Source organism: Panthera pardus, unplaced genomic scaffold (genome assembly GCF_024362965.1).
Source record: "Panthera pardus isolate Hobbes unplaced genomic scaffold, ASM2436296v1 HiC_scaffold_12, whole genome shotgun sequence".
Lineage (NCBI taxonomy): Eukaryota > Metazoa > Chordata > Mammalia > Carnivora > Felidae > Panthera > Panthera pardus.
The window spans coordinates 13,549,344-13,621,432 of record NW_026526677.1 but is presented as its reverse complement, the minus strand read 5'-3'; the positions used below and the strand labels follow the sequence as shown (position 1 = coordinate 13,621,432).

At 39.0% G+C, this 72,089-nt stretch overlaps 3 protein-coding genes and 1 pseudogene across 4 annotated transcripts; 2 read left to right on the top strand and 2 right to left on the bottom strand.

The window, feature by feature from the left end:
* LOC109245146 (olfactory receptor 5G3-like) overlaps nucleotides 1-5,562 on the top strand; it is a 9,686-nt pseudogene extending 4,124 nt beyond the window's left edge.
* Nucleotides 5,563-16,086: 10,524 nt separating this feature from the next.
* On the top strand, nucleotides 16,087-17,844 carry LOC109245145 (olfactory receptor 1002-like). Its single transcript, XM_019412469.2, has one exon. It carries the CDS (start codon nucleotides 16,835-16,837, stop codon nucleotides 17,774-17,776), a length of 942 nt encoding a protein of 313 aa, XP_019268014.2. The 5' UTR covers nucleotides 16,087-16,834; the 3' UTR covers nucleotides 17,777-17,844.
* Nucleotides 17,845-34,640: 16,796 nt separating this feature from the next.
* On the bottom strand, nucleotides 34,641-35,919 carry LOC128776087 (olfactory receptor 1002-like). Its single transcript, XM_053899199.1, has one exon. The coding sequence runs from the start codon at nucleotides 35,812-35,814 to the stop codon at nucleotides 34,870-34,872; it is 945 nt and encodes a 314-aa protein (XP_053755174.1). The 5' UTR covers nucleotides 35,815-35,919; the 3' UTR covers nucleotides 34,641-34,869.
* Nucleotides 35,920-39,537: 3,618 nt separating this feature from the next.
* LOC109261213 (olfactory receptor 998-like) lies at nucleotides 39,538-49,458 on the bottom strand. 2 transcript variants are annotated; one of them, XM_053899701.1, is made up of 3 exons: nucleotides 49,056-49,453; nucleotides 48,547-48,815; nucleotides 39,538-39,763 (listed from the first exon to the last, which is right to left on the bottom strand). In XM_053899701.1, the coding sequence occupies exons 1-3, from the start codon at nucleotides 49,132-49,134 to the stop codon at nucleotides 39,755-39,757; spliced, it is 357 nt and encodes a 118-aa protein (XP_053755676.1). In that variant the 5' UTR covers nucleotides 49,135-49,453; the 3' UTR covers nucleotides 39,538-39,754. The 2 variants fall into 2 exon arrangements, with proteins under 2 accessions (XP_053755676.1, XP_019295327.2); XM_019439782.2 differs by lacking the exon at nucleotides 39,538-39,763 and having other exon boundaries at nucleotides 47,037-48,815; nucleotides 49,056-49,458.
* Between the last annotated feature and the right edge of the window lie 22,631 nt (nucleotides 49,459-72,089).

Below are 72,089 nucleotides of genomic sequence, written 5' to 3'. Positions count from 1 at the left end.
CCTGAGCTGGAATCAAGAATCAGATGCTTAACTGACTGAACCACGCACGTGCCCCTATTCTACCTCCTTTAAGCAAAGTGTATGATATAATTTAAATGCTACATTCAAATTATTATGGATTGTGAAATATTTTTGCTTTAATTTACACATCGCTCAAAAATGCTTACAGAATATGTCTTCTCAGCAACTCTCTGACATCAGGACTTCATAGGATATAGACCATTGTAAGACCATGTCCTTGACTCTTAAAAGTCAGATGACACTGGAGACGAGCTACTGGGGAAATGTTATGGCAGTTTCAGAGGTGGGAGATCATAACCCTTTTAGGGGATCATAGAAGGTTTTTGAGAGAAAGTGGTGACTGAGGTCATCCAACCTATGTGTTTTAGTTTCTCAATGCTGTCCTGACAAATTACCACAAGTTCAGTGGCTAAAACAACATAATGTTGTATACACAATGTATTGATTTAATGCTCTGCAGGCTAAGGAGTCCTACATGGGTCTCACCAGACTACAATCAGGTGTTGGCAGGATTGCATTGCTTCCTGGAATCTCTAGAGGAAAATGTTTCCCGCTTTCTCCAGCTATTAAACCCTGCCCACATTTCTTAGCTGATGGCCCCTTCCTTCATCTTCAAAACCCTCAGAGTTGCATATCTGCCCATGTTCCTTACTTACATCTCCTGAGAGAGCTCACAGATAATCTCATTCCAAGGTCCTTAAGTTAATAACATGGGTAAAGTCACTTTTTACCATGTAAGGTGACATGATCACCGGTCCCTGGGGTTAAGAGGTGGACATCACTGGAGACCATTATTCTGCCTATGCCACTATTCCCTCAATGTGATATTTTCTCTTCTCCTTCATGAAGCTTTATTCCAATCAAGTTGAATGTTCCTGCCTCCCTGCCTCTGTTCATCTCCTTAGTTCTACCTGAAATGTCTTTCCTCTCAATTTCAGGTCATCTCAAACTTGTCCACCTTTCCAAACCAATCTGCCCATGAAATATTTCCCAACCATTTTAGTGCACAATGACATCTCCTTCTTTGAAAAGTCTGTGCTTTGATTTACCTTGAACTCAGCCAGGGGTACTATGAACTTAAAGAAATGAGTATCCCCCATATTGATTAATAGCAAGTTTTGAAATACACTAGCAAGACTTCAGAATGAACCTGATCTGTGGGAACATAAACTCATTGTCCCAGTACCCCAGAGAGAGTGGTCTTTGGTTTAGTCCAGCTCTTCAGGTCACTAAATAACTGAGGTTTTGATCCCGATTTTAAGCCGGATCTTCTTCTCTCTTTCTGATACTTCAACGTCCAGGTAAATTCTCGGGTCACCGAATGTAGAAATGCAAAGGTCATAGAAATCGTCCCCCTTACAGGGGAGGCGGAGTCTTATTCCTGTTTGCGTGCTGAGCAATAGAAGGATGGAAGCACGTTCCCCTCACCAAACGCCCTCCCCTTGTTAGTCCACAAATGTCCACAACCACTGCCTGCCATTGCACGTAGATTTTGAACTGTGTTAGGCATGAAACGAAAGCAGTGTTTTTCCAACCACTTCAGCTCTCAGTGAAGAAGGGAGCTTTCTCTGAAATGCTGCGGCATATGTCGTCTTGGATTTATCAAACACTGCTTTGAAAAGTGGGCTTTCTTTTTATGCCCAGGCACTATTTCCCGCGATTGATTTTAGTGCTGCCATTAATAAGCAATTGCCCTGTGGAAAATGCATTCCACAGATAATTCTCAAGTAATGATAAACTCAGGGGGCACAAACATTATATTAACTATTGTTTTGTCACTGTAGCATTTCAGGGTTCACATCTTAATCACTGTATCTTCAAAGTGTGAATACTTTTTTTAATATAGGAAATTGTTTGACCTGGTAACAAACATATGAATCTGGACTCTTTCTTACGGATAATCCCACACCTTGTGTTTCTTACTGTCATTTTAAACAGCTTGATGTGTTTTTACTCAGTTGATGAGTCAGAAAAATACTTAAAAATTTTGTAACAATAAAAATGGTAAGCATTTCACACATTGTGTTAATAACATAGAGATCACCTGTCAGAATTTATGCCTTAAATAGGTTTATAAACATTACAGGGAATTAGGGGAAATAATTTTATTTCAATGAACAAAATATATTCATATATTCATGGAAATGTATGGTAACATTGCCGCTAATGATCACGTCAGTTGAGACTAGAGTGGATACTTATTTTTCTCTTGATTTCCATGGGAAGTTCCTATACAATATTTAATAGATTAATTAATCTCAAAGGAAGGGCATCTCAGTGCCTCCCAAACCATTATATTTCTTTTTTGAATTATATGATATGATTATATGAATTACACGATCTGGAAATTTCTTTGATTCATTTAACCCCAAACATGAATCCTCTGTTCCTATTTCTTTCTGCCATTTCTGTATTCATGATGGTTAAAGAGTAAATGTATCCAATCTCTCATTTGCAGGCCTGTCCTTTATAAATATAAAAATGACTATTATGAGTTTCCATAGAACTACCCCTTGTAAAGAATGCTACCGACATTTGTTGACATTTCTCTTTGTAAGCCTTTTATAAGGGGAAGAGATTAATATACACAGATATGAATGTTGTCCTCATTTCATCTGAATGGCACTATCCTCTCCATCAAAACAGGAACGGAAAGGGCTTTATTTCTGTTCTGTTTAGCCGGTCCCAAATGTCTATTATCAGGGTCTGAATTTTTCATCATTTCTTACAATCTCACTGGTTACGGTATTCCTAGGTAGGCATTGTTATTCTATCATGTGATAAAGATGAAATACAGATACTTATTCTCGTTTCAAATACAATTTTAGAACCCAAGGGAAATTTAGATTTGATACTTAGACTGCTCTTTGGATGGCAGAGGGTGCCGAATCCAAAAAGATCAAGTATAAATCGCCCAAGTTTGCACGGTGTCCCAAGGGACAGGAACTATTCCTCAGGAATACCGTTGCCAGTCCAGTGCTGTTTTCCTAACTGCCTCCTTTAGATTAAAAAACACTTGTAATACATTGAAGAAGCTATGATGAATATGGGGCAGCTGGGCGGCTCAGTCAGCTGAGCGACTGACTTCAGCTCAGGTCAGGATCTTATGGTTTGTGGTTTCAAGCCCCGTGTCAGGCTCTGTGCGGAAGCAGGAGCCTGCTTCAGGTTCTCTGTTCCCCATCTCTTTCTGCTCCTCCCCTTTTTGTGTTCTGTCTCTCTGTCCCAAAATAAATAAACATTAAATTTTTTTAAAAGAAGCAATTTTGTGTATGCTAATTAACATTGCAAAAATAAAATGTACTTTTAAATTTCTTACACAGGTTACAACTGACCAGTGAAAGTCTATGTATTTTTCTTAGCCCCTCGACCTTTTAGGTATTGTTCCTCTTCTTCCATTGCCCCCAAGATGCTGTGTGATATCTTTGCATAGAAAAAAGTCAGCTCTCTCAGGGTTGTACCACACAGATGTGGTTCTCTGGTTTCTTTGTGGTATCTGAATGTTTCTTCCTGACGTCCATGGCACATGACTGGTATTTGGCCATCGGTAAGCCCTTGTTGCATGCCCTCATTATGTCCCAGAGGGTCTCTGTGCAGCTGGTTGTAGGGCCTTATGGCATGGCTCTTCTAAGCAGCATGACCTATATGATATTGACTTTTTGCTTACCCTTGTGTGGTCCAAATATCATCAATCATTTTTTCTGTGATATTTCCCTTCTGCTTTCTCTTACATGTGCAAACACTTCCTTGACTCAACTTACATTTTTCTTTTTGGCTGGATCTACAGGAATCCTCAGTGCCCTGATCATGATGGTTTCCCATGTTTGCATCCTGGTGGCCATCTGGAAGAAGACTGCTCATGGGAGGCAGAACGCTTTCTCCACCTGCTCCTCTCACCTGGTAGTTGTCTCCATCCTGTATGGGACTCTTTTCTTTATCTCTGTTCGACCTGGCTCAAGTCCATCCCTGGATATCAATAAAGTGATTTCTCTGTTGTATACTGTGGTGATGCCCATGTTGAACCCCCTCGTCTACAGCTTGGGGAATAAGGAGGTAAGATATACATTTGGGACGAAGTTTGAAAGGAAAACTTCTCCAGCAGTTTTGGTAATTAGAACTCTGTTGTGTTGTACCTTAGATGTTGGTTTATAACATGCAAAAGAACACTGGGCTGAGAACTAGAAGTTCCCTTTATTCCTGAGTACTTACCAGGTTGCTTATAGACTACATATATTTTTTTCATCAGTCTTCTCCATTCCCCTTCCATAAAGTGAAGGGGAATACAAAATAATTTACAGATATATTAAAGGTACAAATGTACTATATGCCAACAGAAAGTACAGAGGAGCATTTATATAGTCTCATATGTGGGAGGACATTTATTCCAGATTAGAAGAGCAAATGTTGTAAGAGAAAGGTCAACAGTGTTCATTAATAAAGTTTCATACACTTTGTTCTGTTGAACAATGGAAAGTGAGAGGGCTTTTGCAAAGTAGGTGACTTACAATAAGGTAATGTCCCGATGAGAAAGTCCTGAACCCAAACGTACGTGTGTATGACACACAGTAGAGACATGGACCAGTAAATGGCTGTATGAGCAATGGGTACAGCAGGAAATGGGAATGGCCAAAAATATAAATATACTAAAAATTGCTGAACTTCACAATGGCTGGGAAAAATGAAATCACAATGACAAGACAGTGTTTCTTTTTCATTTGTCACGTTAGCAGACATCACAACGATTTGTGCAATGCTGGTAAGGTTGCCCACGAATGTTGACCACGACATTACACTTAGCGACATTGGCTAAGTATAGAACAGCTACATTTTCAGAAAGTAATTTGATGATTTCTGTTAAAATTCACATACTCGTTGACCTGGCTCTCTTACATTTGGAAATCTGTGCTGTCGCAATATCAACACCAGACATAAATGCTGCAACATCATTTGTAGGGGGGGAAAAGGAAACAACCTCAATTTGTATCATTAGGAGAAACATACATTCCTTGAAGTGTTGGGTGGCTAATTATTAAAAAAAGTAAATTAAATATTAATGTTTTGGTTCGGAGGAAACGTCCTGATACGATCATTGATAAGAAAAAAAATCAGGTCAAACCTTAATCTGTAGAACCGATCACAGTTTGTGTGGGTTTGCAACTTCCTGGGGAGCTTCCGCTGAAATCCACAACCGGCCCCATCACCAAAGGCAGGGAGAGACCAAAGAGAGAAGCAGGCCACTCCAGAATGGTAGGGAGCACGTTGACCAGACAAGAAAACTTACTTGCGAGGTTGTCCTGGTCGCAGCAGTAAGACCATAGCCCTTCTGCCTCCTGCCCAATCTTGAAAGATTAGATAGAGGCAGTCACACATGCCGTCCAGAGTGTCCAAGAACACATCACTGTCTCAAGGCTGTGTCCTTGGGGCAGCTTTTGGGAGCCGAGAAAGCAGGCAGAATGCACGTTCGAAGGACAGGGTCTGGGAGAGGAGCCTCCAGTTGCCAGGGTCCAGATCACAGATCAACCAGAGGTCAGATCTTCTCGTTGACCAACCCCCCAACATGTAAACAAAGGTGAACAAGGGGGGCGGGTAAAACCCACCTCATGTGTAAAAGACATTGGTGTGTGCCTATGGACATGATCATAGAGAGAATTGTGCAAAGTCACTGGCCACGCTGTTAACGTTGGTTACTTTAGTAACATGACATTGAAAGGAGCCACAGAGAGTGGGGGTGCTTCATGCTTGTCTGAGTGGTCGGACTTGTTTTGCAACAAATATGCTTAATTTCATAACTAAAATTTACTCTTGAAAAGCTGCCATCTGTGTCAAAACTGAATGAATGAATAAGTGAATGAATGAAAATAGCCATAAGTAAATAGATTTAGGCAGATGGACTCAATGACTTCTGGTGAAGCTATTTCTCCATGCTAACACTCTCTGGTTTAATCAAACACTTTTACCTACTGGTGACTGAAATCTTTGTCAAAAACTAAGTAAAAGCAAGAGATTCTTAGCAACTCTCTGCTCCCATCTCACTTTTTCCCTCTGAGGACCTGTGTCTCCCCTCATCCCTCCCCCTTCACCCCAGAACCTGTCATTTTTATACAAGGTGGTATGTTTTCTCCTTATTAAACACTTTGAAATGATAAAAAAAAATGCTGAATTCAAAATGACACAATGCAAATGATGCAATTTGAAAAGTAAACTACTAAGTGAATTAATTATTAATATTCAGGTAAATTTTATAGTTTTTGTAGCACAGCATTTCATACAAAGAATGTATGCTTCTCCTAGTGATACCCCTTCAGCTGGTTTCCTTTTATTCTCCCTACAAACGATGTTGCCACATGTGTATCTGAGATTTATATTTCTGTAGCACAGATTTCCAAATGTAAGAGAGCTAGGTCCCAGATTATGAATGAGTAACTTTGTCAGTTGTTGGGGGCGCCGGGGTGGCTGGGTCGGTTGAGCGTCCGATTCGGCTCAGGTCATGATCTCACAGCTCGTGAGATGGAGCCCCGCGTCAGGCTCTGTGCTGACAGCTCGGAGCCTGGAGCCTGCTTCAGATTCTGTGCCTCCCTCTCTCTGCCCCAACCCACTCACATTCTGTCTCTGTCCCTCTCAAAAATAAATAAACATCATTAAAAAAATTATAATTTGTTAGTTGCCAGTTTTGTGACATTTCCCAGCACCATTTTACTAAGACTTGATAAAACTTGGGCTTAGGTGAGCCAAAGGGAAATGTATTTTCATCGAGAAAGATCAACACTTTCTTCCCGGTCACACTTTGCCTTAAAATGACTCTGTCCTGCGTCTTCATTATATGACAGGCGTCAGATCTGTCACCTATTGAGATATGCATTGCCTAGTAGGAGAGCTGAAGTGTTTTCTTTGGTCCTAATTGCTTGGTAAACATTCGTGATGCAGGTGCTATTGAACGGGGATTGGGAGGAGAACAGCAGGAGGCAAGTGATAATTATAAATTTCCTGAATTGCTGTAAGGTCCTTGTCTAAGTGTATGCAAATATATTCAAACCAACTGTCTTCCTCTAGCTCTGGTTATTGCTGTTCTGATCTGCTCATGTATTCTGCCTACAATTCTCTTCCTGCCATATTCACATGGATTAACTACTTGCTTTTCATATACTGTTTCAGTGTTACCTCCACTGGGGACTCACCCTAAGGGATGATTAGAGACAGTGTCAGTTAGAGCCCGTGTATTGTCCTCTTACAGCACCATCTTCTTTTCCCTTAGACTTTATAGCTGTAACCCAGTGCATCTTAAAATACATTTTTGTTTTGTTTTTATTAGTAGGAAATGTTCCCGACTGATTCTTCCTAGAGGGCAGGGACAGAAATTCAAGTGCAGGTGCATTTTGCCCTTCATTTGTTTGTTCACCCCGGAAGTCGTTAAGTGGTTCTGCCTATTTTGTAAAGAATCGCCAGTTAGTCCCAGTATCAGAGGGAAATTGCCTGTCAGTTAAGGCCTCCACTCACTGAAGTCTCCCGATTTGTAAATTTGGCGCCCAGTAGACGGCCACTGACTTTTAGGAGGTGCGGTTTCTGAGAGATCAACTGTGATCCTTTGTTCCTCTGTAGGTGATGTGTCTTTCTGATTCTGCCTTCTTTGAAGACTGTTTTCTTTATTTCTGATTTTCTGTACTTTAAAAACTGTGTGCCTAGGGGTGGTCTTTGCTGGCATTTATTCTGCTTAGTGTTCTTTATGTTGTCATGCGGGGTGGGAACTCGGGGATGGTCACCCTGATGTGGATGGATTCCTGACTCCAGAAACCCATGTAGTTTTTCCTTGAAACGTTGTCCTTTGTGGGTGTATGCTCCTCTTCTTCCGCTGCTCCGTCGATGTGGTGTGATCCCTTTCGGGAGAGAAAAGTCATCTCCTTTGTGAGCTGTGCTGTACTGATGTGGTTTTTGGTCAGCTTGTAGTGACTAGCCTGTTTCCTCATGGCCGCCAAGCATGTGACCGGTACACAGCCATCTGCAAACCCTTGCCGCGTACAGTCATCATGTGCCAAAGGGCCCGTGTGCAGCTGGTGGCGGGGCCCTGTGCCACGGGTCCTCAAAGTGCCATTGTCCATGAGACCTTCACTTTTGCCTAGGCTTCTGTGGTTCAAATGTGGTCAACCACCTTTTCTGTGACATTCCCCCTTTTCCCTCCCTGGCATGTGCTGCTACCCAGAAGAGTAAGTTGGTTCTTTCCATTATGGCTGGATTCATAGGAATCCTGTGTGCCCTCATCATCCGGGCCTCCTGCATTTTTATCCTTCAAACCTTCTGAATATCCAATCCGCTAAATGCAGGCAGCAAGTTTTCCCTACCTGCTCCTCGTGCTTGGCTGCTCTGGCCATCACGCATGGGACACTTTTCTTCCTTTGCATACTTCCTCGTTCAAGTTCATCTCAGTACGCTAATAAATTCGATTTTGCATTCTATTCCACATGGATGCCCACGTTGAGTCTGCTCCTTTACTGCCTGAGGAAGACGGATGTAAAAGAGGCATTTACGGGGACATTTGTTAGGAAGAATTTTCTACTGGGGAGGGAATTCGGACGGCGCTTTTACCAATGTTCAGGTGGAATTGCAAAACGTGTACTAAGAAAGAGGTGGACTAGACTTAAGGCGTTGTCAGTTTGAACCTTGACTCTCCCCATTAGAAAGAGGATTAAAAGTTAACGTGCAGTGTTGGGTTCGTTTCCCATGTACAACCTAGTAATGCGACAGTCTTCAATTTGCGTGTGCCTGGATATTAATTGGTAGTTACACTTTAATCATTCTTATTTCAGAGTGTACAGAATCATGACATGCTGGAGTTCTCTTTCAGATCGAAATAATTTTTAGACTAAAACCGTGCCATTTAAAATAAATTTCTCTGGCATTTCAAAAAGAAAAAAAGGATTAAAAGAGGATAAATTCTATACCATTTCTGGTTCTCAACGTCTTACTTTGTAAACTGAGGGTAATAGACTCAATGTCATTTATATTACTTTTTTATCTAAAGTTCTGCGATTGTACACAATATGTCCAACTCCTATGAATGCCATCTTTTTATACACTGGGAAAAAAAGAGAAAAAGAATTTCCTGGCAATGATACCACCCATTTTTCCAGTTTTCCTTTCTAGGGACTTGTTCTCCCTTTCCATTCCTTGATTCAATATATCAAATGCGAGACTTTACAACTCAGTATCTTATAGTCTCACACATCTTTGTTAAAAATAACTGAGCACAAAAAAGTGTAATGAAACTATAACCTTTTAACAACAATACATTGAAGGCTTAGGTGGAAAATTGCAAGGAGGCCAGTGTCATGTGTGGTTTGTACACAGATTAATCGATGATACATATAAGAGCACCTAACACATAGGAAGTTCTCAAGAAAACATGTTAAGTGAGCGAGTGAACAAAACAAATATAAGGCACATAGTTACTTTAAGTCCTAATTGTCATCTTTCTTAACAACCTGGACCCAGGTGTGGTTTAAGGTCATACGTCTTTCCACATCAACTTCATCTCATTCTTTTTCTGCTCATTGATGTCTTACCTCTTTTAAATTTTTTCCAGCTTTATTGAGGCATATTGACAAATATAATTGTAAGATATTTAAATTGCAAATAATGTAATAAGGAAGGTTTGATATACGTGTACCCTGTGACGGGATTCTCCCCATCGAGTTAAATCGCACATCCCTCACCTCACATAGTTGCCTTTCGGGGGTGGCGAGAACCTTTCAGTTCTACTCTCTTGGCACATTTCACTTCATACAATACAGTGTTGTCAACCACAGTCACCATGTTTTCCATTAGATCCTCAGGCCTTATTCATGTTACAAGGGAAAGTGTGTGCCTTTGATGTCTTTTGCACCCAAGCTGTCGGAGGACCCTCATCACTCCTCCGGGAAGGATCACGCGCCAGGATTACTCTGCGTGCAAGTGCTTCTAGGTTACAGTCGAGTGTATTCCTGGCGATTTTTATTTCCACTGCTCTAGCTGCTGTGGTACTAGCAGCCTACTCTGCTCTTACATGGGATTTTGGAACTAAAGTTGTCTGTCCTTTCTTCCACTCTTCAAAGGCCAGCCATGGCCATTCGTCTCCTCAAGCAACATTTGTTCTTTTCTCCTTTCTTTTGTTCCCTTTTCTCTGCCTCTTTTCCCTCTGTTCCCATCCTTTCCCTTTCTGATCTTTCTCATGAGATTGGTGTATGAGAGATGATGTAGATTGCCCTTGATTTTCTTTGTTTTTTTTTTTTTTTGCCCTTGACTTTTGAGGAACTATCTCACTTCTAAACGGAGTCCTCCACAAATAGCCCAAATCATTGGCTCTATTTTTCTTTTTAATGTTACAGCATCTTGCATCTTCCTATGAGGAAACTCTTTTGTTTTTGCTTTTTTGAAGTTTTCTCTGAGACCTCAGATCAATTTCTTGGGTATTCGGAATGATTTGATATTTATCTCCCTGTGTTTGAAGGATAAGACAAGCCTAGGGTCTTGCTAGTACTCCGCCATCTTATTCCCCCCCCACCCGCCCGTTTTTTGTTGTTGTTTTTTGTCCTTTGATGTCCTGAAAATAGCAAGTTTTCTCACTAAATGATCCATGATTAGACTTAACTCTCTCATGTGTTTCATGAGACCCTTCTTCTTTGAGGCTGGCACTCTTCTCAGAAAAATCACTTGCACACTATGGCTATTTGCATTAGTGCCTGTGGATTTGTAGGCTGGCTAAATCTAGGAAGGACCGGAAAATACGTTTATCGAGTTTTAAACTCAGTCTCTTGCTTTCTTCCACATCAGGGTCACACTTATGGGTTGTTTCTTCTGATGGTTCATGGAATGATAATAAATGTACAATGTCAAATTTATTTATAGACTCTTAAGTGTATAAAGAAAAATAATGGGTTTTCAGGGAAGAGGAGTGGGCCTATTTTAGATGTGGTAACAGGAGGACCTGTGATGCAATGTTTATCTAATGCAGCAATTTGACTAGGCCACAAACAAGCTCATGTGATTGTTGATGAAGTTAGTTGTCCTGTTTCTTAGGAGGTTGATCATATTTTCAGAAGAGGTTTTGTGAATGCTGACACGAGGACTGACACATTCAACATACATGGAGCCCCAAATATTTTCATGGCTGTGATGTTGAGGATTTAATCACATCAACGGTTTGGTTTTTTTTTTTTTTTTCCTTTTAACTGATTTGCTCACTGATGTATCCAAAGCACCTGGAACATGCTTGCTACATCATGGGTAATCAGTAAATGTTGATGAATTGAATGAATACATACAAGGGTTTCATATGGAGCCAAAATATAATCCAGCATTTTCCTCTTAACCCCTTATTCAATCTGCTTCCACCTCTGTCCCCTTCATTGCTGTGACAACAGGGGAAATAAGAGGGGAAGTTCTGGGTCAGCCTCCAAGATTATCTGGTCTATCATCAATATGTTGTGATGTATACATTTAAATGGTCATTTAACCTCAGAAATCTCTGGTATTCTGAGTTCTCAGCTGTCATACTGTGCTGTCTATGGCTTCATGAATTCTACACCTCCTAATTCAGATATATTAAATTCTGTTAACCTTACATAGCCGAAGCAAGAAATATCAAAGTGTAGAGAGTGAGAGAAGATAGTCTCTCCCATAAAAATGAATTCCTTACCATGACACTAGCTGTCATGATAGTAGAACCGAAAAAAAAACAAAAACCCAATATAATAGAAAAGGATATCTAAAAACAGATAGATGAGTAGTTTGGGAATTTATGCATGATATGTTTAGCACTTCACATTCCATTTTTCAGTTTTCTTGTATAGGAAATTCACACCAGGCATGACAATCGGAAAGATAACTATGGAGCATCACCCTATTAGATAGAAAATATAAGATAACACATTAGCAATTAGAAATGTGGCAGTAAATTCCTTATTGTAGTATAACTGGGATGGCAGGAAAATAGTAAAGCATTCAAGTAAATACTAGAGAAGATGGGAGAATAAAAGATTTATGTTCTTTTAGTTAGATCGTCTCTGCCTGCTTTCTGGTAGTTTAGTGCTACAGACTGGTCTTTACTGTCTGGGGATCCTATTATCACCACGGACATTAGTTATCTCTGTATTTCTGTAACATTGTCTCCTACTGCCGGTCTGGTATAGAGAGAAGAGATACCACTAATCATATCAGTGAGACTAGTGTCCCATGTCTTTTCCAAAGACAGTAGAAATGGACTTGTATCTCTAAAGCCCAGTGATCTGTGCGGTGAGACCAAGTTTTGATCTTTTGGGCCAGTCGTGATCTTGGTGGAAAATAATTCCAGAAGGTGTATAAGGGAAGAAGTCAAAGTTCAGCTAGGCAGTTGAGGCCAAGGAAGATAGATAAGCATTGTCCCAAATCTGGCTCTTAGAATTGAACCTTGGCTCATCTCTCGCTCATCCAGCTGCAAACATATCCATCAGGTTTGATCTCCCTAGGATGGTCTCTCAAAGAAATAACTTAACTCCTTTCCATTCTCACAGGAAGTTCACATTACCCAACACCTAGAAGAAGTTAATCTCCTGATTTCTGTTCCTGCAGCCACATTCTTAAAATTATGTGTCCACTTATTAATGTCCTCATTGGTGTAAAAATATTAATTGAACACTTACTCCTTAAAGCACTAATCCAGAAGCTGGAGGTGTATTGTGGAAAAACGAAACAAAATTTATACTTGTTGTGATAGAGTGCTATGATGCAATACAAATTCAATGGTATGTAACGGTAATTGATTGAAGAAAAATAAACTAGATAAAGAGGGGAAGTGTAGGAGGGTTGGGGTGTGGTGAACTGTACTCTTTTACAAAGGATGATTAAAGGTGGCCTCCACGATGAGCAGAAGTCTGAAGAAAATTGCACAGATACTTGGAGGAATATACAACAGGAGCCGAAGGACAAGAGAGGAAGATTCTGAGGTAGAATCCTGTTCTGCCTGTTCCAAGAATAGCAAGTGGACTGCATGAGGTGATGGCAGGTAAGAGAATCTAGATCTTTCTATTCATCCCCTCCATTGAGCTCTTAGGAGGACTAAATGGGTTAATACTCTCAAAGCACTTTGAAGAATGCCTTGCATAGAGTAAACTTCTCCTGTGACAAGACTGACGTTCTGTGGCAACTTTTCTTGTGTGTGTGTGAATAAATAGATGTCACCTGTTTTCTGAAATTCCTTGAAGGATTCCTTACTGCTTACAGATATAAATTCAAACTGCTTTGCTTCATGAAGTGTTTATGAAGTTTGATCCCAAACCCAGTCTTCTACCTTTGTATTTGAAATTTTTGTACCTGCAATGTCGACTGCTTTTGTCTCTCAAAAATTCTGTCCAAAGTGATAGCTCTCCTCTGCTGCATAACACCCCAATCCACCTTATTTTTATGTGCCTATAGCTTCCTTCCCTTGAGATTAGTCACAACTAAGAGACTCTTTTCAACATCTCTGGTCACAACGATCCTACCATCCTCGTAAGTCATGGACTGACCACGGGGTCCCTCGTGCTGCTGTGTGCCCAGACTCACCTTCTGATTACAGACTTTCTGAGACCAGGCTTAATTTTAGATTCTCCAACCTGCACAGCACCAAGGGCCGGTGCTCATTATGCAACAGGGAAGGCTCAAAACGGGATTTGGAAGTGTGTGAGGGGGTAGTCTCAAAGGGAGAGGTAGGTTTATTTTGTACAATGACAATGGATTCAAGTCACAGTACTGTTCTCTTGAGAGAACTTGAATATCTTCTCTATAGGCCCAATCTCCTGAGCTTTTGATGCCCTGAGGGACTTGGCTCCAATTTACACACAGCCCGTTAGAAAAATCTCTCTGATGTGTTGTGCAGAATGGAGTCAATGAACCCCGTTTTAAAGCGCTGTTGGAATGCCCAGGCTTCAAGATGGTATCATTGTGTTGTTTATCTCCCTAGACACCTGAAGAAGCTGAGAAGAATGACCAGTCTACTACGTTTGTAGGGTAATTCATTTTCATGTCAGGGAATGCTACTTTCATAACTTACTATGACATAAGCAGGCAACGGCTGTAGGGATGTTTCTTCAGATGGGTACATTGAGTGAATTCCTAAATGGCTTTCAGGAGCCTAGGTATCAAAAAATATCAAAAAATGATTTTAGATGTCTGGAAAAGCATCGTCTCTAAGCTTACCACGAAGAACAATTTGGTGCAAGGGAAACATTCCATCCGTGTCTCTTGCTTTAAATGACCTAACTTGAATGAACATGTCGGTTGAATTTTGTGTTTGGCATAGAGGTAGTGAAATGTGCTGCAAGATTTATGGCGAATGGGACGCTCACGGGAACGAAGAGGCCTTGGCCTCTTTGGCTTTTAATTTCTTCACTTGCCCTACATGGAGTTTGAGAAGTAGAAAACAAACCACTGAATCTGCTGACCTGAATTCCATGCTGCTCTTACCCTAAGTCACACGCATATCTAGGATCACGATGGCTCTATGCTAGAATTTTTGCGTTAAGCAAGGTTGGAAAAAAGAAAGCAATATGCTTTTTGACAGTCAGAAACTATGGTTTTCACACGATAGTTTGAGTTGGTTGAGATCATAGATGGGGAAATTCTAGTTTCATCCTCATAAAATGTTTTCATAACCCAAATCTACTGTGGCACTGAAAACACTTTGTTTATATCTTCTTTGAGTAAATAGCAAATACACACATAAATGACCTGCAATGGCTTTGCATGTTTAGAAAATACTAAACTCTGGAAACATGTCACTAACTACAGTATAGCTTTTCTGACTATTCTTAAATTCTGCCCCACCAGGCCTTTCCTTTCCAAGCTCCATTGCTTCTGGGACAACGGGAGTGGGTTTTCATTTCATTACTTCCTGTTATTCAACTTCCTGTTAAGCAAAACCCCTTTCAAGCTTTCTTACCAGGGAAAAATGTTAGAATCCTGTCGATACTTCTCCTGCCGCACAGCCCATTGGTATTTTTGTGTGATTGTGCTGTTGTAATCATGATGATTATTTCAACATCCAGAATGTGCGTTTGTCTTCCTCAGTTTCCCGTTTTATTTGGGTATTACCCTTACTTCATGTTTCTCTCACTTCCCGTTCATTCACCCCCCTTTTCTTTTATAAAAGAGTGTTATTCTGAGATAAATTTTCATAAGCAGCTTCAAAGGTAGTACAGAGAGGCTCCCATCCCCTTCACCCAGGTTTCCCCAATGGCTACATCTTACCAACTACAGCGCAGCATCAAATACAGGAAATGGAGATTGGTGTGATGTGTGGATTGCTCTACACCATTTTTCTTCACGTGGAGAGAGATTTGTTTAACCAACTCAACCATCAAGGTACGGAATTCTTCCATCTCTACATGGATGTCCCTGTGCTACACCTTTACAGTCGCACCTTCACCCTCCCTGCCTTTCCCAATCTCAGACAACTACTAACCTGTTCTTCCTTTCTATAATTTTACCATTTTGAGAAGATAATGTAAAAATAGAGTTCTGAACTTTGAGATGGGCTTTTTTCAACTCAGTGTAATGACCTTGAGACCCATTCAGGCTTGTATCTGTATCATATTTTTTCCTCTTTCTGACGGAATAGTATTCCCTGGTATGGACATTCCAGATTGTGTAACCATTTATGTGTGGTAGGAATTTGCCTTGTTCCAGATATATGGCCATTATGAATAGAGCTTGTGTCAACAAAATTTACAGGCTTTTGTGTGGGCATAAATTTTCTTTTCTTTGGGATAAATGCTCATGTGTGTCCTTTTCATCCCTAAATTATTGATTTTCTTTCCCAGCTCCTATTACTACTTAATTGGTTACAACACTTACTCAATATTTAAGAACTAGTTTATTCTTTGATGAACTAACAAATTTGATGGACTTTGATGAGATTAATGGGTACACACACCAATGGCTGGAGGAATGTAGCTGTTTGTAAGGTGTCACCAAGGAGATCCTGTGGAAGATTTTAATCCCTGGTCGAAGCCATCCTCCCAGGTATGAGCTTGCCCTCCTTTTTGGAATCACAAGTCTGTCTTTTACACACCACAGCTGACTGTTTATCTAGAGTCTAAAGGAACCGGCAAAGAAGTTACATTTCTAATACCCTGAACCTACAGTTAGGGTAGATAAGGTATTTGCCTGAGTTCATAAAAATTCACATAATGCTTTTTGTCTAGAAGATGTTTCTTAAAGGATACTGTGTGCAATGTAGGAATTTTAAAAAATGGGATCTGGCACAGTTAGAGGACTTGCTTTAGAAGGTCACCAAAGGTCACATCGCGGTCTAAACTTCTGTGATTTTCTTCAAAAATCTTGTGATCGGGAATAAAGTCAAGTGCTGAGAGAGGTTCAGTGTTTAGTATCACACAGATAGCAAATACTGAGGATGGCCATTTGGAGGTAGAAGTCAAGAGTGTGATCTCTCAGTCTACCCTATGAACTTGAAAAATGTTGGAAGTTAAATTCAGTTTTTTACATTGATTTGTTTATTTTGAGAGAGAGGGTGCACGCCCGAGAGTGAGGGAGGGGCCAAGAGAGAGGCAAGGGAGGGAGTCCCAGGAGGGTCCATGCTGTCAGCTTGGAGCCTGACTAGGTGCTCAAATCCAAGCACCATGAAATCATGACCTGAGCCAAAATTAAGAGTCAGACACTTAGCCAACTACTTAGTCAACTACTTAGCCAACGACTTAGCCAACTCCCAGCTACCCAGGTGCCCCAAAGAAGTTAAATTCATTTTTAAAAACAATTTAATTATAAATTAATTGTAATGAAAAATCTTTCTCTCATTACAGATTAAATCAGAGAAATGGAATTCAGAAATCAAACTTTGGTGACTGAGTTTTTATTTGTGGGCTTAACAAATTGCTTCCAGCACCAGGTTGTTCTGTTTGTGGTGTTTCTCTTGGTTTATCTGGTCACTCTTCTGGGAAATGTGGGGATGATCACCCTCATTTGGATGGATTCTCGGCTCCACACTCCCATGTACTTTTTTCTCAGCCACTTGTCCTTTGTGGATGTCTGCTCCTCTTCTGTCATTGGTCCCAGGATGTTGACAGACATCTTTGTGAAAAAAAAAGTAATCTCTTTCTTGGGTTGTGCTGCCCAGATCTGGTTTTTTGGTCAGTTTGTAGTGACAGAGTGTTTCCTGTTGGCCTCCATGGCATATGACAGGTATATGGCCATCTGTAAGCCCTTGTTGTATACACTCATTATGTCCCGGCGAATCTGTGTGCAGCTGGTGGTAGGGCCTTATACCATGGGTCTTATAAGCACCATGACCCACACGACGTTCACCTTTCGCCTGCCTTACTGTGGTCCAAATACCATCAATCACTTCTTCTGTGACCTTCTTCCTGTTCTCTCCCTGGCATGTGCAGACACTCAGGTCAATCAGGTTTTACTTTTCATCTTGGCTGGAGCTCTAGGAGTGCTCAGTGGTGTGATCATCCTGGTTTCCTACATTTACATCGTGGTCACTATCTTGAGGATCCGCTCTGCTGAGGGGAGGCGCAAAGCCTTCTCCACCTGCTCTTCACACCTGACTGCTGTCTCCATCCTGTATGGGACACTCTTCTTTATCTACGTACGCCCCAGTTCTAGTTTCTCCCTGGACATCAATAAAGTGGTTTCTGTGTTCTACACAGCCGTGATCCCCATGTTGAACCCCCTTATCTACAGCCTGAGAAACAAAGAGGTCAAGGATTCATTCAGGAGGACGTTTGAGAAGAAGAATCTTCTGAGTAGGTAAACTAGATGTCATTTGTACTACAGATTGAGAGGTGATATAGACACAAGATGCAGGAGCATGGGCTGGGTGATGGGAGTCCTACTTTTATGTTGAGATTCACTTATTATTACTGTGTCATTGAGAAGTCACACAGCAGCTGTAGGTCACGATGTTCTCATTCAATGTTTTTATTTCTCAATTCACAGGACTAAAATGATGAGCTTTAAAGTGCAATGAGTGGCTTAGAGAACTCCAAAGCTTTAGAAAATATATTTTATAGTGGAAAATGAGATATGCTTTGTTATATATGAAATAAGTGGAAAAATCTTAACCAAAACACCTAAGAGTATCTCTGTTTTCCTTTACAAGATGTTGAGAACTGTCAATTCTTTGCAAGTTTACCTTTCATTATTTTAATAAAAATGGTATAAAGGGTATTTTTCTGGTGATATGTAACCATAGCACTCCCTAATGACACCTGCATGGTTGGAGTAGATGTTTGAGAAAGGCCTTGTGTACCTGGTATAGTTTCTGCTCATAGTAACAACTTGTTGAGGTTTTGCCACTGTATTCATGTGATTCATGAATGTAAAGTGAGGACTGTATTGCACATCTTTAAGAAAGTGGTAGTAATTATTATTGTTATTTGTTGATTTTTTATGTCATCAGCAGGGAATTAATTTCCATTTTATAGATGATGGGCCTGATAGCTAAGAAGACTCAGTGGATTGCCCATGACTTCTTACTGTTCCCACATTTTTCTCTGTGCGTACAATGTTCTTGCAACTCTCCTGTTTTGTTTTTGTTTTGTTTTGTTTTGTTTTGTTTTGTTTTTAACACAGCAACAAATGCTAGAATGATGTGATGGAGCATGTGTCTTGTATAAATTGAAAACTCATACAGAATTTTAGTGCCTTCTCTTGAAGGTCTTCTTCCAGAGGCATTTAATTTTAATCTGCTGACTTTGAAGAATGTAAATAGCTTCTAATGCCTAGAATTTTGTCTTTATTTTTTTCCACATTTCTTCCCCATGCTTTCTGCCAGTAATGGTGCCTGTAATGGCTAATGACTCAGGATGAAATGCAGTAAGATGCCATTTAATTAAGAATGAATGGAACTCAGTTAATGGTGCAACATTTAATTAACAACTAATTGTTACATATGCCTCTTATGTGCCTGACACTTTATTGGGTGGTATTCATATTGAGTGAAAATATCTTCATGGAAGTTAGAGGCTTGTGAACAAACAAAAGTAAAATTCAGTATGATAAATAAATAAATAAATAAATAAATAAATAAATAAATAAATAAATAATTCAGTGTATATCCATGGTGATTTTTATGACAAAACCAGTCCAGGAGCCAACATAGAGATTTAGGGTATCTTTAGAAAAGGGTGGTACAGAAAACTCTCTGTAAAGAGGAAGGGGCTAGAAAACAGGAATAAGTTGTGTTTTAGGTTAAATTTTCCGCAGAGGATGGATACCATGAGTTAGGTCAAAAAAGGAAAAAAGCCCTCCCCAAATAAGTAACCAAGTTTTCCAAGGCTGCGGGCAAAGACTGAGAGCTAATTTGTTCTGACTCTCAAGGTATTTTTCCTCATTGCCTTATGATATGCAGGTTGTGGGATGGGCAAGTTTGCATAGCACATAGTGCCTATTGGGAGAAGGGACTAATTATGAGCGGTATGAGTGCTGACGCAAACGATCACTTTTGAGCATAGAGTGAAATACTTGTTATCTCTCACCAGGTGACTCTTTGCTTCATCAATCTGTAAGATCTTCCAGGCATTTGATGCTGGGTTCATTGTGGTCTAGTTCCTCCTCACTCCGAGTCTCCATGCATCATGAATGTAAAACCAAACAGAAAGCTGAGCAGATTGCCTTCGTAGCCTTTAACAGCACAGTCTGATTGCTGTTTTTGAGAGGGCCACATCCCTTAGGGCACATTCCCATACAGTGATCTGTGCACCATCCAGAGGCTTCCTCTGTGGGATATCTTCAGTCATTCTCGGGGTCTTATGTGTCCTTTCCATTTTCTGTTTCCTCATCCTGGGGCAGTGTTGCGGGTCAGTCTTTACCTCCTCTGCATCTCTGCTCAAATGTGATGCCATTGAAGAGGCCATTTGGACCTCTTACACTAAAACAATTCTCTGCTCCTATCATATTCCAAAAATTTCCCCTTTTTTCTTTCATATTTTTTGAAATACTTATACATACTCATTATTGTCTATTTACTTGTTTCATTATTTTGTGTCTCTCCTTGCAGCGCATGAGATTCACAAGAGAAGGATGTTTACGTTCACTGCTTTATCCATGCCTCCATAGCCCAGCACATAATGGGTGCCCAATGTGTTAGTGGATTGAACAATAAATTTGTGGTGAAAACAATATTCTTTATGCTCTGCCCATTATAGTTCAACAGGCCTATGTTCAAGTATCCACTCTGGCTCTGTTTCCGTGGATGCAAGGCTTGTCCGAAGGATGAATAATGTTTCATCATTGGAAATATGCATACATATGCACGTGTGTGACTTAACACAGAGTTTGGCAAGCAACAGTAATAAGAGTGGTAATTTTTTGGAGCATATTTTTAAAAATTATGATTTTATTCCATTTTTCACTGTATGGAAATGATAGTGATATGATTTAAGTATGATATTTGGTGGAGTGTCATATGTTGCAATTTTTTCCTATAATTCGTAGTTGTTTCTCCCTTACAGACATCCATTCGCTCTATTTATGTCTACAATAGTAGATACCTGATTTCCTTTTGGAGATTTATCTCTTACCTATAGATAACAGTCATGATAGGATTGTAACTCAGGTCCCTGCCTTCCTATAGCAAGTTAACAGCATATGAACTAAACTTGAACTACTTCTACTTGGATTTGGAGAGGTCAGGAGAATGACACAATGGCAGGGAAATGATTGGAGCTCATTCATTCTGGCCAAGGTCTCCTGAGTAAACAAATGGTCTCTGCTATGCCCAGAGTTTTCTTGGTTCTTGTCTAGCTGATGCTCCGAGCTACCCAATATACTTCTGGTGAATTTCCTAGGTCTGTTGCTCACAACTGAGGAACTCTGATATATTGTTTAATTTTTCTTTGATTACCAAAGTATTCAGTATTTATTGTCCTTCTCTGTAATAACGTCTTCCATATGATCTAAGCTTAGCATTCATTATTTAGCATACCTCAGGAGGGGGGACTAGCTTAAATTGGGATTTTATTTCAATTAAAATGTTAATTGAGGCTCTTGGTCATGTTTAAATGATTCTGTTTTGATAGCCAGCATAATTCCACTTGTGGAATAGTCCTGATAACAAATATCATTGATTGAACTTCCACAGTGTAGGAGGAAGCACACTATGTTCTTTCCAGAATTGTCATCTCTGATATCTCTGTTAGTATAGATATGCACTCAAGTAAAATATGGTTGTTTCCATTATTTTAAAGATGAACATGCTCCTGTAGTCAGTTTCTACTGCTGCATAACAAATAACCACAAAGCTAGTAAGTCCTAACCACACGAAGGTACCACCTCTCATTTTCCCTGGGCCTTGGGTCTGGATCCATCGTGGTCTGATTATCTGCTCAGGGTCTCACAAGGCTGAAATCAACATGTTGGCAGGGCCTGGCTTCTTTCTGGAGGTTGTGGGGAAGACTCGTTTCCAAGCTCACTGGTGTGTTTGAGGAAATTCAGTCCTTGTGGTTGTAGGGCTGTGGTGCCTGGTTCCCCAGGAGCTGTCAGCCAGCTGCCTCTCTCAGCTCCTTAGGTCTTCCCTGCTTTCCTTTTGTGGTCCCTCCAGCTTCAGACTAGCAGGGACTTGTCTAGCCCTTCCCATATTTCCAGCCTCTCTGACTCTTCTGCTCTCAGCTGGAGAAAGCTTGGGACCCACCAGCTCATCTAGGTTCATGTCTCTTTGAAGGTTAACTGTGCCTCATAGTGTAACATAATCATATGAGTGGTATTTCATCATATGCAGAGATTCCTGGGATCAGGGCAAAGATTAGGGATCTTAACAGGACCCTCTTAGGAATTCTGCCACCCATCCTTATACTCACAGAATAAACATTATGCTAAAGAACAGTAGTCTGTAAGGGGTAGAATTGACATTTGAGGTTGTTCTTGCTAATTTGTGATGTGTGTGTGTGTGTGTGTGTGTGTGTGTGTATTTTCCTTCCTGAGCATGCAGTTGTGTTATTTTTATTTTTATGCTAATATAAATTTTAAATTTATGCTAATATAATTTTTGAAGCACTCATTAATACAGAATATTTATTTCATAATAGTAATGCTATTTCATCCATTTGGTGAGGATTTGCTATATCATACACACTGTGGTAAAGGTTTCATTAACATCTCAGTGAATATTTTAGTCCTCATTTGTGGTTGGTTTCTTAGGTCCTCATTAGAGCTTGAGAAACTGGGGCGTCAGAAAGCTTTAGCACATGTTTTAGGTAAGAGATCTTCTGAATAGAACAGGTGGTTTTTAACTATACTTGTGTCCTCCAAAGTCTGAGTCGTTTCATGTAGACAGAGTAATGTCATTCAGTAGGATAGGAGTTTTGCATTTTTCCCTCAAAATTTTTCATACATTTATTGTTCCAGACAAAATGAAGACAAAATGATTTAGAAAGTATTCTTGAATAATATTCTGATAATATTTTGTAAAACTATGCAATAAAAGGAATAGAATCTTGCCAGTTGGAACAATATGGATGAAGTTACAGAGTATAATGTTAAATGAAGTCAGTCAGAGAAAGACAAATGTGGGGAATAAGCTTTGGAATTCCCTGAGCCTGCACTGATGGGTTAACAAGGCATAGAGAATTAGAAAGCCATAGGATGCTCACACCCAAGTTTGGGTAAACAAGAATAGGTGAATAGGTATAGAGAGGGCAGGGCAAAGGCCCCAGTGTAGAGACAGCAGGCAAGGCCCCAATATAGTACAAAGGTATATGAGGTAAACAAGATTAGGTATTCAAGGCAGATATCCCACCTCCCCCCCTCCCCACCCCCCAGCTTAGTACAATAACAGAAAGCTGCTTTCACAGGAAGGAAGGACCAATGTAGGTAAACAGGTAAATAGGCTATAGACCACTGATGGGGAAGGTGCCCAGAATGGAGCTAATTAACAACAGAAAGGTGCCTTGTTGACCCTGAGGTGGCAAGCTCTGTCTTTCTTGTCCCTTAGGCCAGTTTAGGTAAACAGAGGTAAACAACCTGCTATAAACAACCTTCTACCCAGTGCCAGGGTTTTGTTTTATATTAACCCAAACCCCTAGCGCTGCATATTTTCAAAACCTCCATTCCATCACCCCCCTGAGTTAATGTTCACAGTTTTATTGTCTCTTGGTGCACATCCATCACCTTGTTTGTAAGCCTTCTGATCCTAATAAAAATGGAGCAAGTACCTTTAATCGGGACTCTTGTCTTCTCCCAGACATTAGCCATCTCTCACATTTTAATCCTGTGTCCTGCTTTCTTGCTGGACAAGAAAGAACTCTAGACCCAGAGTCTACGACAGACAAATAGCATATGATTTCACTTATATGTGGAATTTAAGAGACAGAAGAAAGGGGCACATGAAAAAAGAGAGAGAGAGAGAGAGACAAACCAAGAAACAGACTTTTAACTATAGAGAACACAGTGATGGTTATTGGAGGGTAAGTTGGTTGGGGGATGGGTGAAATAGGTGATGGAGATTAAGGAGTGCACTGTGATGAGCACCGGAAATTGTATGGAAGTGTAGAATCGCTATATTGCACATTTAAAACTAATATTACACTGCATGCTAACTGCAATTTATTTATTTATTTATTTATTTATTTATTTATTTATATTTCTTTTTTTGTTGATTCTTTTTGTTTTTTTAATTTTATTTTCAATTTTATTTTTAATTTACATCCAAATTAGCATATAGTGCAACACTGATTTCAGGAGTAGATTCCTTAGTGCCTCTTACCCATTTAGCCATCCCCCCTCCCACAACCCCTCCAGTAACCCTCTGTTTGTTCTCCATATTTATGAGTCTCTCATGATTTGTCGCCCTCCCTGTTTTTATATTCTTTTGGCTTCCCTTCCCTTGTGTTCATCTGTTTTGTCTCTTAAAGTCCTCATATGAGTGAAGTCCTATGATTTTTGTCTTTCTCTGACTAACTAACTTCACTTAGCATAATACCCTCCAGTTCCATCCACGTAGTTGCAAATGGAAAGATTTCATTCTTTTTGATTGCTGAGTAATACTCCATTATAGATATATATACCACATCTTCTTTATCCACTCATTTATCGATGGACATTTGGGCTTTCCATACTTTGGCTATTGTTGATAGTGCTGCTATAAACATGGGGGTGCATGTGTCCCTTCAAAACAGCACACCTGTATCCTTTGGATAAATTCCTAGTAGTGCAATTGCTGGGTTGTAGGGTAGTTCTATTTTTAGTTTTTTGAGGAACCTCCATACTGTTTTCCAGAGTAGCTGCACCAGCTTGCATTCCCACCAACAATGAAAAAGAGATCCTCTTTCTCCGAATCCTCACCAACATCTGTTGTTGCCTGAGTTGTTAATGTTAGCCATTCTGACAGGTATAAGGTGGGATCTCATTGTGGTTTTGATTTGTATTTCCCTGATGATGAGTGATGTGGATCATTTTTTCATGTGTCAGTTGGCCATCTGGATGTCTTCCTCGGAGAAGTGTCTATTCATGTTTTTTGCCCATTTCTTCACTATATTCTTTGTTTTTTGGGTGTTGAGTTTGATAAGTTCTTTATAGATTTTGGATACTAACCCTTTATCTAATATGTCGTTTGCAAATATCTTCTCCCATTCTGTCGGTTGCCCTTTAGTTTTGCTGATTGTTTCCTTCGCTGTGCAGAAGCTTTTTATTTTGATGAGGTCCCAATAGTTCATTTTTGCTTTGGTTCCCTTGCCTCCAGAGACGTGTTGAGTAAGAAGTTGCTGCGGGCAAGATCAAAGAGGTTTTTGCCTGCTTTCTCCTCGAGGATTTTAATGGCTTCCTGTCTTACATTGAGGTCTTTCATCCATTTTGAGTTTATTTTTGTGGATGGTGTAAGAAAGTGGTCCAGGTTCATTCTTCTGCATGTCGCTGTCCAGTATTCCCAGCACCACTTGCTGAAGAGACTGTCTTTATTCCATTGGATATTCTTTCCTGCTTTGTCAAAGATTAGTTGCCCATACATTTGTGGGTCCATTTCTGGGTTCTCTATTCTGTTCCATTGACATGAGTGTTCTTGTGCCAGTACCATACTGTCATGATGATTACAGCTTTGTAACATAGCTTGAAGTCTGGGATTATGATCCCTCCTGCTTTGGTTTTCTTTTTCAAGATCGCTTTGGCTATTCGGGGTCTTATCTGGTTCCTTACAAATTTCAGGATTATTTGTTCTAGCTCTGTGAAGAATGCTGGTGTTATTTTGATAGGGATTGCATTGAATATGAAGATTGCTTTGGGTAGTATCGACATTTTAACAATATTTATTCTTCCTATCCAGTAGCATGGAATCTTTTTCCATTTTTTTGTATCTTCTTCAACTTCTTTCCTAAGCTTTCTATAGTTTTCAGTGTATAGATTTGTCACCTCTTTGGTTAGATTTATTCCTAGGTATTTTATGGTTTTTGGTGCAATTGTAAATGGGATTGAGTCCTTGATTTCTCTGTTTCTACATTGTTGGTGTATAGGAATGCAACCAATTTCTGTGCATTGATTTTATATCCTGAGACTCTGCTGAATTCATGAATCAGTTCTAGCAGTTTTTTGGTGGAATCTTTGGGGTTTTCCATATAGAATATCATGCCATCTGCAAAGAGTGAAAGTGTGACCTCCTCCTGGCTGATTTGGATGCCTTTTATTTCTTTGTGTTGTCTGACTGCAGAGGCTAAGACTTCAAATACAATGTTGAATGACAGTGATGAGAGTGGACATCCCTGTCTCATTCCTGACGTTAGGAAAAGCACTCAGTTTTTCCCCAGTGAGGATGATATTAGTGTTGGGTCGTTCATAGCTGGCTTTTATGATCTCGAGGTATGTTCCTTATATCCCTACTTTCTTGAGGGTTATTATCAAGAAAGGATGCTGTATTTTGTCAAATGCTTTCTCTGCATCTATTGAGAGGATCATATGATTCATGTCCTTTCTTTTATTGATGTGATGAATCACGCTAATTGTTTTGCAGATATTGAACCAGCCCTGCATCACAGGTATAAATCCCACTTGGTCGTGGTGAATAATTTTTTTAATGTATTGTTGGAGCCGATTGGCTAATATCTTGTTGAGGATTTTTGCATCCATGTTCATCAGGGAAATTGGTCTATAGTTCTCTTTTTTCATGGGGTCTCTGGTTTTGGAATCAAGGTAATGCTGGCTTCATAGAAAGAGTTTGGAAGTTTTCCTTCCATTTCTATTTTTTGGAACAGTTTCAAGAGAATAGGTGTTAACTCTTCCTTAAATGTTTGGTAGAATTCCCCTAGAAAGCCATCTGGCCCTGGACTCTTGTTTTTTGGCAGATTTTTGATTACTAATTCGATTTCCTTACTGGTTATGGGTCTGTTCAAATTTTCTATTTCTTCCTGTTTCAGTTTTGGTAATGTATACGTTTCTAGGAATTTGTCCACTTTTTCCAGATTGCCCATTTTATTGGCATATAATTTCTCATAATATTCTCTTATTGTTTTTATTTCTACTGTGCTGGTTGTGATCTCTCCTCTTTCATTCTTGGTTTTATTTATTTGAGTCCTTTCCTTTTTCTTTTTCATCAAACTGGCTAGTGGTTTATCAATTTTGTTAATTCTTTTGAAGAACCAGCTTCTGGTTTTATTGATCAGTTCTACTGCTTTTTTGGTTTTGATAGCATTAATTTTTGCTCTCATCTTTGTTATTTCCAGTCTTCTGCTGGTTTTGGGTTTTATTTGCTGTTCTTTTTCCCAGCTCCTTAAGGCGTAAGGTTAGGTTGTGTATCTGAGATCTTTCTTCCTGGATTGCTTTATACTTTCCTCTTATGACCACCTTTGCTGTGTCCCAGAGGTTTTGGGTTGTGGTGTTATCATTTTCATTGACCTCCATATACTTTTTAATTTCCTCTTTAATTTCTTGATTAGCCCATTCATTCTTTGGTATGACATTCTTCAGTCTCCAAGTATTTGTTACCTTTCCAATTTTTTTCTTGTGGTTGATTTGAGTTTTATAGCGTTGTGGTCTGAAAATATGCATGGTATGATCTTGATCTTTTTGTACTTACTTAGGGCTGGTTTGTGTCCCAGTATATGGTCTATTCTGGAGAACGTTCCATGTGCACTGGAGAAGAATGTATATTCTGCTGCTTTAGGATGAAATGTTCTGAATATATCTGTTAAGGTCATCAGGTCCAGTGTGTCATTCAAAGCCATTGTTTCCTTGTGGATTTTTTGATTAGATGATCTGTCCATTGCTGTGAGTGGGATGTTGAAGTCTCCTACTATTAAGGTATTACTATCGATGAGTTTCTTAATGTTTGTGATTAATTGATTTATATATTTGGGTGCTCTCACATTTGGCGCATAAATGTTTACAATTGTTAGGTCTTCTTGGTGGATAGACCCCTTGATTATGATATAATGCCCTTCTGCATCCCTTGATACAGTCCTTATTTTAAAGTCTAGATTGTCTGATATAAGTGTGGCTACTTTGGCTTTCTTTTGTTGACCATTAGCATGATAGATGGTTCTCCATCCCCTTATTTTCAATCTGAAGGTGTCTTTAGGTCTAAAGTGGTTCTCTTGTAAACAGCATATCGAAGGATATTGTTTTCTTATCCATTCTGTTACCCTATGTCTTTTGACTGGAGCATTGAGTCCATTGACATTTACAGTGAGTACTGAAACATATGAATTTATTGCCATTATGATACTTGTAGAGTTGGAGTTTCTGGTGGTGTTCTCTGGTCTTTTCTAATCTTTGTTACTTTATATATATATATATATATATATATATATATATATATATATATATATATATATATATATAAATTCATCTTTTCTCCCCTCAGAGAGTCCCCCTTGAAATTTCTTGCAGGGCTGGTTTAGTGGTTACAAACTCCTTTAATTTTCATTTGTCTGGGAAAATTTTGATCTCTCCTTCTATTTTGAATGACAGCCTTCTGGATAAAGAATTCTTGGCTGCATATTTTTCTGATTCAGCTCATTGAATATATCCTGCCACTGCTTTCTGGCCTGCCAAGTTTCTGTGGATAGGTCTGCTGCAAACCTGATCTGTCTTCCCTAGTAGGTTAAGGACTTTTTTCCCTTGCTGCTTTCATGATTCTCTCCTTGCCTGAGTATTTTGTGAATTTGACTATAATATGCCTTGTTTATGGCCGGTTTTTGTTGAATCTAATGGGGGACCTTTGTGCTTCCTGGGTTTTGATGTCTGTGTCTTTCCCCAGGTTAGGAAACTTTTCTGTTATGATTTGCTCACATAACCCTTCTACCCCTATTTCCTCTTTTCCTCTTCTGGGACTCTTATGATTCTGATGTTGTTCCTTTTTAATGAGTCACTGATTTCTCTAATTCTTAAATTGTGCTCTTTTGCCTTAATCTCTCTTTTTTTCTGCTTCATTATTCTCTATAAGTTTGTCCTCTATATCGCTGATTCTCTGTTCTGTCTCATCCATCCTTGCCACCACTGCATCCATCCATGATTGCAGCTCAGTTATAGCATTTGAATTTCATTCTGGCTATTTTTTTACTTCTTTTATCTCTGCAGAAAGGGAGTCTAATCCAGTTTTGACTCCAGCTAGTATTCTTATTATCGTGATTCTAAATTTTGTTTCAGACATCTTGCTTGTATCTGTGTTGGTTAAATCCCTGGCTGTCATTTCTTCATGCTCTTTTTTGGGGAGTGAATGCCTTCGTTTTGTCATTTTGAAGGGAGAAAAGGAATTCATGAGGTAGAAAAATTAAAATGACAAAATATTAAAATTAAAGAAATATTAAAATTAAAAAATTAAAAACACACACATACACACAAAAATCAAATAAATGATGCTAAATTCTATGTGTGTTTTGTCTCAGTGTTGAAAGTGATTTGACAGATTAGAGAAAAAGAAAAAATAAAGAAAAAAAAGGGGGGGGAAGAGAAAAATTAAAAAATTAAAAAAAGGAAACGGTTTGAGAATTTGAAGAACGAATACACTGAAGTAGATGAAAATGAGATGATGGGAGTAAAATAGAATTTGAAAAAATATATGAAAAAGTAAATAATAAGGTAGAAAAATTAAAGAAAATTAAAAAAATTAAAAATGAATATGAATATTTTCTTTTTCTATATTCAAGAAAAGAAACAAAAGAGAGAAAATAGATTTAAAAAAAGAAAAAAAAGGAAATCGTTTGAAAATTTGAAAAAGTGATTACACTGTAGTAGACTAAAATAAAGTGATGGAAGTAAATAGAATTTGAAAAAATTTACATAAAACAAAAAATATCAAAAAAATTAAAGAAAAATATTTTTAATAGAAATTGAAATTAAAAATGAAGTTTTTCTCTTTCTGCATTCAAGAAAAGGAAAAGAAACAAAAAAGAAAAAAGAAGAGAAAAAAAGAAAAAAAAGGAAATTGTGTGAAAATTTGAAAAGGTGAATACACTGAAGTAGATTAAAATAAAATGATGGAAGTAAAGTAGAATTTGAAAAATTTACACAAAAGTAAAAATATGGTAATAAAAATTAAAGAAAAATATTTTTAATAAAAATTGAAAATAAAAATGAGGTTTTTCTCTTTCTGTATTCAAGAAAAAGAAAAGAAGTGTAAAAGAGAAAAAAAGAGAAGAAAGAAAATTGAATAGATGGACCTGCTAACAGATTGAAGTAGGACTGAAATTATTTCATTTTCCCCTAGAAGTCAGTCTATGTAGCACTTTATAGTCCACAAACTAAGCCGGCGGTGAGACTTGTGTTCTTGAAAGTGAAGTTGGCCCAGGTGGACGGAGCTCAGTGTAACGGCTCTGCTCTCCACTAGATGTCGCTGCTAGCCTACTGGGGCAGATTGTTGCCACGCTTGTAGATGCGTATGCACATGCGCGGGAGTGGTGAAAATGGCACCACCCAGCTACCTATTCTGTTTTCCCGGATCAGCAATCACGTACCCGTCCTCTGTCTTCAGCTTTCATCCACTCCCCGCTTTTTCACTCTCCATGACCAGGCCCCAGGCAGTACCTTCTCCCAAGTTTTGTCTCAGATGTGGCTGTTTTCTCTGGCCCCTTATTTCCGAAGGACTGCGGCTTTGACCCGTTCTGCCCCTGTGCTAGAGGGTCTCACCGAACAACGGCCAAATGAGCCATGGCCAAATTTTGGCTGCACCCAGGAACACTTGCTGGACCCTGCTGCTGCCGGTGCCCCAAAACTGCGGCCAGATGCCAGCCTGCCCCAGAAAAAGTTCATGAGATAATGTAGCAGCAGTGTTTGAGGGATTATGGAAAATCACAACACACATCTGGCACCAGGCTTCACCCTTAATGACCTTGTTCCAGCACTAGCGAATGTGGCCATTTTCTGGGGTCCGCTGGGGCCAGGTGGCTTCAACAGTCTCAACGGAATGTCCTTCCAGCAGTGGAACCGCTTTTCCCCCTGTGGCCTGAGAACCTCCCAGACCCCATTCTGCTCCTGGGGATTTGCCCTTCCTACCAGAGCACCGCCAGGTATTGAGCTGTGGAGTTGCAGACTGCTGTCCCCTTGTTTACAGTCTTAATGGAATTTAAACCCTCTCCTTTCTCCTTTCTCCCTTTTTATTTTAGTCACTGCAGCTGTTTCCAATTTTCCACTTTCTCTCCAGCTGCTTTTGGGGAGAGGTGATTTTCTGTATTCTCTCCCCCCCCCAACCCCATCTCCATCCTCTCTCCATTCACTAAAGCACCTCCCTTCCTGTACCTTCTCACTCCCCAAGTTCACTTCTTCGTGCTGCATACCTGCTGAATTCTGTAGTTCAGGCTGTGCAGATTGTTGTGTTAATCCTCCAGTCAGTTTTCTAGGTGTGTAGGATGACTTAGTTTTGGTCTGGCTATATTGCATGGATGTGAGGCACACAAAAAACTTCCACGCTATTCCGCCATCTTGGCTCTTCCGTCTATCATTTCTTGAAAGTGCACTCTAACTGAAATTTAAATAAAAACTTAAAGATAACACAAAATATGGGAGGAAATACAAAAAGAAAAAAGAAAAAGAAAGCCATAGTGAAATGTCATCTTGGGCTTGCTAGAAGGCTTGAAAAAGTCAATATTTAAGAAATGTTTGTGAGGATGTAAAGCAAAGGAAACTGTTATATTATTGATGGGAATGTGCATTTGTGCAGTCATCTTGGGAAACAATATACAGGTTCCTCAAAAAATGACAAATAGAACTACCGTATATTCTGGTAATCCCACTTCTGAGTGTTTATTCAAAAGAATTGTAATAAGATTTCAAAACAATACCTATACTCTCGTGTTTATTGCAGTGTGATTCAAAATAACCAAGATAAGGGAACAAAATAAATGTCCATTGAAAGATAAAAATAAAAGAATTCTGTTTAAAGAACCAAAGGTTATCAGTTTTTCCAAGTTTTGCAGTACACTTTGGGAAGACAGTTTTTGCAGACTGGTTCTAATAAATATGTTTTGTGAATTTTAATGTATTTTTCTTTGGAAATGCAGGTACACTTTGAGTGGCTTGGTTGCCTGACAGCAGGTTTCTCCCTACATAAGTAGCATCCTCATATACATGATGACTCAGAACATACAAGTATACACCTATAACTGACTTTGATAATGCCTGTTAAATCCTAAAATATGATAGTTTCCCTACCAACGTGTGGTAAGCAAAGGAAATAATGGAAAAACAGAATGATATAGTATGGTGTCATTTCTAAGTACTACGTGGAAAACAAGTGGAATATTACCGCATTTCACAACACACACTAATGAACTCCTGCGGGCTGGAGATCAGATGTGAAAGGCAAGGAAGTAAAACAAACAGAAGATAATTACATGTATTTATGTGCATATGTATATTATTCAATTCAGATGCATTTTTAAATCTGCATATAAGCCATAAACTATGCAAAGAAACATGGCCAGAGTTGATAATTGAGCCTATGTCTGTCAAGCTATAGCATTCATGGAATAAAACAATATAGTTTTGACTATATATTTATTGTTCATTCAATCACCAAACATACATTGAACACCTATTACATGCCAGGCTGGGGCATCAAGCATTAAGTGATGACCATGAACGTCCTTTTTCATTAATCTCATCTACAGGGAGAGCCTGACACAGAGCCTGAACTTGCAAACCACAAGATCATGACCTTGAGCCGAAGTCAGATGCTTAACCAGCTGAGCCACCCAGGCACCCCAGTAGGGTTTGTTACTATTTTGCTGGGCCCTTTCTTCATTTATGATCCAAATAGTGACCTCTGGACTCCTTGGAAAGCCGTACTGTAAAAATAATTTCTTTCATCTTTCTCAATCCCTACTTTCTTTAAAGAGGCTTTTATTTTTTTATTACCCTGGCTAAAATATTCTGTTACATTCTCTCTTGGTTCCTTGATTATCTTTATCACCGAAATAACCATGGGTATATAACCATTTTTAATCTCTTTGTTTGTCTTTCAACTGCACTAGCCTGACCTCCAGGAGGACTTTGCCTCTCAATGTGAACAGTACCCAGTAAAGTGTCAGGCACGTGAGAGGCATATGTAAAAATTTGTTGAATTAATTATTGATTGTAACATTCTTTGAGTCCCATTTCCTATTTATTAAATAGCATCTTGACCCATGTCATAACCCAACACAGGCACAAAAACTGGCAGAAATCGTGATGAAAACAATAAAGACAAGCCAAAATATTCTAAGGTCTTAGAGGCAATTGACCTCCTTCAAAGTCAGTGGACTAAAATTAAATGCTTTTTTAAAGGTTTTATTTATTTAAATTCAAGTTAGTTAACATACGGTGTAGTATTGGTTTTAGTAGTAGAACCCAGTGGGTTTCTATAAACCCAGTTTATAGAAAACAGTGCTCATCCCAACAAATGCCCTCCTTAATGCCCATCATTAAGCTCATCCCTCTACCCACCTCATTTAGCTCATTTAGCTCATCCCTCATTTAGCTCATCCCTCTACCCACCTCTCCTCCAGAAACCATCAGTTTGTTCTTTGTATTTAAGAGTCTCTTATTGTTTGCCTCTGTCTCTCTTTTTATTTTTTCATCCCTTTCCCTTATGTTCATCTGTTTTGTTTCTTAAATTGCACATATGAGTAAAATCATATGATATTTGTCTTTCTCTGACTGACTTACTTTGCTTAGCATAATACACTCTAGTTCCATTCATGTTGTTGCAATATCTTCTTTACCACATCTTCTTTACACATTTATCAGTCGATGGATATTTGGGCTCCTTCCATACTTTGGCTATTGTCAATAATGCTGCTATAAACATTGGGGTACATGTGTCCCTTCAAAAGAGCACACCTGTACCCTTTGGATAAATACCTAGTAGTACAATTGCTGGGTCATATGGTAGTTCTACTCTTAATTTTTTGAGGAACCCCCATACTCTTTACCAGAGTGGCTGCACCCCTTTGCATTCCTACCAACAGTGCAGAAGTGTTCCCCTTTCTCTGCATCATTGCCAACATCTGTTGTTTTGAGTTGTTAATTTGAGCCATATTAAATGCTTTTTTTAAAAAGGCCTTCAAGAGAGGACAGAGTGTGGCTTTCAATGAGTCATAGGTTACACAAAACATGGTTTATCTGCTAATTTCTTGGATTTGTTGCTACATTCCAGAAAACAAAACACAGAAGTATGGTTGAAAGAGTATTGTACCTGGAAAAAATAAGAGTGTGACCCAAGTTATGAGGTCATGGGCATTGATTCTTCATGTGTGCCAGGCTGAACATCTGTAAAAATAGAATTCACCTCCTTCTTAGGACACAAAAATCAATAAATCACTAGAGCATAGACAACACTTTATTAAAGACTTGCAATGCATTCTGAATTTTACATGCATAAGTGTAAATACAGTGACAAAATCTCAGCAAGGTATTATATAAGTAGAGAGGATCAGGAATGTAAAAGGCCCTTTGCAAATTATCTACTCCAAACGGGAAGGTGCTATTAGAGAGTGCTATGGCTACATACTTCCTGAATAATTAACTTTTTCTCATTTTGTTGATACATAGTTGACATATCACATTGTATTAGTCCCAGGTGTACAACATAATTGTTTGATATACATATATTTCGCAAAATGATAACCACAATAAGTTTAGTTAACATAAATAACTTTATGTAGTTACTAATTTTTTTCTTGTGAAGAGAACTTTTAAGATCTGCTCTTTTAACAACAAACAAATGTACACTATTGTTAACTATAGTCACCATGTTTATATTACATTCCCAAGACATATTTACCTTGCAAGTAGAAGTTTCTATCTTTAACCATAATATACTTGTTATTGGCTTTTGTTTAAAGAGTCAAGGCTAAGCTTCCAGAAAATTGAGGGATCTCAGCACCTTGTGAGCTAAACAGAAGTAGCGTCAAGTCACTGATTATGATTCTAACATAATAATAATTTAACAGGACTTAGCAAAGAGCCTCTCATACCCTAGTCACAAACACTGAGAATATTTTTTATTTTATTTTATTTATTATGACAGAGGAAAGAGAAAGAAGGCATGGGAAGGACAGAAAGAGAGGGAGAGAGAAAGAATCCCAAACAGGCTCAGCACTACCAGTGCAGAGCCTGATGTAGGGCTTGAACACAAACCATGGGATCATGACCTGAGCCAAAACCAAGAGTTGGAGGCTGAACTGACCAAGCCACCCAGGCGCCCCAACACGGAACGTATTCTTAAAGCATTGGGGTTCAATAATCCATGTACTTCAGTTTAACATTTTAAAACTCATTTCTGTTCAATAACAAGTGAGAAAATTGTAATCTGAAGATATATCACTTCTCAATGACACACAGTAATAAAAATTGAATCTTAACACAAAAGTAGGACTCCCATCACCCAGCCCATGCCCTACATCTTGTGTCTATATCACCTCTCAATCTGTAGTACAAATGGTATCTAGTTTACCTACTCAGAAGAAGATTCTTCTTCTCACACGTCCTCCTGAATGAATCTTTGACCTCTTTGTTTCTCAGGCTGTAGATAAGGGGGTTCAACATGGGGATCACGGCTGTGTAGAACACAGAAACCACTTTATTGATGTCCAGGGAGAAACTAGAACTGGGGCGTACGTAGATAAAGAAGAGTGTCCCATACAGGATGGAGACAGCAGTCAGGTGTGAAGAGCAGGTGGAGAAGGCTTTGCGCCTCCCCTCAGCAGAGCGGATCCTCAAGATAGTGACCACGATGTAAATGTAGGAAACCAGGATGATCACACCACTGAGCACTCCTAGAGCTCCAGCCAAGATGAAAAGTAAAACCTGATTGACCTGAGTGTCTGCACATGCCAGGGAGAGAACAGGAAGAAGGTCACAGAAGAAGTGATTGATGGTATTTGGACCACAGTAAGGCAGGCGAAAGGCAAACGTCGTATGCGTTATGGCGCTTATAAGACCCATGGTATAAGGCCCTACCACCAGCTGCACACAGATTCGCCGGGACATAATGAGTGTATACAACAAGGGCTTACAGATGGCCATATACCTGTCATAAGCCATGGAGGCCAACAGGAAACACTCTGTCACTACAAACTGACCAAAAAACCATAACTGGGCAGCACAACCCAAGAAAGAGATTACTTTTTTTTTCACAAAGATGTCTGTCAACATCCTGGGACCAATGACAGAAGAGGAGCAGACATCCACAAAGGACAAGTGGCTGAGAAAAAAGTACATGGGAGTGTGGAGCCGGGAATCCATCCAAATGAGGGTGATCATCCCCACATTTCCCAGAAGAGTGACCAGATAAACCAAGAGAAACACCACAAACAGAACAGCCTGGTGCTGGAAGCAATTTGTTAAGCCCACAAATAAAAACTCAGTCACCAAAGTTTGATTTCTAAATTCCATTTCTCTGATTTAATCTGTAATGAGAGAAAGATTTTTCATTACAATTAATTTATAATTAAATTGTTTTTAAAAATGAATTTAACTTCTTTGGGGCACCTGGGTAGCTGGGAGTTGGCTAAGTAGTTGGCTAAGCGTCTGACTCTTAATTTTGGCTCAGGTCATGATTTCATGGTGCTTGGATTTGAGCACCTAGTCAGGCTCCAAGCTGACAGCATGGACCCTCCTGGGACTCCCTCCCTCGCCTCCCTCTTGGCCCCTCCCTCACTCTCGGGCGTGCACCCTCTCTCTCAAAATAAACAAATCAATGTAAAAAACTGAATTTAACTTCCAACATTTTTCAAGTTCATAGGGTAGACTGAGAGATCACACTCTTGACTTCTACCTCCAAATGGCCATCCTCAGTATTTGCTATCTGTGTGATACTAAACACTGAACCTCTCTCAGCACTTGACTTTATTCCCGATCACAAGATTTTTGAAGAAAATCACAGAAGTTTAGACCGCGATGTGACCTTTGGTGACCTTCTAAAGCAAGTCCTCTAACTGTGCCAGATCCCATTTTTTAAAATTCCTACATTGCACACAGTATCCTTTAAGAAACATCTTCTAGACAAAAAGCATTATGTGAATTTTTATGAACTCAGGCAAATACCTTATCTACCCTAACTGTAGGTTCAGGGTATTAGAAATGTAACTTCTTTGCCGGTTCCTTTAGACTCTAGATAAACAGTCAGCTGTGGTGTGTAAAAGACAGACTTGTGATTCCAAAAAGGAGGGCAAGCTCATACCTGGGAGGATGGCTTCGACCAGGGATTAAAATCTTCCACAGGATCTCCTTGGTGACACCTTACAAACAGCTACATTCCTCCAGCCATTGGTGTGTGTACCCATTAATCTCATCAAAGTCCATCAAATTTGTTAGTTCATCAAAGAATAAACTAGTTCTTAAATATTGAGTAAGTGTTGTAACCAATTAAGTAGTAATAGGAGCTGGGAAAGAAAATCAATAATTTAGGGATGAAAAGGACACACATGAGCATTTATCCCAAAGAAAAGAAAATTTATGCCCACACAAAAGCCTGTAAATTTTGTTGACACAAGCTCTATTCATAATGGCCAGATATCTGGAACAAGGCAAATTCCTACCACACATAAATGGTTACACAATCTGGAATGTCCATACCAGGGAATACTATTCCGTCAGAAAGAGGAAAAAATATGATACAGATACAAGCCTGAATGGGTCTCAAGGTCATTACACTGAGTTGAAAAAAGCCCATCTCAAAGTTCAGAACTCTATTTTTACATTATCTTCTCAAAATGGTAAAATTATAGAAAGGAAGAACAGGTTAGTAGTTGTCTGAGATTGGGAAAGGCAGGGAGGGTGAAGGTGCGACTGTAAAGGTGTAGCACAGGGACATCCATGTAGAGATGGAAGAATTCCGTACCTTGATGGTTGAGTTGGTTAAACAAATCTCTCTCCACGTGAAGAAAAATGGTGTAGAGCAATCCACACATCACACCAATCTCCATTTCCTGTATTTGATGCTGCGCTGTAGTTGGTAAGATGTAGCCATTGGGGAAACCTGGGTGAAGGGGATGGGAGCCTCTCTGTACTACCTTTGAAGCTGCTTATGAAAATTTATCTCAGAATAACACTCTTTTATAAAAGAAAAGGGGGGTGAATGAACGGGAAGTGAGAGAAACATGAAGTAAGGGTAATACCCAAATAAAACGGGAAACTGAGGAAGACAAACGCACATTCTGGATGTTGAAATAATCATCATGATTACAACAGCACAATCACACAAAAATACCAATGGGCTGTGCGGCAGGAGAAGTATCGACAGGATTCTAACATTTTTCCCTGGTAAGAAAGCTTGAAAGGGGTTTTGCTTAACAGGAAGTTGAATAACAGGAAGTAATGAAATGAAAACCCACTCCCGTTGTCCCAGAAGCAATGGAGCTTGGAAAGGAAAGGCCTGGTGGGGCAGAATTTAAGAATAGTCAGAAAAGCTATACTGTAGTTAGTGACATGTTTCCAGAGTTTAGTATTTTCTAAACATGCAAAGCCATTGCAGGTCATTTATGTGTGTATTTGCTATTTACTCAAAGAAGATATAAACAAAGTGTTTTCAGTGCCACAGTAGATTTGGGTTATGAAAACATTTTATGAGGATGAAACTAGAATTTCCCCATCTATGATCTCAACCAACTCAAACTATCGTGTGAAAACCATAGTTTCTGACTGTCAAAAAGCATATTGCTTTCTTTTTTCCAACCTTGCTTAACGCAAAAATTCTAGCATAGAGCCATCGTGATCCTAGATATGCGTGTGACTTCGGGTAAGAGCAGCATGGAATTCAGGTCAGCAGATTCAGTGGTTTGTTTTCTACTTCTCAAACTCCATGTAGGGCAAGTGAAGAAATTAAAAGCCAAAGAGGCCAAGGCCTCTTCGTTCCCGTGAGCGTCCCATTCGCCATAAATCTTGCAGCACATTTCACTACCTCTATGCCAAACACAAAATTCAACCGACATGTTCATTCAAGTTAGGTCATTTAAAGCAAGAGACACGGATGGAATGTTTCCCTTGCACCAAATTATTCTTCGTGGTAAGCTTAGAGACGATGCTTTTCCAGACATCTAAAATCATTTTTTGATATTTTTTGATACCTAGGCTCCTGAAAGCCATTTAGGAATTCACTCAATGTACCCATCTGAAGAAACATCCCTACAGCCGTTGCCTGCTTATGTCATAGTAAGTTATGAAAGTAGCATTCCCTGACATGAAAATGAATTACCCTACAAACGTAGTAGACTGGTCATTCTTCTCAGCTTCTTCAGGTGTCTAGGGAGATAAACAACACAATGATACCATCTTGAAGCCTGGGCATTCCAACAGCGCTTTAAAACGGGGTTCATTGACTCCATTCTGCACAACACATCAGAGAGATTTTTCTAACGGGCTGTGTGTAAATTGGAGCCAAGTCCCTCAGGGCATCAAAAGCTCAGGAGATTGGGCCTATAGAGAAGATATTCAAGTTCTCTCAAGAGAACAGTACTGTGACTTGAATCCATTGTCATTGTACAAAATAAACCTACCTCTCCCTTTGAGACTACCCCCTCACACACTTCCAAATCCCGTTTTGAGCCTTCCCTGTTGCATAATGAGCACCGGCCCTTGGTGCTGTGCAGGTTGGAGAATCTAAAATTAAGCCTGGTCTCAGAAAGTCTGTAATCAGAAGGTGAGTCTGGGCACACAGCAGCACGAGGGACCCCGTGGTCAGTCCATGACTTACGAGGATGGTAGGGTCGTTGTGACCAGAGATGTTGAAAAGAGTCTCTTAGTTGTGACTAATCTCAAGGGAAGGAAGCTATAGGCACATAAAAATAAGGTGGATTGGGGTGTTATGCAGCAGAGGAGAGCTATCACTTTGGACAGAATTTTTGAGAGACAAAAGCAGTCGACATTGCAGGTACAAAAATTTCAAATACAAAGGTAGAAGACTGGGTTTGGGATCAAACTTCATAAACACTTCATGAAGCAAAGCAGTTTGAATTTATATCTGTAAGCAGTAAGGAATCCTTCAAGGAATTTCAGAAAACAGGTGACATCTATTTATTCACACACACACAAGAAAAGTTGCCACAGAACGTCAGTCTTGTCACAGGAGAAGTTTACTCTATGCAAGGCATTCTTCAAAGTGCTTTGAGAGTATTAACCCATTTAGTCCTCCTAAGAGCTCAATGGAGGGGATGAATAGAAAGATCTAGATTCTCTTAGCTGCCATCACCTCATGCAGTCCACTTGCTATTCTTGGAACAGGCAGAACAGGATTCTACCTCAGAATCTTCCTCTCTTGTCCTTCGGCTCCTGTTGTATTTTCCTCCAGGTATCTGTGCAATTTTCTTCAGACTTCTGCTCATCGTGGAGGCCACCTTTAATCATCCTTTGTAAAAGAGTACAGTTCACCACACCCCAACCCTCCTACACTTCCCCTCTTTATCTAGTTTATTTTTCTTCAATCAATTACCGTTACATACCATTGAATTTGTATTGCATCATAGCACTCTATCACAACAAGTATAAATTTTGTTTCGTTTTTCCACAATACACCTCCAGCTTCTGGATTAGTGCTTTAAGGAGTAAGTGTTCAATTAATATTTTTACACCAATGAGGACATTAATAAGTGGACACATAATTTTAAGAATGTGGCTGCAGGAACAGAAATCAGGAGATTAACTTCTTCTAGGTGTTGGGTAATGTGAACTTCCTGTGAGAATGGAAAGGAGTTAAGTTATTTCTTTGAGAGACCATCCTAGGGAGATCAAACCTGATGGATATGTTTGCAGCTGGATGAGCGAGAGATGAGCCAAGGTTCAATTCTAAGAGCCAGATTTGGGACAATGCTTATCTATCTTCCTTGGCCTCAACTGCCTAGCTGAACTTTGACTTCTTCCCTTACACACCTTCTGGAATTATTTTCCACCAAGATCACGACTGGCCCAAAAGACCAAAACTTGGTCTCACCGCACAGATCACTGGGCTTTAGAGATACAAGTCCATTTCTACTGTCTTTGGAAAAGACATGGGACACTAGTCTCACTGATATGATTAGTGGTATCTCTTCTCTCTATACCAGACCGGCAGTAGGAGACAATGTTACAGAAATACAGAGATAACTAATGTCCGTGGTGATAATAGGATCCCCAGACAGTAAAGACCAGTATGTAGCACTAAACTACCAGAAAGCAGGCAGAGACGATCTAACTAAAAGAACATAAATCTTTTATTCTCCCATCTTCTCTAGTATTTACTTGAATGCTTTACTATTTTCCTGCCATCCCAGTTATACTACAATAAGGAATTTGCTGCCACATTTCTAATTGCTAATGTGTTATCTTATATTTTCTATCTAATAGGGTGATGCTCCATAGTTATCTTTCCGATTGTCAGGCCTGGTGTGAATTTCCTACACAAGAAAACTGAAAAATGGAATGTGAAGTGCTAAACATATCATGCATAAATTCACAAACTACTCATCTATCTGTTTTTAGATATCCTTTTCTATTATATTGGGTTTTTTTTTTTTTTCGGTTCTACTATCATGACAGCTAGTGTCATGGTAAGGAATTCATTTTTATGGGAGAGACTATCTTCTCTCACTCTCTACACTTTGATATTTCTTGCTTCGGCTATGTAAAGTTAACAGAATTTAATATATCTGAATTAGGAGGTGTAGAATTCATGAAGCCATAGACAGCACAGTATGACAGCTGAGAACTCTGAGAATACCAGAGATTTCTGAGGTTAAATGACCATTTAAATGTATACATCACAACATATTGATGATAGACCAGATAATCTTGGAGGTTGACCCAGAACTTCCCCTCTTATTTCCCCTGTTGTCACAGCAATGAAGGGGACAGAGGTGGAAGCAGATTGAATAAGGGGTTAAGAGGAAAATGCTGGATTATATTTTGGCTCCATATGAAACCCTTGTATGTATTCATTCAATTCATCAACATTTACTGATTACCCATGATGTAGCAAGCATGTTCCAGGTGCTTTGGATACATCAGTGAGCAAATCAGTTAAAAGGAAAAAAAAAAAACCAAACCGTTGATGTGATTAAATCCTCAACATCACAGCCATGAAAATATTTGGGGCTCCATGTATGTTGAATGTGTCAGTCCTCGTGTCAGCATTCACAAAACCTCTTCTGAAAATATGATCAACCTCCTAAGAAACAGGACAACTAACTTCATCAACAATCACATGAGCTTGTTTGTGGCCTAGTCAAATTGCTGCATTAGATAAACATTGCATCACAGGTCCTCCTGTTACGACATCTAAAATAGGCCCACTCCTCTTCCCTGAAAACCCATTATTTTTCTTTATACACTTAAGAGTCTATAAATAAATTTGACATTGTACATTTATTATCATTCCATGAACCATCAGAAGAAACAACCCATAAGTGTGACCCTGATGTGGCAGAAAGCAAAAGACTGAGTTTAAAACTCGTTAAAAGTATTTTCCGGTCCTTCCTAGATTTAGCCAGCCTACAAATCCAGAGGCACTAATGCAAATAGCCATAATATGCAAGTGATTTTTCTGAGAAGAGTGCCAGCCTCAAAGAAGAAGGGTCTCATGAAACACATGAGAGAGTTAAGTCTAATCATGGATCATTTAGTGAGAAAACTTGCTATTTTCAGGACATCAAAGGACAAAAAACAACAACAAAAAACGGGCGGGTGGGGGGGGGAATAAGATGGCGAAGTACTAGCAGGACCCTAGGCTTGCCTTATCCTTCAAACACAGGGAGATAAATATCAAATCATTCCGAATACCCAAGAAATTGATCTGAGGTCTCAGAGAAAACTTCAAAAAAGAAAAAACAAAAGAGTTTCCTCATAGGAAGATGCAAGATGCTGTAACATTAAAAAGAAAAATAGAGCCAATGATTTGGGCTATTTGTGGAGGACTCAGTTTAGAAGTGAGATAGTTCCTCAAAAGTCAAGGGCAAAAAAAAAAAAACAAAGAAAATCAAGGGCAATCTACATCATCTCTCATACACCAATCTCATGAGAAAGATCAGAAAGGGAAAGGATGGGAACAGAGGGAAAAGAGGCAGAGAAAAGGGAACAAAAGAAAGGAGAAAAGAACAAATGTTGCTTGAGGAGACGAATGGCCATGGCTGGCCTTTGAAGAGTGGAAGAAAGGACAGACAACTTTAGTTCCAAAATCCCATGTAAGAGCAGAGTAGGCTGCTAGTACCACAGCAACTAGAGCAGTGGAAATAAAAGTCGTCAGGAATACACTCGACTGTAACCTAGAAGCACTTGCACGCAGAGTAATCCTGGCGCGTGATCCTTCCCAGAGGAGTGATGAGGGTCCTCCGACAGCTTGGGTGCAAAAGACTTCAAAGGCACACACTTTCCCTTGTAACATGAATAAGGCCTGAGGATCTAATGGAAAACATGGTGACTGTGGTTGACAACACTGTATTGTATGAAGTGAAATGTGCCAAGAGAGTAGAACTGAAAGGTTCTCGCCACCTCCAGAAGGCAACTATGTGAGGTGAGGGATGTGCGATTTAACTCGATGGGGAGAATCCCGTCACAGGGTACACGTATATCAAACCTTCCTTACTACATTATTTGCAATTTAAATATCTTACAATTATATTTGTCAATATGCCTCAATAAAGCTGGAAAAAATTTAAAAGAGGTAAGACATCAATGAGCAGAAAAAGAATGAGATGAAGTTGATGTGGAAAGACGTATGACCTTAAACCACACCTGGGTCCAGGTTGTTAAGAAAGATGACAATTAGGACTTAAAGTAACTATGTGCCTTATATTTGTTTTGTTCACTCGCTCACTTAACATGTTTTCTTGAGAACTTCCTATGTGTTAGGTGCTCTTATATGTATCATCGATTAATCTGTGTACAAACCATACATGACACTGGCCTCCTTGCAATTTTCCACCTAAGGCCTCAATGTATTGTTGTTAAAGGGTTATAGTTTCATTACACTTTTTTGCGCTCAGTTATTTTTAACAAAGATGTGTGAGACTATAAGATACTGAGTTGTAAATTCTCGCATTTGATATATTGAATCAAGGAATGGAAATGGAGAACAAGTCCCTAGAAAGGAAAACTGAAAAATGGGTGGTATCATTGCCAGGAAATTCTTTTTTTCTTTTCTTCCCAGTGTATAAAAAGATGGCATTCATAGGAGTTGGACATATTGTGTACAATCGCAGATCTTTAGATAAAAAAGTAATATAAATGACATTGAGTCTATTACCCTCAGTTTACAAAGTAAGACATTGAGAACCAGAAATGGTATAGAATTTATCCTCTTTTAATCCTTTTTTCTTTTCGAAATGCCAGAGAAATTTATTTTAAATGGCACAGTTTTAGTCTAAAAATTATTTCGATCTGAAAGAGAACTCCAGCATGTCATGATTCTGTACACTCTGAAATAAGAATGATTAAAGTGTAACTACCAATTAATATCCAGGCACACGCAAATTGAAGACTGTCGCATTACTAGGTTGTACACGGGAAACGAACCCAACACTGCACGTTAACTTTTAATCCTCTTTCTAATGGGGAGAGTCAAGGTTCAAACTGACAACGCCTTAAGTCTAGTCCACCTCTTTCTTAGTACACGTTTTGCAATTCCACCTGAACATTGGTAAAAGCGCCGTCCGAATTCCCTCCCCAGTAGAAAATTCTTCCTAACAAATGTCCCCGTAAATGCCTCTTTTACATCCGTCTTCCTCAGGCAGTAAAGGAGCAGACTCAACGTGGGCATCCATGTGGAATAGAATGCAAAATCGAATTTATTAGCGTACTGAGATGAACTTGAACGAGGAAGTATGCAAAGGAAGAAAAGTGTCCCATGCGTGATGGCCAGAGCAGCCAAGCACGAGGAGCAGGTAGGGAAAACTTGCTGCCTGCATTTAGCGGATTGGATATTCAGAAGGTTTGAAGGATAAAAATACAGGAGGCCGGGATGATGAGGGCACACAGGATTCCTATGAATCCAGTCATAATGGAAAGAACCAACTTACTCTTCTGGGTAGCAGCACATGCCAGGGAGGGAAAAGGGGGAATGTCACAGAAAAGGTGGTTGACCACATTTGGACCACAGAAGCCTAAGCAAAAGTGAAGGTCTCATGGACAAAGGCACTTTGAGGACCCGTGGCACAGGGCCCCGCCACCAGCTGCACACGGGCCCTTTGGCACATGATGACTGTACGCGGCAAGGGTTTGCAGATGGCTGTGTACCGGTCACATGCTTGGCGGCCATGAGGAAACAGGCTAGTCACTACAAGCTGACCAAAAACCACATCAGTACAGCACAGCTCACAAAGGAGATGACTTTTCTCTCCCGAAAGGGATCACACCACATCGACGGAGCAGCGGAAGAAGAGGAGCATACACCCACAAAGGACAACGTTTCAAGGAAAAACTACATGGGTTTCTGGAGTCAGGAATCCATCCACATCAGGGTGACCATCCCCGAGTTCCCACCCCGCGTGACAACATAAAGAACACTAAGCAGAACAAATGCCAGCAAAGACCACCCCAGGCATACACTTTTTAAAGTACAGAAAATCAGAAATAAAGAAAACAATCTTCAAAGAAGTCAGAATCAGAAAGACACATCACCTACAGAGGAACAAAGGATCACAGTTGATCTCTCAGAAACCGCACCTCCTAAAAGTCAGTGGCCGTCTACTGGGCGCCAAATTTACAAATCGGGAGACTTCAGTGAGTGGAGGCCTTAACTGACAGGCAATTTCCCTCTGATACTGGGACTAACTGGCGATTCTTTACAAAATAGGCAGAACCACTTAACGACTTCCGGGGTGAACAAACAAATGAACGGCAAAATGCACCTGCACTTGAATTTCTGTCCCTGCCCTCTAGGAAGAATCAGTCGGGAACATTTCCTACTAATAAAAACAAAACAAAAATGTATTTTAAGATGCACTGGGTTACAGCTATAAAGTCTAAGGGAAAAGAAGATGGTGCTGTAAGAGGACAATACACAGGCTCTAACTGACACTGTCTCTAATCATCCCTTAGGGTGAGTCCCCAGTGGAGGTAACACTGAAACAGTATATGAAAAGCAAGTAGTTAATCCATGTGAATATGGCAGGAAGAGAATTGTAGGCAGAATACATGAGCAGATCAGAACAGCAATAACCAGAGCTAGAGGAAGACAGTTGGTTTGAATATATTTGCATACACTTAGACAAGGACCTTACAGCAATTCAGGAAATTTATAATTATCACTTGCCTCCTGCTGTTCTCCTCCCAATCCCCGTTCAATAGCACCTGCATCACGAATGTTTACCAAGCAATTAGGACCAAAGAAAACACTTCAGCTCTCCTACTAGGCAATGCATATCTCAATAGGTGACAGATCTGACGCCTGTCATATAATGAAGACGCAGGACAGAGTCATTTTAAGGCAAAGTGTGACCGGGAAGAAAGTGTTGATCTTTCTCGATGAAAATACATTTCCCTTTGGCTCACCTAAGCCCAAGTTTTATCAAGTCTTAGTAAAATGGTGCTGGGAAATGTCACAAAACTGGCAACTAACAAATTATATTTTTTTTAATGATGTTTATTTATTTTTGAGAGGGACAGAGACAGAATGTGAGTGGGTTGGGGCAGAGAGAGGGAGGCACAGAATCTGAAGCAGGCTCCAGGCTCCGAGCTGTCAGCACAGAGCCTGACGCGGGGCTCCATCTCACGAGCTGTGAGATCATGACCTGAGCCGAATCGGACGCTCAACCGACCCAGCCACCCCGGCGCCCCCAACAACTGACAAAGTTACTCATTCATAATCTGGGACCTAGCTCTCTTACATTTGGAAATCTGTGCTACAGAAATATAAATCTCAGATACACATGTGGCAACATCGTTTGTAGGGAGAATAAAAGGAAACCAGCTGAAGGGGTATCACTAGGAGAAGCATACATTCTTTGTATGAAATGCTGTGCTACAAAAACTATAAAATTTACCTGAATATTAATAATTAATTCACTTAGTAGTTTACTTTTCAAATTGCATCATTTGCATTGTGTCATTTTGAATTCAGCATTTTTTTTTATCATTTCAAAGTGTTTAATAAGGAGAAAACATACCACCTTGTATAAAAATGACAGATTCTGGGGTGAAGGGTGAGGGATGAGGGGAGACACAGGTCCTCAGAGGGAAAAAGTGAGATGGGAGCAGAGAGTTGCTAAGAATCTCTCGCTTTTACTTAGTTTTTGACAAAGATTTCAGTCACCAGTAGGTAACAGTGTTTCATTAAACCAGAGAGTGTTAGGATGGAGAAATAGCTTCACCAGAAGTCATTGAGTCCATCTGCCTAAACCTATTTACTTATGGCTATTTTCATTCATTCGTTTATTCATTCATTCAGTTTTGACACAGATGGCAGCTTTTCAAGAGTAAATTTTAGTTATGAAATTGAGCATATTTGTTGCAAAACAAGTCCGACCACTCAGACAAGCATGAAGCACCCCCACTCTCTGTGGCTCCTTTCAATGTCATGTTACTAAAGTAACCAACGTTAACAGCGTGGCCAGTGACTTTGCACAATTCTCTCTATGATCACGTCCATAGGCACACACCAATGTCTTTTACACATGAGGTGGGTTTTACCCCCCCCCTTGTTCACCTTTGTTTACATGTTGGGGGGTTGGTCAACGAGAAGATCTGACCTCTGGTTGATCTGTGATCTGGACCCTGGCAACTGGAGGCTCCTCTCCCAGACCCTGTCCTTCGAACGTGCATTCTGCCTGCTTTCTCGGCTCCCAAAAGCTGCCCCAAGGACACAGCCTTGAGACAGTGATGTGTTCTTGGACACTCTGGACGGCATGTGTGACTGCCTCTATCTAATCTTTCAAGATTGGGCAGGAGGCAGAAGGGCTATGGTCTTACTGCTGCGACCAGGACAACCTCGCAAGTAAGTTTTCTTGTCTGGTCAACGTGCTCCCTACCATTCTGGAGTGGCCTGCTTCTCTCTTTGGTCTCTCCCTGCCTTTGGTGATGGGGCCGGTTGTGGATTTCAGCGGAAGCTCCCCAGGAAGTTGCAAACCCACACAAACTGTGATCGGTTCTACAGATTAAGGTTTGACCTGATTTTTTTTCTTATCAATGATCGTATCAGGACGTTTCCTCCGAACCAAAACATTAATATTTAATTTACTTTTTTTAATAATTAGCCACCCAACACTTCAAGGAATGTATGTTTCTCCTAATGATACAAATTGAGGTTGTTTCCTTTTCCCCCCCTACAAATGATGTTGCAGCATTTATGTCTGGTGTTGATATTGCGACAGCACAGATTTCCAAATGTAAGAGAGCCAGGTCAACGAGTATGTGAATTTTAACAGAAATCATCAAATTACTTTCTGAAAATGTAGCTGTTCTATACTTAGCCACTGTCGCTAAGTGTAAGGTCGTGGTCAACATTCATGGGCAACCTTACCAGCATTGCACAAATCGTTGTGATGTCTGCTAACGTGACAAATGAAAAAGAAACACTGTCTTGTCATTGTGATTTCATTTTTCCCAGCCATTGTGAAGTTCAGCAATTTTTAGTATATTTATATTTTTGGCCATTCCCATTTCCTGCTGTACCCATTGCTCATCCAGCCATTTACTGGTCCATGTCTCTACTGTGTGTCATACACACGTACGTTTGGGTTCAGGACTTTCTCATCGGGACATTACCTTATTGTAAGTCACCTATTTTGCAAAAGCCCTCTCACTTTCCATTGTTCAACAGAACAAGGTGTATGAACCTTTATTAATGAACACTGTTGACCTTTCTCTTACAACATTTGCTCTTCTAATCTGGAATAAATGTCCTCCCACATATGAGACTATATAAATGTTCCTCTGTACTTTCTGTTGGCATATAGTACATTTGTACCTTTAATATATGTGTAAATTATTTTGTATTCCCCTTCACTTTATGGAAGGGGAATGGAGAAGACTGATGAAAAAAATATATGTAGTCTATAAGCAACCTTGTAAGTACTCAGGAATAAAGGGAACTTGTAGTTCTCAGCCCAGTGTTCTTTTGACATGTTATAAACCAACGTCTAAGGTACAACACAACAGAGTTCTAATTACCAAAACTGCTGGAGAAGTTTTTCTTTCAAACTTCGTCCCAAATGTATATCTTACCTCCTTATTCCCCAAGCTGTAGACGAGGGGGTTCAACATGGGCATCACCACAGTATACAACAGAGAAATCACTTTATTGATATCCAGGGATGGACTTGAGCCAGGTCGAACAGAGATAAAGAAAAGAGTCCCACACAGGATGGAGACAACTACCAGGTGAGAGGAGCAGGTGGGCAAAGCCTTCTGCCTCCCATGAGCAGTCTGGATCTTCCAGATGGCCACCAGGATGCAAACATGGGAGACCATCATGATCAGGGCACTGAGGATTCCTGTAGATCCAGCCAAAAAGAAAAATGTAAGTTGTGTCACGGAAGTGTCTGCACATGTAAGAGAAAGCAGAAGGGAAATATCACAGAAAAAATGATTGATGATATTTGGACCACACAAGGGTAAGCAAAAAGTCAATGTCATATAGGTCATGCTCCTTAGAAGAGCCATGCCATAAGGCCCTACAACCAGCTGCACAGAGACCCTCTGGGACATAATGAGGGCATGCAACAAGGGCTTACCGATGGCCAAATACCAGTCATGTGCCATGGACGTCAGGAAGAAACATTCAGATACCACAAAGAAACCAGAGAACCACATCTGTGTGGTACCACCCTGAGAGAGCTGACTTTTTTCTCTGCAAAGATATCACACGGCACCTTGGGGGCAATGGAAGAGGAACAATACCTAAAAGGACGAGGGGCTAACAAACATACATAGTGATTGACTGGTCAGTTGTAACCTGTGTAAGAAATTTAAAAGTACATTTTATTTTTACAATGTTAATTAGCATACACAAAATTGCTTCTTTTAAAAATTTTTTAATGTTTATTTATTTTGAGAGAGAGAGACAGAACACAAAAAGGGGAGGAGGAGAGATAGATGGGGAACAGACAACCTGAAGCAGGCTCCTGCTTCCGCACAGAGCCTGACACGCGCTTGAAACCACAAACCATAAGATCGTGACCTGAGCTGAAGTCAGTCGCTCAGCTGACTGAGCCGCCCAGGCGCCCCATATTCATCATAGCTTCTTCAATGTATTACAAGTGTTTTTTAATCTGTAAAGGAGGCAGTTAGGAAAACAGCACCGGACTGGCAACGGTATTCCTGAGGAATAGTTCCTGTCCGTTGGGACACCGTGCAAACTTGCCCGATTTATACTTGATCTTTTTGGATTCGACACCCTCTGCCATCCAAAGAGCAGTCTAAGTTATCAAATCTAAATTTCCCATAGGTTCTAAAATTGTATTTGAAATGAGAACAATATCTGTATTTCATCTTTATCACATGATAGAATAACAATGCCTACCTAGGAATACCGTAACCAGTGAGATTGTAAGAAATGATGAAAAATTTAGACCCTGATAATAGACATTTGGGACCGGCTAAACAGAACAGAAATAAAGCCCTTTCAGTTCCTGTTTTGATGGAGAGGATACTGCCATTCAGATGAAATGAAGACAACATTCATATCTGTGTATATTAATCTCTTCCCCTTATAAAAGGCTTACAAAGAGAAACGTCAACAAATGTCAGTAGCATTCTTTACAAGGGGTAGTTCTATGGAAACTCATAATAGTCATTTTTATGTTTATAAAGGACAGGCCTGCAAATGAGAGATTGGATACATTTACTCTTTAACCATCATGAATACAGAAATGGCAGAAAGAAATAGGAACAGAGGATTCATGTTTGGGGTTAAATGAAGCGAAGAAATTTCCAGATCATGTAATTCATATAATCATATCATATAATTCAAAACAGAAATATAATGGTTTGGGAGGCACTGAGATGCCCTTCCTTTGAGATTAATTAATATCAATCAAATATTGTATAGGAACTTTCCATGGAAATCAAAAGAAAACTAAGTATCCACTCTAGTCTCAACTGACTCGATCATTAGCGGCAATGTTACCATACATTTCCATGAATATACGAATGTATTTTGTTCATTGAAATAAAATTATTTCCCCTAATTGCCTGTAATGTTTATAAACCTATTTAAGGCATAAATTCTGACAGGTGATCTCTATGTTATTAACACAATGTGTGAAATGCTTACCATTTTTATTGTTACAAAATTTTTAAGTATTTTTCTGACTCATTAACTGAGTAAAAACACATCAAGCTGTTTAAAATGACAGTAAGAAACACAAGGTGTGGGATTATCCGTAAGAAAGAGTCCAGATTCATATGTTTGTTACGAGGTCAAATAATTTCCTACATTAAAAAAAAATTCACACTTTGAAGATAGAGTGATTAAGATGTGAACCCTGAAATGCTACAGTGACAAAACAATAGTTAATATAATGTTTGTGCCCCCTGAGTTTATCATTACTTGAGAATTATCTGTGGAATGCATTTTCCACAGGGCAATTGCTTATTAATGGCAGCACTAAAATCAATCGCGGGAAATAGTGCCTAGGCATAAAAAGAAAGCCCACTTTTCAAAGCAGTGTTTGATAAATCCAAGACGACATATGCCGCAGCATTTCAGAGAAAGCTCCCTTCTTCACTGAGAGCTGAAGTGGTTGGAAAAACACTGCTTTCGTTTCATGCCTAACACAGTTCAAAATCTACGTGCAATGGCAGGCAGTGGTTGTGGACATTTGTGGACCCACCGGGGAGGGCGTTTGGTGAGGGGAACGTGCTTCCATCCTTCCATTGCTCAGCATGCAAACAGGAATAAGACTCCGCCTCCCCCATAAGGGGGACAATTTCTATGACCTTTGCATTTCTACATTCGGTGACCCGAGAATTTACCTGGACGTTGAAGTATCAGAGAAGAAGATCCGGCTTAAAATCAGGATCAAAACCTCAGTTATTTAGTGACCTGAAGAGCTGGACTAAACCAAAGACCACTCTCTCTGGGGTACCTGGGACAATGAGTTTATGTTCCCACAGATCAGGTTCATTCTGAAGTCTTGCTAGTGTATTTCAAAACTTGCTGTTAATCAATATGCAGGATACTCATTTCTTTAAGTTCATAGTACCCCTGGCTGAGTTCAAGGTAAATCAAAGCACAGACTTTTCAAAGAAGGAGATGTCATTGTGCACGGAAATGGTTGGGAAATATTTCATGGGCAGATTGGTTTGGAAAGGTGGACAAGTTTGAGATGACCTGAAATTGAGAGGAAAGACATTTCAGGTAGAACTAAGGAGATGAACAGAGGCAGGGAGGCAGGAACATTCAACTTGATTGGAATAAAGCTTCATGAAGGAGAGAAGAAAATATCACATTGAGGGAATAGTGGCATAGGCAGAATAATGGTCTCCAGTGATATCCACCTCTTAACCCCAGGGACCAGTGATCATGTCACCTTGCATGGTAAAAAGTGACTTTACCCATGTTATTAACTTAAGGACCTTGGAATGAGGAGATTATCTGTGAGCCCTTCTCAGGAGATGTAAGTACGGAACATGGGCAGATATGCAACTTTGCAGGTTTTGAAGATGAAGGAAGGGGCCATCAGCTAAGAAATGTGGGCAAGGTTTAATAGCTGGAGAAAGCGGGAACATTTTCCTCTAGAGATTCCAGGAAGCAATGCAATCCTGCCAACACCTGATTGTAGTCTGGTGAGACCCATGTAGGACTCCTTAGCCTGCAGAGCATTAAATCAATACATTGTGTATACAACATTGTGTTGTTTTAGCCGCTGAACTTGTGGTAATTTGTCAGGACAGCATTGAGAAACTAAAACACATAGGTTGGATGACCTCAGTCACCACTTTCTCTCAAAAACCTTCTATGATCCCCTAAAAGGGTTATGATCTCCCACCTCTGAAACTGCTATAGCATTTCCCCAGTAGCTCGTCTCCACTGTCATCTGACTTTTAGAGTCAAGGACATGGTCTTACAATGGTCTATATCCTATGAAGTCCTGATGTCAGAGAGTTGCAGAGAAGACATATTCTGTAAGCATTTTTGAGCAACGTGTAAATTAAAGCAAAAATATTTCACAATCCATAATAATTTGAATGTAGGATTTAAATTATCATACACTTTGCTTAAAGAAGGTAGAATAGGGGCACGTGCATGGTTCAGTTAGTTAAGCATCTGATTCTTGATTCCAGCTCAGTTCATGACCTCAGGGTTTGTGGGTTCATGCCCTGCATCAGGCTCCGTGCTAACTGTGGGCCTGTTTGAGATTCTCCCTCTTTCGCTGTCCCTCCTCAGCTCTGTCTCTCTCCCTCTCTCTCTCTCACTCAAAATAAATAAATGAACTTAATTTTTTTAATCAAGTAGTATAAAGCCATTTTGCCCCATTCTTCTACTTGAAACCAACCAAAACTGGTAAGGAAACGGACAATAACAACAAGAAAAGATAAAGAAAATGACACTTTATGAAACTTCAAGAGAAGGAAATGATATGATATGTAAAAGATGATAAAGCAAATTCTCTTACAGGAAAATGCTTCACTTTGACATTGAGAAAAATTTTCCCTCTGAAGGATGTAAACTCTAAAAAGAAAAAGATATAACTACTTAATATAATGGCTAGCTAACTGGCTGACTAGAGGTGGTCGTCAAGAGGATGTAGCTACCCATTGACCATCTAGCTGAACCTGGGCAATCAGAGGCTCTGAGGCCCCCACCCACCGTCCTTGGAATATACACTCTGTCCACTTGTCCCACAGCGGGAGCTGTTTTCAAGGAGGCAGCCTCAAGGGAGTAATGCGTTTTTGAGACCATCTGGATGGCATATGTGACTGAACACACTGAAGGCCCCTATATAAACGTTTAAGGGGGCGCCCGGGAGGCTCTGTCGGTTAAGTGTCCAACTCGATTTTAGCTCAGGTCATGATCTCATGGTTCCTGGGTTTAAGCCCCGCATCCGGCCCTGCACTGACCGCATGGAGCCCACTTGAGATCTTCTGTCTTCCTCTCTCTTTCTCTAACCCTCCACTGCTCATGCTCTCTCTCTATCTCTCTCAAAAAATTAATAAACTTTAAAACGTTGAAGAATGAAATTGATTTTAAGAAATCCTAGATGGGGAGGGAGGGAAGATGGCGGCGTAGGAGGACGCTGGGCTCACCGCGTGTCCTGCTGATCACTTAGATTCCACCTACACCTGCCTAAATAACCCAGAAAACCACCAGAAGACTAGCAGAACAGAGTCTCCAGAACCAAGCACAGACGAGAGGCCCATGGAAGAGGGTAGGAAGGGCAGAGAGGCGGTGCACGTTCCATGGACTGGCGGGAGGGAGCCGGGGCAGAGGGGCAGCCTGCTGGCCAAGCAGAGCCCCTGAGTCTGGCTGGCAAAAGCGGAGGGGCCAGACAGAGTGTGTTCCGACAACAAGCGGGACCTAGCGTCTGGGAGGTCATAAGTTAACACCTCTGCTCGGAAAGTAGGAAGGCTGGAGGACAAAGGGAGGGAGAGTTGCTGAGCCCCCAGATGACAGAGCTCAGTTTGTTGGGGAACAAGGCACTAGCCAGTGCCATCTCCCTCGCCCATCCCCCAGCCAATATCCCAAAGGGAACCAGTTCCTGCCAGGGAACTTGCTCGCTCCGCGCAAACACCCAACTCTGTGCTTCTGCGGAGCCAAACCTCTGGCAGTGGATCTGACTCCCTCCCGCTGCCACAGGGCCCCTCCTGAAGTGGATCACCTAAGGAGAAGCGAGCTAAGCCTGCCCCTCCTGCCCCCGTGCACCTTGCCTACCCACTGCAGCTAATACGCCAGATCCCCAGAACCACAAGCCTGGCAGTGTGCAAGTAGCCCAGACGGGCCACGCCACCCCACAGTGAATCCCGCCCCTAGGAGAGGGGAAGAGAAGGCACACACCAGTCTGACTGTGGCCCCAGAGGTGGGCTGGGGGCAGACAGCAGGTCTGACCGAGGCCCCGCCCACCAACGCAAGTTATACACCACAGCACAGGGGAAGTGCCCTGCAGGTCCGCACCACTCCAGGGACTATCCAAAATGACAAAACTGAAGAATTCCCCTCAAAAAAATCTCCAGGAAATAACAACAGCTAATGAACTGATCAAAAAGGATTTAAATAATATAACAGAAAGTGAATTTAGAATAATAGTCATAAAATTAATCGCTGGGCTTGAAAACAGTATAGAGGACAGCAGAGAATCTATTGCTACAGAGATCAAGGGACTAAGGAACAGTCAGGAGGAGCTGAAAAACGCTTTAAACGAAATGCAAAATAAAATGGAAATGACCACGGCTCCGATGGAAGAGGCAGAGGAGAGAATAGGTGAACTAGAAGATAAAATTATGGAAAAAGAGGAAGCTGAGAAAAAGAGAGATAAAAAAATCCAGGAGGATGAGGGGAAAATTAGAGAACTAAGTGATACACTAAAAAGAAATAATATACGCATAATTGGTATCCCAGAGGAGGAAGAGAGAGGGAAACATGCTGAAGGGGTACTTGAAGAAATAATAGCTGAGAAATTCCCTGAACTGGGGAAGGAAAAAGGCATTGAAATCCAAGAGGCACAGAGAACTCCCTTCAGATGTAACTTGAATTGATCTTCTGCACGACATATCATAGTGAAACTGGCAAAATACAAGGATAAAGAGAAAATTCTGAAAGCAGCAAGGGATAAACGTGCCTTAACATATAAAGGGAGACCTATAAGACTCCTGACTGATCTCTCTTTTGAAACTTGGCAGGCCAGAAAGGATTGGCAGGAGATCTTCAATGTGCTGAACAGAAAAAATATGCAGGCGAGAATCCTTTATCCAGCAAGTCTGTCATTTAGAATAGAAGTAGAGATAAAGGTTTTCCCAAACAAACAAAAACTGAAGGAATTTGTCACCACTAAACCAGCCCTACAAGAGATCCTAAGGGGGATCCTGTGAGCCAAAGTACCAGAGACATCGCTACAAGCATAAAACATACAGACATCACAATGACTCTAAACCCGTATCTTTCTATAATAACACTGAATGTAAATGAATTAAATGCGCCAACCAAAAGACATAGGGTGTCAGAATGGATAAAAAAACAAGACCCATCTATTTGCTGTCTACAAGAGACTCATTTTAGACCTGAGGACACCTTTAGATTGAGAGTGAGGGGATGGAGAACTATTTATCATGCTCCTGGAAGCCAAAAGAAAGCTGGAGTAGCCATACTTATATCAGACAAACTAGACTTTAGCTTAAAGGCTGTAACAAGAGATGAAGAAGGGCATTATATAATAATCACAGGGTCTATCCATCAGGAAGAGCTAACAATTATAAATGTCTATGCGCCGAATACCGGAGCCCCCAAATATATAAAACAATTACTCATAAACATAAGCAACCTTATTGATAACAATGTGGTAATTGCAGGGTCTTTAACACTCCACTTACAGAAATGGATAGATCATCTAGACACATGGTAAATAAAGACACAAGGGCCCTGAATGATACATTGGACCAGATGGACTTGACAGATATATTTAGAACTCTGCATCCCAAAGCAACAGAATATACTTTCTTCTCGAGTGCACATGGAACATTCTCCAAGATAGATCACATACTGGGTCACAAAATAGCCCTTCATAAGTATACAAGAATTGAAATTATACCATGCATACTCTCAGACCACAATGCTATGAAGCTTGAAATCAACCACAGGAAAAAGTCTGGAAAACCTCCAAAAGCATGGAGGTTAAAGAACACCCTACTAACGAATGAGTGGGTCAACCAGGCAATTAGAGAAGAAATTTAAAAATATATGGAAACAAACGAAAATGAAAATACAACAATCCAAATGCTTTGGGATGCAGCGAAGGCCGTCCTGAGGGGAAAATACATTGCACTCCAGGCCTATCTCCAGAAACAAGAAAAATCCCAAATACAAAATCTAACAGCACACCTAAAGAAATAGAAGCAGAACAGCAATGGCAGCCTAAACCCAGCAGAAGAAGAGAAATAATAAAGATCAGAGCAGAAATAAACAATATAGAATCTAAAAAAACTGTAGAGCAGATCAATGAAACCAAGAGTTGGTTTTTTGAAAAAATAAACAAAATTGACAAACCTCTAGCCAGGCTTCTCAAAAAGAAAAGGGAGATGACCCAAATAGATAAAATCATGAGTGAAAATGGAATGATTACAACCAATCTCTCAGAGATACAAACAATTATCAGGGAATACTATGAAAAATTATATGCCAACAAATTGGACAACCTGGAAGAAATGGACAAATGCCTAAACACCCACACTCTTCCAAAACTCAATCAGGAGGAAATAGAAAGCTTGAACAGACCCATAACCAGCGAAGGAATTGAATCGGTTATCAAAAATCTCCCAACAAATAAGAGTCCAGGACCAGATGGCTTCCCAGGGGAGTTCTACCAGAACTTTAAAGCAGAGATAATACCTATCCTTCTCAAGCTATTCCAAGAAATAGAAAGGGAAGGAAAACTTCCAGACTCATTCTATGAAGCCAGTATTTTTTGATTCCTAAACCAGACAGAGACCCAGTAAAAAAAGAGAACTACAGGCCAATATCCCTGATGAATATGGATGCAAAAATTCTCAATAAGATACTAGCAAATCGAATTCAACAGCATATAAAAAGAATTATTCACCATAATCAAGTGGGATTCATTCCTGGGATGCAGGGCTGGTTCAACATTCACAAATCAATCAACGTGATACATCACATTAATAAAAGAAAAGATAAGAACCATATGATCCTGTCAATCGATGCAGAAAAGGCCTTTGACAAAATTCAGCAACATTTCTTAATAAAAACGCTTGAGAAAGTCGGGATAGAAGGAACATACTTAAACATCATAAAAGCCATTTATGAAAAGCCCACAGCTAACATCATCCTCAATGGGGAAAAACTGAGAGCTTTTTCCCTGAGATCAGGAACATGACAGGGATGCCCACTCTCACCACTGTTGTTTAACATAGTGTTGGAAGTTCTAGCATCAGCAATCAGACAAAAAAAGGGAATCAAAGGCATCAAAATTGGCAAAGATGAAGTCAGGCTTTCACTTTTTGCAGATGACATGATATTATACATGGAAAATCCAATAGACTCCACCAGAAGTCTGCTAGAACTGATACATGAATTCAGCAAAGTGCAGGATACAAAATCAATGTACAGAAGTCAGTTGCATTCTTATACACTAATAATGAAGCAACAGAAAGACAAATAAAGAAACTGATCCCATTCACAATTGCACCAAGAAGCATAAAATACCTAGGAATAAACCTAACCAAAGATGTAACAGATCTGTATGCTGAAAACTATAGAAAGCTTATGAAGGTAATTGAAAAAGATATAAAGAAATGGAAACACATTCCCTGCTCATGGATTGGAAGAATAAATATTGTCAAAATGTCAATACTACCCAAAGCTATCTACACATTCAATGCAATCCCAATCAAAAATTGCACCAGCATTCTTCTCGAAACTAGAACAAGCCATCCTAAAATTCATATGGAACCACAAAAGGCCCCGAATAGCCAAAGTAATTTTGAAGAAGAAGACCAAAGCAGGAGGCATCACAATCCCAGACTTTAGCCTCTACTACAAAGCTGTAATCATCAAGACAGCATGGTATTGGCACAAAACAGACACATTGACCAATGGAATAGAATAGAAACCCCAGAACTAGACCCACAAACGTATGGCCAACTAATCTTTGACAAAGCAGGAAAGAACATCCAATGGAAAAAAGACAGTCTCTTTAACAAATGGTGCTGAGAGAACTGGACAGCAACATGCAGAAGGTTGAAACTAGACCACTTTCTCACACCATTCACAAAAATAAACTCAAAATGGATAAAGGACCTGAATGTGAGACAGGAAACCATCAAAACCCTAGAGGAGAAAGCAGGAAAAGACCTCTCTGACCTCAGCCGTAGCAATCTCTTACTCGACACATCCCCAAAGGCAAGGGAATTAAAAGCAAAAGTGAATTACTGGGACCTTATGGAGATAAAAATCTTCTGCACAGCAAAGGAAACAACCAACAAAACTAAAAGGCCACCAACGAATGGGAAAAGATATTTGCAAATGACATATCGGAAAAAGGGCTAGTATCCAAAATCTATAAAGAGCTCACCAAACTCCACACCCGAAAAACAAATAACCCAGTGAAGAAATGGTCAGAAACATGAATAGACACTTCTCTAAAGAAGACATCCGGATGGCCAACAGGCACATGAAAAGATGCTCAACGTCGCTCCTCATCAGGGAAATACAAATCAAAACCACACTCAGATATCACCTCACGCCAGTCAGAGTGGCCAAAATGAACAAATCGGGAGACTATAGATGCTGGCGAGGATGTGGAGAAACGGGAACCCTCTTGCACTGTTGGTGGCAATGCAAACTGGTGCAGCCACTCTGGAAAACAGTGTGGAGGTTCCTCAAAGAATTAAAAATAGACCTACCCTATGACCCAGAAGTAGCACTGCTAGGAATTTACCCAAGGGATACAGGAGTACTGATGCATAGGGGCACTTGTACCCCAATGTTTATAACAGCACTCTCAACAATAGCCAAATTATGGAAAGAGCCTAAATGTCCATCAACTGATGAATGAATAAAGAAATTGTGGTTTATATACACAATGGAGTACTACGTGGCAATGAGAAAGAATGAAATATGGCCCTTTGTAGCAACGTGGGTGGAACTGGAGAGTGTGATGCTAAGTGAAATAAGCCATACAGAGAAAGACAGATACCATATGTTTTCACTCTTATGTGGATCCTGAGAAACTTAACAGAAACCCATGGGGGAGGGGAAGGTGGAAAAAAAAGTTAGAGATGGAGGGAGGCAAACCATAAGAGACTCTTAAAGACTGAGAATAAACTTGGGTTGATGGGGGGGTGGGAGGGAGGGGAAAGTGGGTGATGGGCATTGAGGAGGGCACCTGTTGGGATGAACACTGGGTGTTGTATGGAAGCCAATTTGACAATAAATTTCATATTAAAACAAAAACAAAAACAAAAAACAACACACCTATGCTCTGGAGGGTGGGAGACACAACACAAACACACAAACACCTATTAGGATTCAGGAACTTGAAATGTTGGGTGAGTTTTACAGGTCCAGTGGTTAGGGGTATGCTAGAATACTCCATTCAAAGTAAAATTTATGAAGAAAGAACCAGAGGGTCCCAGTAGGCCTCTTTGGGTCTTGGAGGCAGCCTATTCCACAGCTAGGAATAGATCTCCAACAAGGATACCAAATGGCACAGAAGGCTGTAGGCATTAAGTGGGATGCAGAACAGGAGAGGCTCTGCAGCAGGTCCAGGTATAGTGCAAGCAGCCCTGCCCCTTGGGCCACGTGATACAACAGGATCTATAAGGAAAGTGATGGTCATGGGAAAAAAGCAACATGGAGCTTATTACAAACCTCGGTGGGAATGCTGCTGGTCCTGAGCTTCAGGAGCCATTCTATACCATTGGCAAAAAGATGCTATGGCTTTTGAGAAAGAGCTCCTGGTATGTTTGTGGGCCGTAATAAAGAGCGAAGTCTTGCCCAGAGCCACCATGTGAGCATGTATCCAAGATTTCCCTAAGGCCTTGCGTCCCGTCAGATACTCCAATAAATAAAGTAAAATGGGAAAAGCAGCAACCTATCATAAGATGAAAATGGTACATCCTAGTGGATCCCAAGTAGGACCCAAGGGATGATTAAGCTGCAATGCATATGTGTATGAATAAAACCTCCCCTTTCCTATCTCCAATGCAACTCCTATTGAAGTAATCAATGTCAACAGATTGCTGTGCATCCTTTAGAGTTCTCCCTATGCTCATTTACAACACCTGCATGCACATGCACATTTATTATATATCTTTGGTCCTTGTTCTTAATGAGTATAGCTACACTTTGATCTTCAGCTTGATTTTTTTCCAACTAACAGTGACTACATATGATAGTTCTCTCCAGGTTAGTCCATTATTACCTAATCTGGTCTTTTAATTTGCTGTGCATTTCACACACACATACACATGAAAATTTACTTTTCTTATAATGATAGACATATAGACCATTTCTTTTATTTTAATTTTCCATGCATAATGCTGAAATATACGTAATCTTATTCTTTTGCATTTATATTTCTCCAGACCAGATTTCTAAAGAAGGATTTATAAGTTGCCATATAACTTTATACATATATATAAATATATATAAATATATATATAATATATAAATATATATAATATATATAAATATATATATATATAATATATATAATATATATAAATATATATATATTGTATATATATATTATATATATATATATAAATTACCAGTTTCTTTGAGGAAATGGACTATTTGTACTATCAGCAGAAAATAAGAGTGTACACAGCCAAATAGGAACTTCACCATCATTGAAAATTAACAATATTTCATCTACATTGTCAGGCACTGCAATGACATTTTAATTTCATTTCCTTTACTTCACCAATGGTGATAGTGAAACTTTTTGACATACTTTTCTGACATATGGATCCCCATTTCTGTGAGTTGCCTGTTCATTTATTTGCCCATTTATCTAGTTTCTTTTTTCTTTGAATTTTAGACTGTTGTCCAATTTATTAGGGATATTACCTCATTGTTTAGCATATGTGCACAAACATTTTCTCTTGCTTTATTATTTCCCTTTTTAATATCGTTTGTGGTACTCTGAACTGATGTCTTGGCTTTGATAACAAGTAATCTGGTAAATGCTGGACAGCAAAGTGGAAATGTGATGACAAGTGTATAGAAAATTAGACATCTGTTGAACCCAAATAAGATATTATTATTTTATGTGATTCCTATACATTATATAAACTACTTTTAAGATACCCTGAAGTCTGGTAAGAAATATTAATTATAGTAATAAGAAATAAAAAATGCCAAATACGGAATACTTTATACAGGGAGCACCATGAAGAAAATATTACTTTTTGTCTCATTAGTTCAGGAAGAAAATATCAAACGTTTTCGAAGGTGACAATCACTATGTAGGATAATTTATATGAAAAAGATCTGGTTTTAAATAACATTTATTATCACTTCAATTAATAATTACACAATAATTATATGTGAAGCTTGATATATAAATAGTGACTGTATTCAGGTGATTATTTTATCGTTGTCATGATTATTTGCTCTATGCTATACCAGTAAGTTTTCAGTAGTTACATAGACAATTCTAGGCTTATGTTAGGAGCATCAGCTATGGTATAAATGTCTTCATTTATGCCTGTCTAAATATACTAATATAGGTATGAGGGTTAGGGGCTAGTATAGAGAGGTTGCTTCTAGTTTTGGTACAACCACTCTTTCCTTTTTTCTTTCTTTTCTTCTTTCTTTCTTTCTTTCTTCCTTCTTTCCTTCCTTCCTTCCTCCCTCTCTTTCTTTCTTTCTTTCTTTCTTTCTTTCTTTCTTTCTTTCTTTCTTTTCTTTCTTTCTTATTTATTTGAATATAAGTCGTTTTGAGTCTTTTACAAGACAAGGAGGATGATCTTTATGCCCCTTTCATACCTACATTCTGTGATCTTAGAAATCCTCATGGACATTGCAGTATCTCTGTATTACACAAAAATAAACAGGAAATTCAGTTTTAAAAAAAGTCACACAAGCCACCTGTTTAGTGTCCTGAGAATGTGAGCAAAACGCCAAAGTCTGCTCTCTCTAGAGAGCCTGTGCTAGGAAGGTTATTTTCCTGACATTCAAACTCATTCTGATGTTCCTCCACCAGATTTCAAAAACTTCATACTATCCAAAATGCTATGTATTCACTTCTTTAAGGACATCCTTCATGTAGCTCCTTTACCTGCTTCAAAGGAAATTATCATTTTCTACAAGAATGGAACACTCAACTTCCTTCGTGGTGGTACCAAAAAAGTAATATAGACACTACATAAAGGAATCATGAAGATGTTTGAGAAGGTTAAAAAGATAAAATTTAAAAATAAGGTATAACTGAGGTGCCAGGTGGCTCAGTCCATTAAGTGTCCAACTCTTGATTTAGGCTCAGGTCATGATCTCATGGTTCATGAGTTCAAGCCCTGCATCAGGTCCTGTGCTGACAGCACAAAGACTACTTGGGATTCTCTCTCTCCCTTTCTCTCTCTGCCCCTCCCCCACTCATTCTCTCTCTCTCTCTCTCTCTCTCTCTCAAAATAAGTAAAAACTTAAAAAATAAGAATAAGCTACAAATTCAAAATATTTATGAAAAACATGATTACTAAGGAATAAAGGAAGATCTAACATACAAATATTTGATATCTCTGAAGAAGATAGATATCATACGTAAAAAAATTACTAAAACATAAGATAATCTGTATTTATGGAGTAAAAGTGCACAATATGTCTTAAGGAATAAAAGTCTAGTAAAGTGGCTGGACTTTTTTTCTTAACTGAAGTGGAAAACAATCTGATTATTCTAAAAATGTTCCATAATTTCATTCCACCTACATTCATTACAGTAAATAGTCTTATAAATGGACCCAATATTGGACAGCTGTTGGACTTATAGGAAATGGTGATATGACAATAATAATATAATCAATAATGACATTAATATGATTAATAATAATATAGTAATATAATTAACACAAAATTGAAATGAAAGAAAACATAGTTTTACAGGTTCTCTTGCCCACCAAACTCTTCACCTCAGTATAGAGAGTTATTAAATACTGATTAAATGTGATAATCACAGTATTTTATATGTAGGTATATTCTGCGATATAGGGAATTTGCCACTAGGAGTATTAAAGATAATAATATAATATATCAAATCAGCCTATGGAAGGAAAATAAAAAATATAAATATAAGAAAAGTCCCATATTAACTAATTAACTAATATTAACATCTTTAATACTGATATAGTTTTAAAGCAATAATTCAAAAAACTTCAGTGTATACAATTCTAAACATTAACTTCAGAAATTATGAAAATGAATTATACCACTTTAAAATTATTAGAATAAATGTAAATATGTTACAGATGCCTCAAAACATGAAAAGTCATACTATAAAGTAAAATATTTTTAAAGAAATATTAAAAGAAGAAAGTCTTAAGAATGGAATGGCACAGCTAACATGAAACCTCTTTATTGTTGCATTAGTTAAAATAGCAAAAGATTGGAAATAACTCTTTATCAATATTTCAAAGGTTACCTACATAATTTTTTAAATAAGTTAGAGCTATGTGTTTTGAAGTGACACATACCTATAAAATATTCAACTTAAAAAATCAAGGAGCTAAATCACATGATCATCTCATAAACTACACACACACACACACACACACACACACAACATTTCACAAAATACAACATCCTTTCCAAATGAAATCTCTTAACATATTTGTTACAGAAGGAACATACAGCAACATAATGAAGACCATATATAACAAACTCACAGCTAATATTATACTCCATGAAGAAATATAGAAAGTTTTCCTCTAAGATCAGGAACAAGACAACAATGCTCACTTACACCACCTTTATTCAACATAGTACTGGAAGGCCTAGTTATACCAATTAGACAAGACAGAAATACAAGACATCCAAATTGGAAAGGAAGAACTGAATTGTCTCTGGGTTTGTTGATTAAATGCCTTTATATGTAGAAAATCCCAAAGAGCCCATTAAAAAATTAAGAGCTAATCAACAACTCAGTAAAGTCAAAGGATACTAAAGCAACATACAGGAATCAGTTGAATTCCTTTACACTAATGAGAAACATGTGAAAAAGAAATAAAAATGTCCCATTCACAATAGCATCAAAAACAATCAAATACTTATGAATAAAATCAACCAAGGAGGTGAAAGATATGGCAATGAAAAAATACAAGACTGCCGAAAGAAGTCAAAGAAAATACAAATAAAAAGACATTCCATTTTCATGGATCAGAAGAATATTGTTAACTAAACTATGGATGCAGCCCAAGTGTCCATTGACAGATGAATGGATAAAGATGTGGTATATATATGTGCAATGGAATATTACTTGGCCACAAAAAGAATTAAATCTTGCCATTTGCAACAACATGACTGCATCTAGAGAGTATAAAGCTAAGCGAATAAGTCTAAGAAAGACAAATACCATGTGATTTAACTTATATGTGTAATTTAAGACACAAAAAAATGAACAAAATAAAAAGAGAGACAAATCAAAAAAACAGACTCTTAGTTATACAGAATATTTACCAGAGAAAGTGGTATAATTCATTTTCATAATTTCTGAAGTTAATGTTTAGAATTGTATACACTGAAGTTTTTTGAATTATTGCTTTAAAACTATATCAGTATTAAAGATGTTAATATTAGTTAATTAGTTAATATGGGACTTTTCTTATATTTATATTTTTTATTTTCCTTCCATAGGCTGATTTTGATATATTATATTTACCCACCAGAGTGGGTGGGGGATGAGTGAAATAGGTGAAAGGGATTAAGAGTACACTTATCTTGATGAGCGCTGAATACTATATGGAATTGTTGAATCCCTATATTGTATACCTGAAACTAATATAACACTGTGATGTAAACTACACTGGAATTAAAACTTAATATAAATAAATAAATAAATAAATAAATAAATAAATAAATAGAATTTTAAATGGGCATAAGAACTAAATAGACATTTTTCCAAGAAGACCACAAGACAAGTGGAAAGATGCTCAGCATCACTAATTGTCAGGAAAATAAAAATCAAAACCATAAGCAGATACCACCTCATACTTGTTAGAATGGCTATATCATCAAGACGAAAAGAGGCAACAGGTGCTGGTGAGGATTAGAGAAAAGGGAACCCTTATACATTGTTGGTGGGAATGTAATTTGGTCCAACCACCAAGAAAAACAGTATGGAGGCTCCTCCCGAATTAAAAATAGATCTACTGTACAATCTAGAATTGCATTGCTGGGTATACACCTAAAGGAAATGAAAACAGGACTTTGAGAAGATATCTGTACTCCCGTGTTTATCGCAGCATTATTTACAATAACCAAGTTATATATGGAAACACCTAACTGCTCATCAATGGAATATTATTCAGCCATGAGAAAGAAGAATATCCTGCCATTTGCAACAACATGGATAGACTACTATTTTACCCATGCTCAGTATAATGAATATAGATAACAATGTCCTGCTATAATTATGTAATGTGATAAATAGCACCACATGGCAGTCATATTACAATATAAAAATGTATTAAATTAACACATTGTCCATCTTAAATTTATAAAATGTTATATGTCAGATTCATTCAATAAATTAAATGTGAGGAGTAGAGATGTGTATAAGGTAAGCTTTCCTTTATATTATTTGTAAAAGTGCATACATATGTTCAAATATGCATGCTTTTGTATGCAGAGAAAAATCTGTTGATAAGAAATCTCTTCATAGGAATCTGTTTGAAATGAAAGTGAAATTTACATTGATTTGTATTTTCATTATGCAATGTAAATTTTGCACTACTCACAGTCATATTTATAATTGGAAAATAACAAACCTTAGAAATTATGTTGGAAGGAATATTTAATCAGATGAAAAAACATTCATATTTTTATTAATCTAAAAAAGAATATAAAAAGTATATATAGCATGCATCATATGACTAAGGAATTACATTCAAATCTACTATTTTATCCATGTTTTTACCTCTATACCTCTATACCTCTTACCTCTATACCTTTATTATAATTTCAAATTCTACCTAAAGTTTTTTTAAAAAGTAACATGTAAGCCACTAGCCATAAAGCAAAAAAATTCACTTCTCTAGAAAATGTATATGTATTTCATCAGGAATAATACAGGTGTGGGTAACTGTGGTCTAACTTGAAGTGGCTTCGGATTATTGATGTCCCACCTACCTTCTTCAATTCACTGCTGCATAATCCCTTTTGTGTCCACCATTTAATCTTTGGGATGTAGCAAAGAGGTAGATTTATAAGGTACTGCTGTCTCAATAAATGAAAATATAATACCTTACCCTCATATTCCCAGCTGTTGAGTCATATTTGTAGTTTCCCCTGACCTAGAAACAGTCATTTAAAATGAGCCTTAGCCACTTACTCACTGGGCACTCCTACCGCATTATGAGATGGCCTCTCCACTACCGTCAGCAAGAAAGAGGCTTTAAAGACATATCTTCACTAAGCTTCAGGCACCTCAGAAAGTGTAGTGTGTGCACTGTTTCTCTCTGTTACACTGCAGAGCGTGGCTGATTCTGTTGTGTCCCACTCTTACCAGCCAACTTTCACTGCCATCACCTGCATTTCTTTGCCTGAAGATGTCTCTCTCTACTACTTTTCTACTACCCAGCAAGCCAGAAGTGACCCCTAAAAATTAGCACTCCCTAGGAGTAGTTTTCAACCAAAGACTGATTCAAAGAAATGAGAAAAGGAAGCAAAAATGTATAAAAAGCAAATGAGACAGAAAGAAAACAAAAAGCAAGATGGTAGGTTTTAACCCAAGCATATCAATAATCACCCTACATGTAAATAGCTCCAAATAAAGTGTAATAAATAAAGTGTAAACTTGATATTGTGCACAAAGCAAGATCAACAATATGCCACCTATGAGAAACCTACTTTAAATAGGAAGACACAAATAGTTTAATATTGAAAGGCTGGAGAAAGATAAGCATTGCTAATACTAACAAAGGTAGCATGGTACTAACAAAGTTAGATGGTGTGGCTGTATTATATCAGACCAAATATATGTTAGAGCAAAGAAAATTACCAAGATAAAGAAGGTAAGTTCATAATGATAAGGGGTCAATTTATCGAGAAGATATAGCAACTGTATACATTTATGCACTTGATAACATAGCTTCAAAATACCTAAAGTGAATACCAATATAACTAAGGAAATACGAGTGAGTTCACAATGAAAGTTGGGATTTCAACACTGTTATGTCAGTAACTGACAAAATAAGTAGAAAAATATCAGTAAGGGTATAGAAGACTTAGACAACACCATGAACACAAAAATTAGCACTTGTAGAAGACTCTGGCCAGCAATAGCAGAACACATATTGTTATTAAATGTACTTAGAAAATTTACCAAGATCCATTGCCACAAAAAGTCTCAGATTCATCACAGAAAGTATATTCTCTGACCTGAATGTAATTAAATTAGAAAACAAACTAAGATCTTTGGAAAATTCCCACATATTTGAAAAATAAATAAAATAATCTATGAGTAAAAATAACCTCTGAGTTAAATTTTTAAAAATAACTGTAGCAATTATTTTTAACAGAATGAAAACAGCATATCAAAATTAATAAGAAAATATAAAGTTGCACTTACAGGAGATGTCTAGCACTCACCACCAACAAAGAACAAGATGAAAAGTCTTCAATCAGTGACTTCAGATTCTACCTGAGAGAAGCTAGAAAAAGAATTGAAAAAAAAAAAAACAAAAAAAACAAAAAAAACAACAAAAAAAAAAACAAGTAAGCAAAATGTGGTAACTAGAATCATGCCCCCTCCCAAAGCTTACAAGTCCTGATCCCTGGAAGCTGTAAATGTTTCTTGATTTGGTTAAACATTTTCTCTGGTATAATTAAATTGAAGACCTGAGATAAAGAGGTTATCCTGGGTATCTAGGTGGGACCTAAATGCAATAAAGTATTCTTATAAGAGAAAGAGATGTAGAGGAGATCAGAGAGAAAGGGAAAAAGAGAGAGACAAGAAGGCAATATGCAGACAGAGGTAGCATGGAGCGGTGTGTTCCCTGAGCCAAGGAATTCTGACAAAACTGGGAGAAGCAAGAAATGAATTCTCCCCTAGAGCCTGTAGAGAAAGGGTGGCCCTGCCGCCATCTTGATTTGGACCCGCTTCGTGGCAATGTGTTACAGTAGCCACAGTAAACTAAGATACAGAAGAAAAGAAACAATAAATATTGGAGTGGGAATCAAGTAAAAAGCAAAAACAAAGAAACACTTTCTTTAAAGCAGTGGAATCAAAACCAGGTCCTTTGAGGAGATCAGTACAATCAATAAACTTACCATACTGATCAGGAAAAAAGAAAAGAAACAAATTACCAACATCAATAATTAGAGAGGTGAAAGCACTATAGTTTCTACTACAAGTGGACATGGTCTGAGTTAAAAGTACACTCAGACTTCTGAGATGTTGCAAATGGCCTGTTGTTCAGGAACCCAGAAGATGAAGATTGGAAGAACACAGACAAAGAGCTCTGGGAAAGAAGGACATGGATGGAGTTATGGGTGTGTATTCAATAGATGCAGATCTTTGTGTCTTATATCAATGCCACAATATCACCTGCTGCAGACATCACTGACCAGGTAGACAGGATGTCAGCCAGCCTGTGTCCTCAGTCATTTCAGTGCCAGCACGATGGACCCATGAACAGAGCAGCCATGGTACAGGGAAGAAGGCTATGCAAAAACCCAACAGCTTGAGCTCTCCCTCACCATGGCTGATGGGATAACCTTGCCGTTACTGCAATGCTGGGGCTGCTACTGCTAAATGTTTATCTTGTCACTGAGAAACTGATCCTGGGCCATTGATGTGGCCCCATCCCTTGAGGAACCTAACCAGCCACATGGTACTAAGTTGATTATATCAGACACCTTCCATATTGTAATAAGCAATTAATGTTTTGATCTTACTGGGATTAACACAAGTTTCAAATGCAGATTTGCTCTCTGGACTATAATGTGTTGGCTATTAGTAACTTACAGGTCACAGAATGTTTACTTTAACATCATGGGTTTCTGTCTAACAGCATTTCAGGCTAAGGGACACACTTATGGTGACTGGGGAGAAAAATCATGTGACCATGAAGCCAACATGACCTCCCATATGTCACATCATCCAGAAGCTACTGGCTGACTGAATGTTGTAATGGTCTCATGAGTAGTGTTCAGAAAACATTTTGGAGATGATACCTGGCATGGTTAGGACACCTTTTCACAATTCTCTGTATACTTTGAACCAATGGTCATTATATGGTATGCAATGTCCCTGAGAGCTAGAATACCAACATTGATAGTGGAATCCAAAAGACGAAAGAAGTAGCCCCTATCTTAAACACAAAGACCCACTTGGTGAGTTTATGTTTCCTACCACTTCAAATTGAAGACTGATGGACGTTGCATTTCTTTGCCTGAGAGCATTCACTGCTACCTGCCTGGAAGGCCCAAAGTACTGGGGGAATTAACAACCCCCAAAAGCTGCCTTCAGCCTGTGACTGATAGGAACTGGTATAGAAGTACCCCAGTCCCTCCCTGGTCACTCAGGTAGATCACCTCTGACGTCTGTGTTCTGAACATGCTTTCAGAGTCTCCTCAACTATTGCAAGCTCCAGGTGTCCACAGTAGTAGCCTTTTATTGGACAACCTCCTTTTTCTGTCTCAGTTCCTCACTCGTTGGTGTTTCCTTCACCCCCACTCAGTTCCTCAGTTCCTCACTGATGTTTCCTTCACCCCAGATAAATTACTCAAACTCAAATCCCTGTTTTAGGTTCTGTTTCTAAGAAACACAAACTGGGAAACCAACCTGGCCTAAGAAGCAAAAATATTAGGGTTATGAAGAAACAAAATATCTCTGTTCTTTTTCTTTGCTAGGATATGTCTTACATCTCTCTTCACAACCAAGAGACAGGTGAACATCTTTTCCTTGACATTTAGCATAAAATGAAGATTTGGTCTATACATGCGTCTGTGTGTCTGTGTGATTTTAAGCATTTTAAATCTGCTTGTAAGTTGATGTTGTATTTTGGGTTTTTTGTTTGTTTTAATTGAATAACTGACATACAGTATCCTATTAGTTTTAGGTGCACATCATATTGATTCTGTACTTTTATACATTACACAATAATTCTCACAAGAAATCTAGTCACAATCTGTCATCACACAAAGTTATTACAATAGTATTGACTATATTCCCTATGTTGTACATTACATACCCATGACTTACTTATTTTATTACTAGAAGTTTGCACCTCTTAATTACCTTACGTATCTTACCCACCCCCCTCATCTCTCTTCTCTCTGGTAATCAACAGTTTGTTTCCTGCATCTGCAAGTCTGTTTTTGTTTTGTTTTGTTTATTTGTTTTGTTTCATTTTTTATATTCCACATATAAATGAAATTATATGGTATTTACCTTTCTCTGTCTGACTTACTTCACTTAGCATAACGCCATTAAGATCCATCCATGTTGTTGTAAATGGCAAGATTTCATTCTTTTTTTATGGCTGAGTAATATTCCCGTGTGTGTGTGTGTGTGCATGTGTGTGTGTGTGTACCATACTTTCTTTATCCATTCATCTATTGTTAGACACTTAGGTTGCTTCCATATATAGATGATATAGAGATAGAGATAGAGATAGAGATAGAGATAGAGATAGAGATAGAGAGATAGAGATAGAGATAGAGATAGAGATAGATATATAAAGGTTTATATATACCTCAGGATGTATTAGCAGCAATTAGCAGCATCCCTCATACTGGCGTGTAGAAAGTAGAAATTGTCTATATGTTAGGAATAGAAATAGATGCTTGGGTGCAACAGATGTGGCTCAGGTGGCTTACAAAAGGCTCGATGGGCTTATGTCCCAGCTGCACAAAGCTGGGCTCATAGTTACTCAGAGTGCCAGTGCTTAGAGGGTGAGTTTACTGTCGTCTTTGCCATGAAAGTTTCCCCTGTTCCCATATTTCTATCATCTCCCAGGCACTGAACTCTTTGATGTTCTAGCTAGACCCTTCTCACTGCAGACATCACAAGGACACATAATAAACCATATTACAAGGCACCGTTCTGTTCTAGATAGAAGTCCCCTTCAGGACTGGGTCTATACTGGAATAAGTTCTATATTTCCCCTCCCTATGCCTCCTAGTGCAATTATTTGTACAAAAAAAAAAAAAGAAGAAGAAGAAGAACTCACTAAGATATGTATTCTCAGGTGCTATCTTTAAAAGCTCGATGGCACAGTAATGTCCACTGAACCAGGAAGAAAAACTAAAAGTGGGCTACTGTAAACAATTAAGGAATTCAGGAATCAATGAATGTAAGACTTAGTGTTCTGGTGTATAAAATGGGAATAATAACAGTATCTGCTTCATAGAATAATAACGATCTAATGAGAGAACTTGTAAAAATCTTAGAATATTGCCTGTCAAATAGAAATTTGTCAATAATCGCTAGCTATTATTATAATTTATTTATTTAGGAAACAAAATGAAGAAAAACCAGAGCCAGAAGAAATATTTTTAAAAATATTTAGCATCATGTTCAGGGATATGTGCCCTTAAATCAGAACTTCCTAAGATCAAACCCCTTCTCTGTCATTTGCCAAATAGTTTGCTTGCTTGCTGTCTCTTTTCCAGCGTCCTCATTTGTAAGTGGATAGAATTGTTTGCCCTCAGTAATTCAATACATCTAAATTATTTAATAAATGTCATTTGTAAGCTCAATAAATATTTGGCTATCATAATCAATTTTTTGGCTGTTTTGCAAATGAGAAAACCACCACCCAAAGCAGCTGGGAATTTGGCACTAGAATCCAAGTTTCCTGAATGCCACCCCAGTGGAAAAAAAAACACACACATATTAAAAAGCCTGCTAGGATTTCAAAACAAGAAGTCATAA

Bases quoted from the DNA above. Each gene is read 5' to 3' on its own strand.
- LOC109261213 (XM_019439782.2), bottom strand. From the start codon at position 49,134: ATGTGGTTCTCTGGTTTCTTTGTGGTATCTGAATGTTTCTTCCTGACG. The intron at 48,816-49,055 runs GTAAGCCCTTGT...CTGGATCTACAG, and splicing joins TGACTGGTATTTGGCCATCG to GAATCCTCAGTGCCCTGATC.
- LOC109245145 (XM_019412469.2), top strand. From the start codon at position 16,835: ATGGAATTCAGAAATCAAACTTTGGTGACTGAGTTTTTATTTGTGGGC.
- LOC128776087 (XM_053899199.1), bottom strand. From the start codon at position 35,814: ATGGAATTTAGAAATCAAACTTTGGTGACTGAGTTTTTATTTGTGGGC.